The sequence below is a fragment of the Ostrea edulis genome, chromosome 2, assembly GCF_947568905.1.
Source record: "Ostrea edulis chromosome 2, xbOstEdul1.1, whole genome shotgun sequence".
Taxonomy (NCBI): Eukaryota; Metazoa; Mollusca; class Bivalvia; order Ostreida; family Ostreidae; genus Ostrea; species Ostrea edulis.
Genome location: NC_079165.1, coordinates 13816759 through 13882704, shown reverse-complemented (window position 1 = coordinate 13882704; position 65946 = coordinate 13816759). Strand labels below are relative to the sequence as shown.

At 34.8% G+C, this 65946-nt stretch overlaps 2 protein-coding genes, 1 long non-coding RNA gene and 1 pseudogene across 3 annotated transcripts; 2 read left to right on the top strand and 2 right to left on the bottom strand.

The window, feature by feature from the left end:
* The first annotated feature begins 17138 nt into the window (after positions 1-17138).
* LOC125676072 (bifunctional 3'-5' exonuclease/ATP-dependent helicase WRN-like) lies at positions 17139-20190 on the top strand (annotated as a pseudogene).
* A 395-nt stretch (positions 20191-20585) lies between these two features.
* Positions 20586-27282, bottom strand: LOC125676073 (uncharacterized). Its single transcript, XM_056157238.1, has 9 exons — positions 27200-27282; positions 26339-26588; positions 26164-26247; positions 23977-24444; positions 23364-23840; positions 23059-23182; positions 22684-22814; positions 22399-22463; positions 20586-22292 (listed from the first exon to the last, which is right to left on the bottom strand). Exons 1-9 carry the CDS (start codon positions 27280-27282, stop codon positions 21188-21190), a joined length of 2787 nt encoding a protein of 928 aa, XP_056013213.1. The 3' UTR covers positions 20586-21187.
* Positions 27283-53014: 25732 nt separating this feature from the next.
* Positions 53015-54559, top strand: LOC130052105 (uncharacterized). The gene is made up of 3 exons (XR_008800467.1): positions 53015-53174; positions 53275-53381; positions 54439-54559. It is a non-coding gene; the product is annotated as an uncharacterized LOC130052105 (long non-coding RNA).
* A 2326-nt stretch (positions 54560-56885) lies between these two features.
* On the bottom strand, positions 56886-59220 carry LOC130052393 (ubiquitin-like protease 4). The gene is made up of 5 exons (XM_056157237.1): positions 58870-59220; positions 58396-58497; positions 57517-57580; positions 57030-57098; positions 56886-56927 (listed from the first exon to the last, which is right to left on the bottom strand). The coding sequence occupies exons 1-5, from the start codon at positions 58965-58967 to the stop codon at positions 56886-56888; spliced, it is 375 nt and encodes a 124-aa protein (XP_056013212.1). The 5' UTR covers positions 58968-59220.
* Between the last annotated feature and the right edge of the window lie 6726 nt (positions 59221-65946).

Genomic DNA, 65946 nt, shown 5'->3' with positions numbered 1-65946 from the left:
GATATAGTGCAGATTCAGGTTTGTTAAAATCATGCCCCCTCCCCCCGGGGTAGGATGGGGCCACAATAGGGGATCAAAGTTTTACATACAAATATATAGGGACAATCTTTAAAAATCTTCTTCTCAAGAACCATTGGGCCAAAGAAGTTCACATTTACATGAAAGCTTTCTGACATAGTGTAGATTCAAGTTTGCAAAAACCATGGCCTCCAGGGAAAGGTTTGGGGCCATAATAAGGACTACGGTTTTACATGCAAATAGATATGGAAAATCTTCTGATATGGACCAAGGTGACTCAGGTGAGCGATGTGGCCCATGGGCCTCTTGTATTTTTCCTTACCGATTTTGTGCAGAGGATTTCTCAGAGGTGGCTTGATGGATTTACTTCAAATTTTAGGGTTGATGCATTGCTATCTGAAGTTTATATCTTTTTTTGGATTTTTGAAAATTCACTTCCGGTTGGAAGTTATCCCCCTTTTATTGATTTTCAGATGACCATTTTGTCCGGACAAAATCTCAAAAACGATAAAAGCTAGAGTGCTGAAATTTTCGGTGATGTTAGACGACATGTTGTAGTTGTGCACCTGGGTTTTCAAAATTTCCGGAAGTGCCTAGTATGGAAGCTCGGTAGGGGTCGAAAATGGAGTTTAGAAAAGTGTCCAATTTTTTTCCACGTTTTAAATCAGAACTTTTTACTCGTAAATATTTTGCTTAAACATATATAACAAAAGTTGTACAGTTTATTGAGATCTTTCGTGTCATTTCAAGAAATGGGCCCATAAGCCTCATGGCTCGCCTGAACTATTGAATTTCTGTTACAATGATTAACTTTTTTCTTACGAAACTTTTGATAAGACATGTAGAATAAAAGTTGTTCAGTTTTGCAAGATCTATCTAATGATATAAATAAATAGGCCTCAGGGTGTCATGGCTCGCCTGAACAGTCGAATTTCTATCGCAATTAATAATATTAATAACTTTTTTCTCGAGAAACTTTTGACAACACATGCAGAACAAAAGTTGTTCAGTTTCGCAAGCGTTAACTAACGATGTTAAGAAATAGGCCTGCAGGTCTCATGGCTCACCTGAACAGTTGGGTTATTGTTGCAATCTATAACATTTTTGTCAAGAAACTTTTAATAAGGAATCTAGAACAAAAGTTGTTCAGTTTTGCAAGATCTTTCGAACAACATCATGAAAAAGGCGAACGGGCCTCATGGCTCGCCTGAACAGTTTGATTAGTGTTACAATCAATTACTTTTTTCTCGAAAAACTTTTGATAAGACATGTAGAACAAAAGTTGTTCAGTTTTGCAAGATCTTTCAAACGATATCAAGAAAAAGACCCACAGGCCTTATGACTCGCCTTAACAGTCTGATAAATGTCGCAATCAATAACTTTTTTCTGAAGAAAATTTTAATAGGACATTTAGAACAAAATTTGTTCAGTTTTGCGAGATATATGTAGAATGATATAAAAAAAATAATAGGCCTCCGGGCGACATGACTCGCCTGATCAGTCGAATTTGTATCGCAGTAAATAACATTATTAACTTTTTTGTCGAAAAAAAGGCTGACCCCTTTAATTAGTGGCCGAGAGCGACAGAGATTCTTTAATTTATAGCACTTAAATGATCAATATATGTAAAACATTACCGAAGCTAAATTGTACGTCTAAACAATATATTTGTATCATTATTTATGAACGAAAATCTCAGTCAAATTCTTATCTCATCACATCTAAAATTGGACGGAAGACCCACTCGTTGCTCGCAACGAGATCGCATCTAGTTATTAGGGTCTTCCGTCTTCAGCGGAAAAACCTTCTATTATTCTATTGTTGATTTTTCACTTTTCTTATTAGGGTCTTCCGAGCTTCCTTCAGAAGACCCTTCTGTTATTCTACTGTTTCTTATTAAGGTCTTCCGTCTCCTGCGGAAGACCTTACTATTATTGTTCGCTTTCTTCTTCTTCATTATTATTATTATTATTTTCCTTGGTAGTACACGCGTTTTTCTCAGCCATTTCTCGATCGATTTTCACGAAATTTTCAGGAAAGATGTCTTTTGGTGACGAGACTTTGCTTGCAAAATTTCGTGCTTGACGTCGCTTCCGGTCAGGAGTTATCTCTCTTTTAGTGACTTTTTGAAGGGCCTTGTTGTCCACACATCTCCTCCGTTAGTTTTGAAGCTAGAGTCTTGAAATTTCTACACAAGATAGAGTAAACATTTTAGAAGATTTGTGGGGGATTCAATTTTACCGGAGGCGATTTGCCTAAACGCTCGCCTGGACCTGAAAAAATGGATGCCAAAATTTTTCGCCGATTTCGGCGATTTTTGACCTTTGATCTCCAATATCTTTTTTCTTGCAAATATATTGTTAAGACATGTAGAACAAAAGTTGTGCACATTTACGAGATCTTTTCGAAAATATCAAGATTTAGGGGCTAGCCCCTTAAATGAGGGATCTAGAAGGGCTCAAAGTCTAGATCAAATATCGCAAAAATCGTTAATATTTTGGTATAAGTCAAAGAACAAAAAATGTTCATCTCAACAATCCAAATCTATTCATATAAAAATTTAGGTCATATGTTACGTAATAAGGGATTTTAAGGGCCAAAACCATAAATTTTTTACCCCTTGTATCTCGAAAATGACAAATATTTTGAAATGCAATAAAGAACAAAAGTTGTTCAGAATGATGATCTGAACAATATGCATATTTCGTTTTTACCCTATGTGGCCCCGTTAGGGAGCTACAGTTTGGCCCCTAAAAATTACTTCTAGAAATAACTCGAGAACGGTAAAGAATTTCTAAATACTTGTTGAACAAAAAATGTTTGAAATGTCATGACCTTTCTTACGATATCAAGCAAAAGGGGCTGACCCTTTAAATTAGGGGCCCAGAAGGGTCCAAAGGTTTATGAAAATATCTCAGAAACTATTAATATTTTGTAATAACTCATTGAAGCGGAAATGTTCATTTAAACGAGCTTGTTCTTATCAAATCAAAAGGTAGGTCATATGTTACGTAATAAGGGATTTTAAGGGCCAAAATCATAAATAATTGACGCCTCATATCTTGAAAACGACAAATATTTTGAAAAGCATTATTGAACAAAAGTTGTTCAGAATGATAATCTAAACAATATGTACATTTCGTTTTTTCCCTATGTGGCCCCGTTAGGGAGCTACAGTTTGGCCCCTAAATATTTCTTGTAGAGATAACTCGAGAACGGTAAAGAATTTCTAAATACTTGTTGAGCAAAAAATGTTTAAAATGACAAGGCCTTTCTTACGATATCAAGCAAAACGGGCTGGCCCTTTAAATTAGGGGTTCAGAAGGGTCCAAATGTTTTTGAGAATATCTCAGAAACTATTAATATTTCATAATAAGTTGTAGAAGCGGAAATGTTCATCTCAACGAGCTTGATCTTATCAAATCAAAAAGTAGGTCATATGTTACGTAATTAGAGATTTAAAGGGCCAAAATCGTAAATATTTGACGCCTCATATCTTTAAAACGACATATTTTTTGAAAAGCATTATTGAACAAAAGTTGTTCAATGTGTCATAACCTATCGATCAATATCAAAAAATGGGTCTGTGGGCCTCATGGCTCGCCTGTAGAGTCGATTTTTGTCGATATCAGTCGATTTCAAAAACTTGTAACTGGTAAATATTTTGTAAGGACATATTGAACAAAAGTTGTTCAGTTTATCGAGATCTATCGATTGATATCAAGAAATAGGCCTATGGTCCTAATGGCTCGCCTGTAGAGTCGATTTTTTGTCGATATCGGTCGATCTCAATAACTTTTTACAGGTAAATATTTTGTAAAGACATATAGAACTAAAGTTGTTGAGTCTATAGAGGGCTAACAAATGACATCAAGAAATGGGCCCGCGGGCCTTATGGCTCGCCTGGAGAGTCGAATTTCAAACGAATTTCACCGCAACTTTGCTTCAGAAGCTTATGATATGAAAAATTGATTATATCAAAAGTGTCTTAAAGTCGGAAACTAAATTGGGACTCATTTGTCTTTTTTTCTTTTTTTTAACTCCGAGTGCATCAACAAATCGGACGGAAGACGTACTCGTTGCTCGCAACGAGATCGTGTCTAGTTATTTTTTATTATTATTATTATTATTTTCCTTGGTAGTACACGCGTTTTTCTCAGCCATTTCTCGATCGATTTTCACGAAATTTTCAGGAAAGATGTCTTTTGGTGACGAGACTTTGCTTGCAAAATTTCGTGCTTGACGTCACTTCCGGTCAGGAGTTATCTCTCTTTTAGTGACTTTTTGAAGGGCCTTGTTGTCCACACATCTCCTCCGTCAGTTTTGAAGCTAGAGTCTTGAAATTTCTACACAAGATAGAGTAAACATTTTAGAAGATTTGTGGGGGATTCGATTTTACCGGAGGCGATTTGCCTAAACGCTCGCCTGGACCTGAAAAAATGGATGCCAAAATTTTTCGCCGATTTCGGCGATTTTTGACCTTTGATCTCCAATATCTTTTTTCTTGCAAATATTTTGTTAAGACATGTAGAACAAAAGTTGTGCACATTTACAAGATCTTTTCGAAAATATCAAGATTGAGGGGCTAGCCCCTTAAATTAGGGATCTAGAAGGGCTCAAAGTCTAGATCAAATATCTCAAAAATCGTTAATATTTTGGTATAAGTCAAAGAACAAAAAATGTTCATATCAACAATCCAAATCTATTCATATAAAAATTTAGGTCATATGTTACGTAATAAGGGATTTTAAGGGCCAAAACCATAAATTTTTTACCCCTTGTATCTCGAAAACGACAAATATTTTGAAAAGCAATAAAGAACAAAAGTTGTTCAGAATGATGATCTGAACAATATGCATATTTCGTTTTTACCCTATGTGGCCCCGTTAGGGAGCTACAGTTTGGCCCCTAAAAATTACTTCTAGAAATAACTCGAGAACGGTAAAGAATTTCTAAATACTTGTTGAACAAAAAATGTTTGAAATGTCATGGCCTTTCTTACGATATCAAGCAAAAGGGGCTGACCCTTTAAATTAGGGGCCCAGAAGGGTCCAAAGGTTTATGAGAATATCTCAGAAACTATTAATATTTTGTAATAAGTCATTGAAGCGGAAATGTTCATCTAAACGAGCTTGTTCTTATCAAATCAAAAAGTAGGTCATATATTACGTAATAAGGGATTTTAAGGGCCAAAATCATAAATAATTGACGCCTCATATCTTGAAAACGACAAATATTTTGAAAAGCATTATTGAACAAAGGTTGTTCAGAATGATAATCTAAACAATATGTACATTTCGTTTTTTCCCTATGTGGCCCCGTTAGGGAGCTACAGTTTGGCCCCTAAATATTTCTTGTAGAGATAACTCGAGAACGGTAAAGAATTTCTAAATACTTGCTGAGCAAAAAATGTTTAAAATGACAAGGCCTTTCTTACGATATCAAGCAAAACGGGCTGGCCCTTGAAATTAGGGGTTCAGAAGGGTCCAAATGTTTTTGAGAATATCTCAGAAACTATTAATATTTTATAATAAGTTGTAGAAGCGGAAATGTTCATCTCAACGAGCTTGATCTTATCAAATCAAAAAGTAGGTCATATGTTACGTAATTAGAGATTTTAAGGGCCAAAATCGTAAATATTTGACGCCTCATATCTTTAAAACGACATATTTTTTGAAAAGCATTATTGAACAAAAGTTGTTCAATGTGTCATAACCTATCGATCAATATCAAAAAATGGGTCTGTGGGCCTCATGGCTCGCCTGTAGAGTCGATTTTTGTCGATATCAGTCGATTTCAAAAACTTGTAACTGGTAAATATTTTGTAAGGACATATTGAACAAAAGTTGTTCAGTTTATCGAGATCTATCGATTGATATCAAGAAATAGGCCTATGGTCCTAATGGCTCGCCTGTAGAGTCGATTTTTTGTCGATATCGGTCGATCTCAATAACTTTTTACAGGTAAATATTTTGTAAAGACATATAGAACTAAAGTTGTTGAGTCTATAGAGGGCTAACAAATGACATCAAGAAATAGGCCCGCGGGCCTTATGGCTCGCCTGGAGAGTCGAATTTCAAACGAATTTCATCGCAACTTTGCTTCAGAAGCTTATGATATGAAAAATTGATTATATCAAAAGTGTCTTAAAGTCGGAAACTAAATTGGGACTCATTTGTCTTTTTTTTTTTTTTTTTTAACTCCGAGTGCATCAACAAATCGGACGGAAGACCTACTCGTTGCTTGCAACGGGATCGTGTCTAGTTATTATTATTATTCTTTCTTTCTTCTTGGGACTTTTTTGTCCACGATTGTTCTCAGAAACTACTCAAAGGATCAATATGAAACCTTTTTAGGATGATAGTATAGCATATGTAGATGTGCGGAACGAATGTCATTTTGTCTGAAAATGCATCCATGTGCATGCGCGTGCATTGGATTTTTTGTTTACAAACTTTAGAATCAGTCTAACTTTTTTATTTTTCAATGAAATCGTTTGCTATTTATATCGTAGGTATAACTTGGACCCTTAACTGCTTGGCATCGTCAAAATTTCAATTCTGCACGCGCATGCACGTGTGCTTCAATTTGATTGGATAATACAAAACCGTTTATAACATTCATGCCAATCAAGGAAATTTAATGATATTTACAGGATAGGTAGACATGTCAAATATCTACAGATCGATGTAATAAAAATTGCAAACGCGCATGCGCACGCACGTCCATTGTCTTTTGAAGGTTCAATTCTTTCAATGACCATAACTTTTTTGTTTTTTGTCAAAATCTTTTCAAACTTGTATTGTATATGTATCTTGATATTCTTAACAAAAGTGTATAGTCATAATTACCATCCGGCACGTGCATGCACGTGTGCTAAATTCTGATTGAACGATTTTCAAATCGCCATAACTTTCTTATAAATGATGGAAATAATATGAAATTTATACTGTGAGTATATCTATCAAATGTCTATTGAATGACATCAACATTGATGCTGAGTCATACTCACGTGCCCGTGTATGCACGTGCATATCCTTTCTTTCATTTTTCGGGTACTAAAATGGTCATAACTATTGAATTAAAAACTCAAACGAATTCAAATTTACCCTGAGGATCTATGATATGAATGTCTATGAAATGGTGTCAACAAATTTTCCATTATCAAAATCGTGTGCGCGTGAATGCGCGTGCATTGTAATTTTTGATGTCTAAATTTAAGTATTGGTCTATAACATTTTGAGATTGCAATGAATAGGTTTGAAAATTAGGTTGCAGGTATGTTTTGGGCCTCTCAATTTATTAATAGTCTCAAAATCACTTCCCTGCACGCGAATGCACGTGCGTTTAATTCTGATTGGACGATTTTGAAATGCCAATAACTTTCTTATGAGTGAAGCAATCTATATCAAATTCATATAGTAAGTATATTGTTCAAATGTCTATTGAATAGCATCAACAAAATTGCTGTGTGGTACTCACACGCACGTGTATGCACGTGCATTGATTTCGGTCTTTGTAGTTTTGAGTTGCCGTGAATTTCTCGTTTTTCATTGAACAGTTGTGAAACTTCTTTTGTACTCATATAGTCAGACTTGTAATGTATCGAGATGGTCGAATTATTTATATGCACGTACGTGCACGTGCACAAAACTCTCAGATCTTTATAACTGATTTGAACTAGTATGAAATGGACTGAACGTTATAATATAGTTATATATTCATATGCTAAACAGTTTGCAATGGTCAAAACAACTTGTACTGAAATAAATGTCACCACTTACTAAATGGGGGAATGTTTGGGGAACATCTGTAACGGTCCCCGTTACAATAAGTACTAGTTATTATTATTATTCTTTCTTTCTTCTTGGGACTTTTTTGTCCACGAGTGTTCTCAGAAACTACTCAAGGGATCAATATGAAACCTTTTTAGGATGGTAGTATAGCATATGTAGATGTGCGGAACGAATGTCATTTTGTCTGAAAATACATGCATGTGCATGCACGTGCATTGGATTTTTTGTTTACAAACTTTGGAATCAGTCTAACTTCTTTATTTTTCAATGAAATCGTTTGCTATTTATATCGTAGGTATAACATGGGACCCTTAACTGTTTGGCATCGTCAAAATTTCAATTCTGCACGCGCATGCACGTGTGCTTCAATTTGATTGGATAATACAAAACCGTTTATAACATTCATGCCAATTAAGGAAATTTAATGATATTTACAGGATAGGTAGACATGCCAATTATCTACAGATCGATGTAATAAAAATTGCAAACGCGCATGCGCACGCACGTGCATTGTCTTTTGAAGGTTCAATTCTTTCAATGACCATAACTTTTTTGTTTTTTGTCAAAATCTTTTCAAACTTGTATTGTATATGTATTTTGATATTCTGAACAAAAGTGTACAGTCATAATTACCATCCGGCACGTGCATGCACGTGTGCTAAATTCTGATTGGACGATTTTCAAATCGCCATAACTTTCTTATAAATGATGGAAACAATATGAAATTTATACTGTAAGTATATCTATCAAATGTCTATTGAATGACATCAACATTAATGCTGAGTAATACTCACGTGCGCGTGTATGCACGTGCATATCTTTTCTTTCATTTTTTGAGTACTAAAATTGCCATAACTATGGAATTAAAAACTGAAATGAATTCAAATTTATCCTGTAGATCTATGATATAAATGCCTATTGAATGGTATTAACAAAAATTCCATTATCAAAATCGCGTGCGCGTGAATGCGCGTGTATTGCAATTTTTGACGTCTAAATTCAAGTATTGGTCTATAACATTTTTAGATTGCAATGAATTGTTTTGAAATGTACATTGCAGATATGTTTTGGGCCCCTGCATTCATTGATGGTGTCAAAATCACTTCCCCATACGCGCATGCACGTGCGCTAAATTCTGATTGGTCGATTTAGAAATCACCGTAACTTTCTTATAACTAAAGTAATCGATATGAAATCCATGCAGTATGTACATCGTTCAAATATCTATTGAATAGCATCAACAAAAATTCTTTGTCATACTCGCGTGCACGTGTATGCAGTGTCGTCCATTGATTTTGGTCCTCGTAGTTTTGAGTTGCTGTAAATTTCTCGTTTTTCATTGAACTGTTGTGAAACTTCTCTTGTAGTCATGTAGTAAGACTTGGAATGTATCGACAAAGGCAAATTTTTCACGTGCACGTGCGTGTGCGGGCTTGCACGTGCGTAGAATTTTCAGATGTCTATAACTGATTTCTTTTAGCATGAAATGAACTGAACGTTATAAATTAGTTATATATTCAGACTCTTCACAGATTAATATGATCAAAACCACTGGGTACTGAAACAAATGACACCACTTTCGAAATGGGGGAATGTTTGGGGAACATCTGTAACGGTCCCCGTTACAATAAGTACTAGTTATTAAGGTCTTCCGTCTCCTGCGGAAGACCTTACTATTATTGTTCACGTTCTTCTTCTTCATTATTATTATTATTAAGGTCTTCCGTCTCCTGCGGAAGACCTTACTATTATTGTTCGCGTTCTTCTTCTTCATTATTATTATTATTAGGGTCTTCCGTCTTCAGCGGAAGACCCTTCTATTATTCTATTGTTGATTTTTCACTTTTCTTATTATTAGGGCTTTCCACCTTTCAGTGGAAAGTCCTATTGTTATTGTTCTGTTTATTATTATTATTATTATTATTATTATTTTCCTGCCGTCAAAAAAAATCTTCGTCTTAAGACTTATCGAAAAACTTTATAGTCCATCATATAGTACTTCTTGAGAAACGAATACAGTTCACCCTGCGTAATTGAACTTTGACCCCTTACGGAGTTATTTGACCTTTCGCAGAAATCATTGTTAGCACTTCTACTTTGTAACCGTAAATGATAGGAGGATGAAACCTTTTCTAAAACATAGAGGGTAATTAGTAGAAGCGAAGAATTTCAAATGAAGGGATTCGGTGTCCCCTAAAGGGAGTTAATGCCCCCTCATGTTTTGCGATTTGTCCCCTACAAATTGACGACTCCTAAAGTCTTCGTCGTAGAGAGACGGAACCCACTGGGACGGGTTGGGTGACCTTGACCTTGAAAAAGTAGGTCAAGGTCAAGGTCATCCAGAATGGCCAGAAAATGGCACTTTTTATACGCTCTTTCACGCTTCAGATAGCATCGAAATATCACATGGGTCAGCAAGGAATTTTGGACCGGTCTCGGCATCACGAATGTCAACTCTGAACTTTGACCACTCTGCGAATGGCGGCGACTTAACGTCGAAAACCCCGTTATCGCTACTCTCACTAGACCGCAAGTCGTGGAGAGGCGAGACCTTCGCCGACGAATTCCAGATGAAACGCTCTCGCACAGAAAAGTTGACCGAGGGAAACCGAGAACCCCGAAGCACGGTTCTCGCCCCCGAAAGTCTCCGACGTCGTCGTTCGAGCCCACAACTTCTTCACGGATGTAGATAGGGATGCGGGACCACTTAAACGAAGCCCCGTGACCTCTCTGACCTTCAAAATCAGGTCAAGGTCAAAGTCACACTTTCTCCCCCATGGGTTTTTGAGGTTTGACCTTGAAAGTGGGTCAAGGTCAAAGGTCAAGGTCACGCATCCAGGGGCCAGTCTCCACGAGTAAGGCCAACCCACCCATCACGCCTGTCGTCCCCAAGGAAGAAACCCCCCACCCTTCAAGTGATCTGTCTGTCCTCAGCTGTTTATAATACACTATTTTGACCGGTTTCATGCCCAACAACAGGATTTTTGAGGTTTGACCTTGAAAGTGGGTCAAAGGTCAAGGTCACGCATCCAGGGGCCAGTCTCCACGAGTAAGGCCAACCCACCCATCACGCCTGTCGTCCCCAAGGAAGAAATCCCCCACCCTTCAAGTGATCTGATTGTGATCAGCTGTTTCAATACACTATTTTGACCGGTCTCATGCCATGCAACAATTACAGGATTCTAGCTAATCTGACCTACACCTACACATCTGACCTACACCCACTTCTTCCATTTCTTGACTGTCTTGTCAATCAAACATGAATTCCATTTACATTCATGAAAAGACATAGGCCAGATTCAATTGTCTGCCTGCATCAACATAAAGACTAAGTTGTTTTTTTTGATAATGATGATGCAACTTTACTTGACAGTTGAACTCATTGACATTCCATCCCGACTGTCATTGTAAACAAATAAACACTTACCTGCAGGATCAGATGGGATGCAGTACTCCTATTCTCCGTTCAGATATCCTACATGCACTCAGACACTTTCTAATTCACCGGCCGCCATTTTGGTTGTTTGTTGTCAAAGCCTATCAATCCGTATATGCATGCCTCCTTGGGTGAAATGACTGAAAGACATTGTCTCCGTGAATTAGAACACATAGGATGAGCCATTACAAACTGTATATTCAATTCCACAATCCACAACACACACGGTCAAATCCAGTGCATCTTCACAACATCTGACAACATCAGGCTTGTATAGACTCCCAGCATGCACCAGCAGTTACTACAATCTAGGAAAATGGCACATCCGGTTTCTTTGCACCTCCAAATATCACATCTAACAGGTCTAAAGTCACCCCAAACACCTGCACAAGTCCCATTACACTTTTACCTGATATGTGCATATGTGCTGGCTACCCAACACCCACACCCCTTTTCTCCCTCAAATTTGACGGGTACTTAATGCGAAACCAAGCATTGAACACACCTCAACACTCAAATTTAGGCGGCAAATTTGAATTTCTTTTCTAGCCAAATCCATTTTTTTTTTTTTTTTTTTTTTTTTTTTTTGTTTGGGTGAGGGTGGGATGGGGTAGGGGGGGGGGGGGGGGCTTTTAGCATTTCAACACTACTGAAAAACCGCTAGAAGGTGGGAAGCCCTCTAATTGTTCGCGAACAATTAGGATCACTAGTTATTATTATTATTCTTTTTTTTTCTCCTTACCGATTTTTGTGCAGAAGATTTCTCGGAGATGGCTGGATCGATTTGCTTCAAATTTTCAGGATTGATGCGTTGCCATTTGAAGTTTGTACCGCCGTTTCAATTTTTGAAAAATCACTTCCGGTTGGTAGTTATCCCCCTTTTATCGATTTTCAGATGACCATTTTGTCCAGACAAAAACTCAAAAACGATAAAAGCTAGAGTGCTGAAATTTTCAGTGATGTTAGACGACATGTTGTAGTTGTGCACCTGGGTTTTCAAAATTTCCGGAAGTGCCTATTATGGAAGCTCGGTAGGGGTTGAAAATGGAGTTTAAAAAAGTGTCCAATTTTTTTCCACGTTTTAAATCATAACTTTTTACTCGTAAATATTTTGATTAGATATATATAATAAAAGTTGTACAGTTTATTGAGATCTTTCGTGTCATATCAAGAAATAGGCCCATGGGCCTCATGGCTCGCCTGAACCATTGAATTTCTGTTACAATGATTAACTTTTTTCTCACGAAACTTTTGGTAAGACATGTAGAATAAAAGTTGTTCAGTTTTGCGAGATCTATTTAATGATATCTTAAAAAAGGCTCCCGGGCATCATAGCTCGCCTGAACAGTAAAATTTGTATCGCAATTAATAACATTGATAACTCTTTTCTCGAGAAACTTTTGACAAGACATGTAGAACAAAAGTTGTTCAGTTTCGCAAGCGTTAACTAACGATGTTAAGAAATAGGACTGCGGGTCTCATGGCTCACCTGAACAGTTGGGTTATTATTGCAATCTATAACATTTTTGTCAAGAAACTTTTAATAAGACATCTAGAACAAAAGTTGTTCAGTTTTGCAAGATCTTTCGAACAACATCATCAAAAAGGCCAACAGGCCTCATGGCTCGCCTGAACAGTTTGATTAGTGTCACAATCAATAACTATTTTCTGGAGAAACTTTTGATAAGACATGTAGAACAAAAGTTGGTCAGTTTCGCACGCGTTAACTAACGATGTTAAGAAATAGGCCTGTGGGTCTTATGGCTTACCTGAACAGTTGGGTTATTGTTGCAATCTATAACATTTTTGTCAAGAAACTTTAAATAAGACATCTAGAACAAAAGTTGTTCAGTTTTGCAAGATCTTTCAAACAACATCATGAAAAAGGCGAACGGGCTTCATGGCTCGCCTGAACAGTTTGATTAGTGTCACAATCAATAACTTTTTTCTTGAGAAACTTTTGATAAGACATGTAGAACAAAAGTTGTTCACTTTCGCAAGCGTTAACTAACAATGTTAAGAAATAGGCCTGCGGGACTCATGGCTCATCTGTACAGTTGGGTTATTGTTGCAATCTAAAACATTTTTGTCAAAAAACTTTTAATAAGACATCCTGAACAACTTTTGCAAGATCTTTCGGACAACATCATGAAAAATGCAAATGGGTCTCATGGCTCACCTTAACAGTTTGATTAGTGTCACAATTCCTAACTTTTCTCTCGAGTATGTTTTGATTAGACAAAACGAAAATCTCAGTCAAAATCTTATCTCATCTCCTCTAAAATTGGACGGAAGACCCACTCGTTGCTCGCAACGAGATCGCATCTAGTTATTATTCTTTTTTTTTCTCCTTACCGATTTTTGTGCAGAAGATTTCTCGGAGATGGCTGGATCAATTTGCTTCAAATTTTCAGGATTGATGCGTTGCCATTTGAAGTTTGTACCGCCGTTTCAATTTTCGAAAAATCACTTCCGGTTGGAAGTTATACCCATTTTATCGATTTTCAGATGACCATTTTGTCCAGACAAAAACTCAAAAACGATAAAAGCTAGAGTGCTGAAATTTTCAGTGATGTTAGACGACATGTTGTAGTTGTGCACCTGGGTTTTAAAAATTTCCGGAAGTGCCTAGTATGGAAGCTCGGTAGGGGTCGAAAATGGAGTTTAAAAAAGTGTCTCATTTTTCTCCACGTTTTAAATCATAACTTTTTACTCGTAAATATTTTGCTTAGACATATATAACAAAAGTTGTACAGTTGATTGAGATCTTTCGTACCATATCAAGAAATGGGCCCATAGGCCTCATGGCTCGCCTGAACCATTGAATTTCTGTTACAATGATTAACTTTTTTCTCACGAAACTTTTGATAAGACATGTAGAATAAAAGTTGTTCAGGTTTGCAAGATATATCTAATGATATCAACAACTAGGCCTCAGGGTGTCATGGCTCGCCTGAACAATCGAATTTGTATCACAATTAATAACATTAATAACTTTTATCTCGAGAAACTTTTGACAAAACATGTAGAACAAAAGTTGTTCAGTTTCGCAAGGGTTAACTAACGATGTTAATAAATAGGCCTGCAGGTCTCATGGCTCACCTGAACAGTTGGGTTATTGTTGCAATCTATAACATTTTTGTCAAGAAACTTTTAATAAGACATCTTGAACAAAAGTTGTTCAGTTTTGCAAGATCTTTCGAACAACATCATGAAAAAGGCCAACGGGTCTCATGGCTCGCCTGAACAGTTTGATCAGTGTCACAATTACTAACTTTTTTCTCGAGAATCTTTTGATAAGACATGTAGAACAAAAGTTGTTCAGTTTTGCAAGATCTTTCAAACGATATCAAGAAAAAGGCCCACGGCCCTTATGACTCGCCTTAACAGTGATAAATGTCGCATAACGTTATACTCGTAAATATTTTGTTTAGACATATATAACAAAAGTTGTACAGTTTATTGAGATCTTTCGTGCCGTATCAAGAAATGGGCCCATGGGCCTCATGACTCGCCTGAACCATTGAATTTCTGTTACAATGATTAACTTTTTCCTCACCAAACTTTGATAAAACATGTAGAATAAAAGTTGTTCAGTTTTGCAAGATCTATCTAATGATATCAAAAAATAGGCCTGCGGGCGTCATGGTTCGCCTGAACAGTCGAATTTGTATCACAATTAATAACATTAATAACTTTTTTCTCGAGAAACTTTTGATAAGACATGTAGAACAAAAGTTGTTCAGATTCGCAAGCGTTAACTAACGATGTTAAGAATAAGGCCTGCGGGTCTCATGGCTCACCTGAACAGTTGGGTTATTGTTGTAATCTATAACATTTTAGTCAAGAAACTTTTAATGAGACATCTAGAGCAAAAGTTGTTCAGTTTTGCAAGATGTTTCAAACAACATCATGAAAAAGGCGAACGGGCCTCATGGCTCGCCTGAAGAGTTTGATTAGTGTCGCAATCAATAACTTTTTTCTTAAGAAAATTTCCATAGGACATGTAGAACAAAATTTGTTCAGTTTTGCGAGATATATCTAGAATGATATCAAAAAATAGGCCTCCGGGCGGCATGACTCGCCTGATCAGTCGAATCTGTATCACAGTAAATAACATTATTAACTTTTTTCTCGAAAAAAAGCTGACCCCTTTAATTAGTTGCCAAGAGGTAGAGAGAGTCTTTAATTTATAACATTTAAATGATCAATATTTGTAAAACATTACCAAAGCTAAATTGTACGTCTAGACAAAATATTTGTATCATTATTTATGAACGAAAATGTCAGTAAAATTCTTGTCTAATCACATTTAAATTTGGACGGAAGACCCACTCGTTGCTCGCAACGAGATCGAATCTAGTTATTATTATTATTCTTTTTTTTTCTCCTTACCGATTTTTGTGCAGAAGATTTCTCGGAGATGGCTGGATCGATTTGCTTCAAATTTTCAGGATTGATGCGTTGCCATTTGAAGTTTGTACCGCCGTTTCAATTTTTGAAAAATCACTTCCGGTTGGAAGTTATCCCCCTTTTATCGATTTTCAGATGACCATTTTGTCCAGACAAAAACTCAAAAACGATAAAAGCTAGAGTGCTGAAATTTTCAGTGATGTTAGACGACATGTTGTAGTTGTGCACCTGGGTTTTCAAAATTTCCGGAAGTGCCTAGTATGGAAGCTCGGTAGGGGTCGAAAATAGAGTTTTAAAAAGTGTCCAATTTTTTTCCACGTTTTAAATCAGAACTTTTTACTCGTAAATATTTTGTTTAGATATATATAACAAAAGTTGTACAGTTTATTGAGATCTTTCGTGTCATATCAAGAAATAGCCCCATGGGCCTCATGGCTCGCCTGAACCATTGAATTTCTGTTACAATGATTAACTTTTTTCTCACGAAACTTTTGGTAAGACATGTAGAATAAAAGTTGTTCAGTTTTGCAAGATCTATTTAAAGATATCTTTAAAAAGGCTTCCGGGCGTCATGGCTCGCCTGAACAGTCGAATTTGTATCACAATTAATAACATTGATAACTTTTTTTTCGAGAAACTTTTGACAAGACATGTAGAACAAAAGTTGTTCAGTTTCGCAAGCGTTAACTAACGATGTTAAGAAATAGGCCTGCGGGTATCATGGCTCACCTGAACAGTTGGATTATTGTTGCAATCTATAACATTTTTGTCAAGAAACTTTTAATAAGACATCTAGAACAAAAGTTGTTCAGTTTTGCAAGATCTTTCGAACAACATCATGAAAAAGGCGAACGGGCCTCATGGCTCGCCTGAACAGTTTGATCAGTGTCACAATTACTAACTTTTTTCTCGAGAATCTTTTGATAAGACATGTAGAACAAAAGTTGTTCAGTTTTGCAAGATCTTTCAAACGATATCAAGAAAAAGGCCCACGGGCCTTATGACTCGCCTTAACAGTGATAAATGTCGCATAACTTTATACTCGTAAATATTTTTTTTAGACATATATAACAAAAGTTGTACAGTTTATTGAGATCTTTCGTGCCGTATCAAGAAATGAGCCAATGGGCCTCATGGTTCGCCTGAACCATTGAATTTCTGTTACAATGATTAACTTTTTCGTCACCAAACTTTGATAAAACACGTAGAGTAAAAGTTGTTCAGTTTTGCAAGATATATCTAATGATATTAAAAAATAGGCCTACGAGCGTCATGGCTCGCCTGAACAGTCGAATTTGTATCACAGTTAATAACATTAATAACTTTTTTCTCGAGAAACTTTTGATAAGACATGTAGAACAAAAGTTCAAATTCACAACAATCTAATTAAAATTAGATGTTTGATCCGCTCGCGTACTCGCATACATAACATCTAACAACATCCCATGGAGGGTCACGTCAGAAGTCAAATTTATGTAAAAATATCGACCAATCATTGCGAAGACGGAAGAACCTTTTGTGACCAATGAGAATCAGTTGTACAAACTACGTTTGGTTGTTGAAGGAAAATGGCGGCGAAAGACAGTACAAGCGAGGCGATTGAAAACGTGCTGAAAAAATTTAATATCCAAAGTTTAAAACGCGAACAGCGACAGGTGTTACAGTGTCTGTTAGACTGGGTAGACTGTATGGCGGTCCTCCCGACTGGATTTGGAAAATCCCTGCCCTTCCAAATGTTAATCCCTGTCCAGAGAAAGATGGGCAGCAATATTGGGAAAATAATTGTGTGTTGCCCATTGATTTCCCTGATGCAGGACCAAGTGGCACGTTTACAGGAAATTTCCAGATATGACAGCTGCATATAAAGGTTAGTGTGTTTACTATTGTTTTGAATATTGCGAAGTCGAAATCAGTTGAATAGGTGATTTATAACTTTAGCGTTGTGGGAATCATATTGTGTAAATTAACTGACATTGAATATTCGATCTCATGTTTTTAAAAAAGAAAACTTAAACTTTAAGATTCTCGTATCATAGTTTAACATGTATTATTTATCAGGTTAATGTGCCCGAATGTTATTCACCCCATGTCTTATATCCTGCAATATTCATAGCTTTTCAAAACTATTTGCAATGGCTTGATTAAGCTAGTATTAAATGAACTTCTAAAATGCAATGGCATAGCCCTAATGTTGCATAATAATTTTGGAACATCTTTATACATAGTTGAAGTATTTTTCACAATGTGTTTTGTGGAGTACAATGATGAAATATTTTCACTCAGTAAAATTTATTTTCTATGCTCTTACAAATCCATTTGATAAAAGATATGAAATAGCTAAATCAAGCTGTTTCAAGTAGTTTTTGTTAGCTATACAGCTTTATAACTAAATATATACAGATTGTGTTGAACCTGATTGTATTTGCACATGTGAAATCAATTAGAACAGGTATATTATAAAAATTAAAATATATATTTGAAGGGTCCAGTGATGAAACCGACAGAAAAATACTGGAAGGAACAGTAGACATAGTGTATGGCTCCCCAGAGGCATTAGTTGGCGACATAGAATGGAGAGAATCTATGCGTAATCTTGATGTCACTACTATTGTTATTGACGAGTTTCATACAATAGCAACATGGTAAATGCATTTTTGTTTTAAAGTCTAGTTGTAAATGACTAGTAAAGGTGATGTACACTATAAAGACCAATAATTCTTGATTGATTTGTACCATTAAAATTAAATTTGTCTTGAAGCATCCCCCCTAATGTTGGATCAATCTATGTACTTGGTACACCCAAATTCTACCCTTTTCTTGATTTTTGTGGAATTTCAGAATATTGTCTCCCTCCACCCCCCAACATCAATTAATTTAATGATCATATTCAGTTTCCCTTCTGTGTTGACATTTATTATATATTATTTGCTAAGCATTTTCTGTTATCACCAGTAAACTTGCCATTGTTTTAAGACTTGACTTATGTACACATGATGTAGGGAGAAAAAAACATTCTCGAGTCAGGCATATTATTTTTTACCATTATGGCTGGAGAAGGGCAAAATGAGTTGTAAACGTGACCCAAAAAGGTTTAAATTATAAAGAAATGATGTTACAATAAAATTAAATAAGATTGTCAACTGAAAGTTGCCTTAAAACTTAATTTTTTCTTCATATATTTGCTTTAACAGGGGTCAAAGTGAAAATGGCAAAGAGGCTTTTAGGAAATGGTTTGGACACGTTGGGGAGCTAAGGTCCATGTTTCCAGATGCAAATTTGTTGGCCTTGTCTGCAACATGCACGAAGAAAATTGCTAGACGTGTTAAAAAGTGTCTGGGTGATGGAACAGTGGAAATCATAATTTCTCCTGACAAACCAAACATCAAATTATCAGTGACTAAGGTATCAACCAATATAGAGAAGTCTATGTTTTGGATAATTGATCCACTTCAAGAATTACAAGAGAAATTTCCACGGGTAATAATTTACTGTACCTCAATTAATGATGCAGCAAAAGTTTGCAATTACTTAATCGAAGAAGTGCCATCAAGTGTCCGAAATATTGAATTATACCACTCAGAAACAGAAGATCTTAAGAAAGAGTACATTGTTAATGAACTGAAAGACTTTAACAGTTCTCTTCGTATCCTGATTTCTACAAGTGCTTTAGGCATGGGAATAGATGCCAAAGGATTCCACAGTGTGGTTTTATTTGGAGCTCAATCAAACTGTTCTGATCTTATACAGGAAATTGGAAGAGTAGGAAGAGACAACATGCCATCGGTTGCGTTAATTGTTTACAACTCGTATCACCAACGATTAGCAGATGAATCTGTCAAGAAAATTCTTGTGACAAAGGAATGTCGTAGACTATGTCTTCTAGAAAACTTTTTGAATGACAAGGGAATACAAGAAATTAGAGAAAATATTTTGGGACATCACACTTGTTGCGATAATTGTGCAGCAAAATGTTCTTGCAATAAATGTGAACTACTGCCCATCGAAAAAATGTTCAATTTTGCTAATGTGTACTCTGCGCCAGACAGTGATAGTGACGAGACAGAGTATTATGATTCTTTTGATGAAGAAATACATGATTTGATAGAGTAATAAAATCTGAAGTTATACCAAAATAAATTATATGTGTGTTTCCTACTTTACTACCCCCAAAATTATGTAGGGTTACCAGTTAAAACATTTAATTCAAAATCTTGGTTTTTGATATGCTTCCATGTCTATATACAAATACAATTACTTTTCAAATACTTTGACGATCAATAGTTGTCAAAATGTAGATCAGACAACTTGAACACAAAAAGCAAAATATTTCCAGTTTGAAAATTATATATATATAAATATATCGATAAAATCTTGAGGGTTGATAGAGAAAATGTTGTTAGGGTCGGTAAACCGGAAACACACATATTTTATTTTGGCTGTTGTGATATTTCCAATCACCATGATATCTAGTTTATATACAACTGAAGTGTAGAATAAAAATGCATAAAATTTAAAGGTAATAAAGTCTATCCTGTTTTTTCAACTACATGAATGTTTGCATCACTAATTTAATGGACACCAATTATTACAGAATCATGAGCCATTCTAACAAGTTAACTAAGTTCACCAAATGTTTATGGCGAATATATTCTTTGTTATTGAATTATGAGAACTTGTTTTCCCAAAAATATATATTTAATTAAGGAGGTACTCTACATCATCATAATGGCTGAACATGCAAAATACTAGTGCATCAGCTCCAACTGCGCGAAGTGTTTAATATACTAAAATAAGTGCACATAAGATATTCAGTTTCTTTTGACATCAAATTTCTTCATTATAATCTACATGTTACTTCAAGCATTATCTTTTTGTCTCTATTGAGATTCACCACTGACATATTAAATCACACAAAGTAACAATGACACTTGAACCATTTATTTTAGCTTAAATAACTTTTGCAATATGTTGTACAAGTTAACTGGTCACATCTGCACAATCTCTGCTGTCTGCACTGTGATGTATCACATTTATTAAAGCAAAACCGTGTTATATCTGTACTTGAAAAGCGATCAAAATACTCTTACGAATTGAGATAAGTTACAGAACCATTAGATATTAAGTCCCGGTGTATGATACTAGCGTGTGCATCGATAAGCCTGCTATACTTAAACATGCATCAAAGGAAAACTAAATGGTTTACTGTAACAATGGCTAATTATCTTTACACTATTCAATGAGCACATTAAAAAATGTACTATACAGTAAAACATGCTTAAAAACAAATTCATGCTTAGTGTGACGTGCTATTTATTCCCCTATAAGAGGAAATTTGCGACAAGGTTTGGTTTTAATGAATTGTTCTTCACTGATTCTGTAAGTTTGTTACGACTTTGTTTCTATACGATAAATGATGTACAACAGGGTGATTGAACTTAGCATTGAAAGGAATAAACAGAAAGTTACCATACAAAAGAACTGATAACATGCACAAACTTAGCACTGTGTCATATCAGTTCTCAATTTAAACATGTGGATCTCTTAGTCGTATAAAAGGTTGTCTTGGCTTATGTCGGTGTATCACAGTTGATAATCCAACAAATGAATTCTGGAAGGGGTTCCTATCCACTGTGAAACCTTGACACTTAAATGTACGCTTTGGAATGAGGGTCATCACATTTGCTTCCTGTAAATCTTTGAACACCTTTAATACATCACCCTTGTAACTGGGAATGTGATGGAAGCCCTTTCTCTTTCTGATCTCAGTAATGCTGTCAAAATGGCCGACTAAGTTTATTAAATGAGGATATTCCTTTGAGTGGGCGAGGATACTTTCCTTTGTTTTGTGACCAGAGCAGGCAATTTTACTATCTCTATTCAACATCTCAAGGTATTCATCTAAGGACACATTGTTGTTCTTTCCTCCTTGCAAATTGACAAAGCGATTGGCAATTAGGCGTTCCTTTTGATTATCACAGAGAATGCCAGATGTTAGAGATGTTAAATGAATAGAACCAATAGCGTATTTCACTTTGTTAGTGAGATGGTATACAGGTAGTTCATATTTTGCGGATCGCACAGCCCTTTCGCCATCCCCCATGTCCACAGAAGTATCCAAATTCTTGTGCAAAATTACAAGTTTGAAAAGCATCATCAGGTAATCCTGCATTTGGTCTTGGTTTTTATTTTTTGGTTTTTTCGATGGTTTGGCAATATGAACATCATGGATTTTTTGTTCATGAGTTTGCAATGACACAACATGCGCATAGGTTTTATCACAGTGGTGGCACTTAAATCTCCCTTCCTCTCGTGTTGATGTCCAATAGTTTTCAGGATGCTGTGGATCACACACAATATCTCGAACATTTTGGAATATGTCATTAGTGTTGTCAAAGAAATGTTTCCTCAAAATGTTTTCACTCACTGAATCAATGTACTCTATCTTTTCTCTGTTTGACAATACTGCAAAGTTGGACGGCAGATCTATTTCTTGGTCAATGTCTGAAACACCCATGTGATGTAGAAAAAGCAGCAAACAGATGGCATCCAGGATCACATAATACAACATCTTGTATGCTCGGTATGCATTATACACATGACCTTTGACATTTCTCATGTTCAGGAAATTTCTGCAATTCATACACAAGAATTTTTTACACACCATTCAAAATTTACAAAACCGTTAAATATATGAAGTACACACAAAATATAAGTTTCTTATAAAAGTATACATACCTGTAATAGTATACTGTGCCTCGGTCCATAGCACTATTGGTTGAATAAGTGAGCTTGTGTATGGCCTACAATTACATATTAATATTGCAATCAAATTATAAAGAAGTTAGTACCAAAGCACTAATCTCAAATATTTCAAGTACAAACACAAAATTTATATAAGGGTATGGATTTGTGCATGTTAGCCACTGATAAGAAATTTCAGGTCAGAACTCTTTGCACATATATCAGGAAGTTTCTTTACATATTGTAAATCAGAAAAACATGCATTTTCATCAATGATACCTCTAGGAAATTCATCAATCTGTGAAAGTCTTCAATTTTTGAGACAAAGCCTTGAAGTCTTTGAAGCTGTGTTTCAGCATTATTCATGGCCTTTTGGGCTGCTTGCACCCGTTCATCAGTTAACCTATCGCCTAATAATAAAAAAAATAATTAATTCACACTTGAATTGTTTATTGGATATCATGATTCTAGAAATTGACGATTGCCCAAACATTTTTCACAGACTGCATATATTGGAATTTTAAATTACTATTTTGCCAAAATGAAGATCAATACCTGCATTACACACATGTGCACACTATTACATCTCTTTGGTATAATGTATTATAAATTAGAGATCCCACACACACCCTAAATCCATATGAGAAAACAAACCTCCAAAAAATACAGGTTCCACAACTTCTCCATCCCTGCAAGGAACATATGTAGACAAGGTCTTCAAAAGACGTATCAATTCTGGTGTCTTATTTTCATTGCAGTCGAAAAGACCAAGTGGGTACTGAATAAAAAAATAATTTAAGATCATATGCAAAATTCTGTAATTAATCAATGATAATATTCTCTAATTAATCGAAGATAATATAAACTATTACATAAAGTACATGGTACACACCTTTCAACAATAATTATAAATTTCAGTAAAATGAAAACTTAGAAATAGAAGAAAACTCATGACTTACTTGTTTAGTTTTGTTTCCTGCACAGTAGGAATATTTATGCTCTAAATGTTTTGGATAAATTTTTCCATATTCTTTCTGCAAGTGGGGATGATTTTCAATGACAGAAGTGGAGAAGAGAAATGTTAGTTCCTTCATTAGTTTCTGTTGGTCTTCAATGGATGGAAGAAAAGTTGAAATTTCAATTTCATGGGAAGGAGGACTGTGGGAGCTGTGTTCAGTTGGAATTACTCTGTCCAGGATGGCATAAACGTGAAAGAGATGAAGAGAGAGAGTTTTCCTGTCAGACGTTCTATACGATGGAAGGATGTTTTTGTCCCAGTTGTCCCCAATTATTTGGTATTTTACATTTCCTCCTTCAACCCAAGAATCACGGATTTCTAAAATTTCTTTGTCCAGTATTTTTTGCCAGTCACAAAGCTTTCTCTTCAAAGTCAATGGGTGGACAGTCAATCCTATATGTGACAGTCGTTCAATGTCCTAAAATTAAGATTTAAATATTGTCAATATCAAGTTTTACTGTACAGATTGGAATGCCACATTAATTCTAATAAAGAGTTATGTTTACAGGAAATAAATATTACATATATTTTGCATAAACAAAATGAAAATATACCCGCTGTGTACATCCACCATGATTTAGCAGAAATCCATTCATGTACTGCAAAACTGTCATCTCTTGGCTTCTTCCATGTAGTGCAATACCTACAGTTTGTAGGGCATGGAGAAATGGTTTGCTTCCAATAACAGGTGGTATGTCTGAAACGGTAGCTGTAATGATTGACAGTAGTGCTGGGCACATTGTTTCAAGTTGTTTGTGTAAATTTTCCCACCGGAAACTGAAAAAGTCTGCATTGCTTTTCTTTTGTAGAAGACTGCCCGATCCCCTCTTACAAATTGCTTTACATTCCTCCTGCACAATCTTTTGAGAGCCGCGTACCAATTCCAATGGACTAGACTTCCGCAGAATGTCAACTATGACAGTTTCTGTATTTCCTCCTCTTGCTATAGCTTTGCATATCTGTTGGTGGGTGTCCTCTTTGATGATTGACGACTTTCTCCCACTTGGATAGTGCAGTACAACCTAGCATTTAAAACATAAAAGATATTACCTAAAAATACATTACCTACAAATTATACAGACATGTGCGTATATCTAATATGTTACAAAGAAATATATTTAACGATTTAGTGTTTGATCTCAGTGTTGTTAACAGCAACAAATCTATATAGTTTTAGACTTATTTGATAGAAAATTACTGCTTGAGCACTTAATGTCAAATTCTTGAGAACACGTTGGACCTCTCTTCCCCCCCCCCCCCCCCCCCCCCCTTGTAAAACTTTATTTTAAACTATATTTATTTCAAAAACATAAGAACATGATTACACATATCATTTGAATAGTTGAGATCAAAATCAAGCGCAGATGCACTTATATCAATTCTACTTCCATTAAAACTTTGATTCCATATTTTACCCCATGATTTGAACGATCTTGAACCTACACTATATCAGGAAATTTTCACAAGTTTTATCTTTCCAGACCCAGTGCTTCTTCAGTTGAGAACCCTAGTCATATATGAATCTGTACAAAGAACTGCATACATACCATCACTAATCATGGCCAGTGGTCTTTGATAAGGAAATTGCTAAAGATTATATATATTTAATGTCAAAATGGAGCCCCCTCCCTCATGATTTGAAGAAACTGCAATATGCAGATGGTCTTGTTGGACTCAATGTATTATCAGAAAATCTCACTTGAGCTTTCAGCTGAGCTTAATAGTCAACAGATGCACAAACAGACAAAAAGTTATCAGAAAAACTTACTTGACCTTTTGTTTCAAGTAAGCTAAGAAAAACCCCACTTTGGCAGAGAAACATAGTGTTAAAATCAACTCAAAGATAAATGAATTGGTTAGTCATTTACAATTCTATAGCTAAGCATGCACAACAGACCTACAGTTTGGGGTAAGTACTGATAAATCCAAACCTCAAACAAATTGTAGTGTTGGAGATATCTTTTTAACATATGAATTTTCTGAAAGCTATAAATTTCATATATGAATCTAAATCTCAAGGAACTTGAAATGTACCCTGTGAACAGAGACTACAATCGATGAACACAGTGATTTTTCTACATTTTTTATAAGGGTCCTGTGGCTTTAAAACTGGGAAAAATTGTCGACATTTCAGTCAAATTCAATTTTATCGTAAATAAGTTTTAAAATCATATCTAACATTATTTTATCTTTATTTTACTAATCTAGTTTTCTTTAACCTTCTAAAATTTTCAACTATTCTATCCAAATCATCATTCCCATAACTCTTTGTTAAGTTTCACATATAGAATCTTTATTTCTTTCAAATACGTTTTCCTTTCACAATTTTATTATTGGGAAAAATGTAAGCTAAATTGGGAAAGAATTAGCAATTTTTAGGAGGGGAGAGGGCCGAAATTCTGACCCAAAATGGGCCTTAAAAAATCACTGGAACAGAAAATTCAAAACAAACGTTGAAACAAATCAAAAGAAAAAGGAAAACAAAATTAACAATTTTCAACAATTTTAACATTGCACCTCTACTTTTCCATCAAGAGAGCATTTGTCTGATTTTGGTTTGCTCTCTTTGTCACTGAATAAGGATCTCTTTGAAGATTTTGGAACTGTATCTGTCACAATGACGTACATATATATGTACTAAAATGCAAAAGACCAATCAATACCTTTCATGATTTTAAGCCTTGAAAGTCTAATTATCATTCTTGATACATTTTAAGACTTTGGTATAAATGTAAACATACCTGGTCTCTCTGTCTTTGGTGCAATAGAGACAACACTGTATCCAGTGTCTGGGACCTGTTAACATACACAAAAATTGCAAATACCTTAACAGCATACCAAAACATACACATACATGTACTGTCAATATTTATTTAATGATTGACTAAACATTATCTTTCATATGAGTTAATGTACCTGTAAAAGTTTCTTCCAGGATTCTTCTCCAAGCAACAGGGGTGGTTGTGATCCTGTGATGCTGCCTACGATAAAGGGGGCAAGAGGCTTTAGTTTTTGAGGTGTCACTCTTCGAATCGGTACTAACATAGTAGATGTCTCTGTCTCCTCTGAGGCTTTCGAGCGTTTCCCAATTCCCAAAACTCCTGGACTTCTAATTTCTCTCTTCTTAATGACTGTTTTTGATGGTGAGGGCACAGTAACACTATATCTGCAAAGTTTTCATAAGTTTTATAGGTTTAACATGACCCATAACAGGAAATGAGTATATATAGAATATGAGTATATATACTTATGATAAGATACTTCCATTGATCATGAAATTCAAGCTAGATATGGAAAGAAATAAGGTAATTTTCATTACAGCATTTTTTGTATGTATGTTGACAATTCTCTTCAGAAACATATCTTACCAAAATGTACCAATTAAATTTATCTAGTATATATACATTTCATATATTTTTCAATCTGAGTTGAAGGTAATAAATGTTGAGTCTATGGGATTCGCGGAAACACAGAATAAAAACACCAATAAATATACACTAATTTATCAATACTTTTTTTTACAGGATTTCAGTTCATCCATCTTGAATAACTACAGTACACCAAAATAAATGACGCGACGGCACATTCATTTTCCTGTAGGTACTCCTACTAGAGTTTAGAGCTTTTATTTACTGGTACAACTAAGAATCCCAGAAATCCTTATTTGTTGCTGCTTCTTGCTACATCTGATCTTAACATTGATCAGCTGTTGATACCGGTCTTCAGGCTTCACATCATGTGACATTTAAGCAATAACTCTCCTTATTATACACTAACCTTGACATGGTTGATCGTATGTTACTTGTAAATCTCTCCCTTGCCTCCATCGCCTCTTTTTCCAATTTGCGCACCCTGTCCATGGCTCGAAAACATTTCTGACATACACCCGCGTCACCAGGAAAACAAGTCTCTTTCTTCACATCACACACGTTCAGTAACGTTTCCAATCTTTCACGTGTTAATCTTAATTTTTTATCCAAACACTTTTGAACTTTTATGCTGCCTAATTCATCTACAAACTTTGTAACAAACGAAAACCCGCACACAACACAAATGTATCCAAGCGAATAGCATTTGACAGGCGTAATGCGCGCCGCCATTGTCTTGGTTCGGATCAGGTTTTTTTTTTTTTTTTACATTCGGAACCACTCTAGACTTATTCCCTTCGACGAGCATTTAAAGAGTTTGCCAGATGTGATTTCATTGGTCAATTGAATTTGACCTCTGACGTGACCCTCCATGGGATGTTGTTAGATGTTATGTAAGCGAGTACGCGAGCGGATCAAACATCTAATTTTAATTAGATTGAATTCACAAGCGTTAACTAACGATGTTAAGAATAAGGCCTGTGGATCTCATGGCTCACCTGAACAGTTGGGTTATTGTTGCAATCTATAACATTTTAGTCAAGAAACTTTTAATGAGACATCTAGAGCAAAAGTTGTTCAGTTTTGCAAGATGTTTCAAAGAACGTCATGAAAAAGGCGAACGGGCCTCATGGCTCGCCTGAATAGTTTGAGTAGTGTCACAATCAATAACTTTTTTTTCGAAAAACTTTTGATAAGACATGTAGAATAAAAGTTGTTCAGGTTTGCAAGATCTATCTAATGATATCAAAAACTAGGCCTCAGGGCGTCATGGCTCGCCTGAACAGTCGAATTTGTATCACAACTAATAACATTAATAACTTTTTTCTCGAGAAACTTTTGATAAGACATGTAGAACAAAAGTTGTTCAGATTCGCAAGCGTTAGTAACGATGTTAAGAATAAGGCCTGCGGGTCTCATGGCTCACCTGAACAGTTGGGTTATTGTTGTAATCTATAACATTTTAGTCAAGAAACTTTTAATGAGACATCTAGAGCAAAAGTTGTTCAGTTTTGCAAGATGTTTCAAACAACATCATGAAAAAGGTGAACAGGCCTCATGGCTCGCCTGAAGAGTTTGATTAGTGTCACAATCAATAGCTTTTTTCTGGAGAAACTTTTGATAAAACATGTAGACCAAAAGTTGTTCAGGTTTGCAAGATATTTCAAACAATATCAAGAAAAAGGCCCACGGGCCTTATGACTCGCCTTAACAGTCTGATAAATGTCGCAATCAATAATTTTTTTCTTAAGAAAATTTCCATAGGACATGTAGAAAAAAATTTGTTCAGTTTTGCAAGATATATCTAGAATGATATTAAAAAAAAAATAGGCCTCCGGGCGGCATGACTCGCCTGATCAGATGAATCTGTATCGCAGTAAATAAGATTATTAACTTTTTTCTCGAAAAAAAGCTGACCCCTTTAATTAGTTGCCGAGAGGTAGAGAGAGTCTTTAATTTATAACATTTAAATGATCAATATTTGTAAAACATTACCAAAGCTAAATTGTACGTCTAGACAATATATTTGTATCATTATTTATGAACGAAAATGTCAATCAAATTCTTATCTAATCACATCTAAATTTGGACGGAAGACCCACTCGTTGCTCGCAACGAGATCGAATCTAGTTATTATTATTATTCTTTTTTTTTCTCCTTACCGATTTTTGTGCAGAAGATTTCTCGGAGATGACTGGATTGATTTGCTTCAAATTTTCGGGATTGATGTGTTGTCATTTGAAGTTTGTACCGCCTTTTCAATTTTTGAAAAATCACTTCCGGTCGGAAGTTATCCCCCTTTTATCGATTTTCAGATGACCATTTTGTCCAGACAAAAACTCAAAAACGATAAAAGCTAGAGTGCTGAAATTTTCAGTGATGTTAGACGAAATGTTGTAGTTGTGCACCTGGGTTTTATAAATTTCCGGAAGTGCCTAGTATGGAAGCTCGGTAGGGATCAAAAATGGAGTTTAGAAAAGTGCCCAATTTTTTTCCACGTTTTAAATCAGAACTTTTTACTCGTAAATATTTTGTTTAGACATATATAACAAAATTTGTACAGTTTATTGAGATCTTTCGTGCCATATCAAGAAATGGGCCCATGGGCCTCATGGCTCGCCTGAACCATTGAATTTCTGTTACAATGATTTACTTTTTTCTCACGAAACTTTTGATAAGACATGTAGAATAAAAGTTGTTCAGTTTTTTAAGATCTATCTAATGATATGAAAAAATAGGCCTCCGGGCGTCATGGCTCGCCTGAACAGTCGAATTTGTATCACAATTAATAACATTAATAACTTTTTTCTCGAGAAACTTTTGACAAGACATGTACAACAAAAGTTGTTCAGTTTCGTAAGCATTAACTAACAATGTTAACAAATAGGCCTGCGGGTCTCATGGCTCACCTGAACAGTTGGGTTATTGTTGCAGTCTATAACATTTTTATCAAAAAACTTTTAATAAGACATCTAGAACAAAAGTTGTTCAGTTTTGCAAGATTTTTCGAACAACATCATGAAAAAGGCGAACGGGCCTCATGGCTTGCCTGGAGAGTTTAATTAGTTTCACAATCAATAACTTTTTTCTCGAGAAACTTTTGATAAGACATGTAAAACAAAAGTTGTTCAGTTTCGCAAGCGTTAACTAACGATCTTAAGAAATAGGCCTGCAGGTCTCATGGCTCACCTGAACAGTTGGGTTATTGTTGCAAGCTATAACATTTTTGTCAAGAAACTTTTAATAACACATCTAGAACAAAAGTTGTTTAGTTTTGCAAGATTTTTCGAACAACATCATGAAAAAGGCGAACGGGCCTCATGGCTCGCCCGAAGAGTTTGATTAGTGTCACAATCAATAGCTTTTTTCTGGAGAAACTTTTGATAAGACATGTAGAACAAAAGTTGTTCAGTTTTGCAAGATCTTTCAAACGATATCAAGAAAAAGGCCCACGGGCCTAATGACTCGCCTTAACAGTCTGATAAATGTCGCAATCAATATTTTTTTTCTCAAGAAAGTTTTGATAAGATATGTAGAACAAAATTTGTTCAGTTTTGCGAGATATATCTAAAATGATATTAAAAAAATAGGCCTCCGGGCGACATGACTCGCCTGATCAGTCGAATTTGTATCGCAGTAAATAACATTATTAACTTTTTTCTCCAAAAAAGGCTGACCCCTTTAATTAGTGGCCGAGAGGGGCAGAGAGTCTTTAATTTATAACACTTAAATGATCAATATTTGTAAAACATTACCGAAGCTAAATTGTACGTCTAGATAATATATTTGTATCATTATTTATAAACGAAAATCCCAGTCAAATTCTTATCTCATCACATCTAAAATTGGACGGAAGACCCACTTGTTGCTCACAACGAGATCGCATCTAGTTATTTTTATTATTCTTTTTCTCCGGTACTTTTTTGTCCGGTAGTGTTCTCAAAAACTACAAAAGGGATCGATATGAAACTTTCCAGGATAATAGTATAGCGTTTGTAGATGTGCATAGTGATAGTCATTTTGTCTGCATGCGCGCGCACGTGCACTGCAATTTTGGTACAAAAAATGGAAAATCAGAATAGTAAAGGGATCGATATGAAACCTGAATAGGATGATAGTATATCATTCGTAGATATGAAAAATTATAGTTATTTTGTCTTCACACGCACGCATGCGCATGCACGTGCATTACAAAATTTGTACACTAACTTTGGAATCAGTCTAACGTTTTTGTTGTTCATTGAAATGGCTTGATATTCATATCATAGGTAGATATTGAGACCCTTAACTGATTTTCATGGTCAAAATTATCAATTTGCACGCGCATGCACGTGCGCTTCATTTTGATTGGATAGTACTAAAACGTTTGTAACTATCTTATTTATGAAGCGAATGAGATGATATTCACAGCATACGTAGACAATATGTGTATCTATATATTGGTGTAATAAAAAATGCCAACTAACACGCGCATGCGCGTGCAACGTTTTTCAAATGTTCAGTTTTTAAAGGACAATAACGTTTTTGTTTTTCATCAAATTCTATTGATATTAGGGGTTTAGATGTGTCTTGGTACTCCTTATAAATTACTGTGGTTAGAATTACTGCTCAACACGTGCATGCACGTGTGCGGAATTCTGATTGGACGATTTTAAAATCGCTATAACTTCCTTATATGTGGTGGAAATGTTATGACATTCATACTGTGGGTATATGATACAAATGCCTGTTGAACGACATCAACAAAAATTCGGAATCATACACGCGTGCACGTGTATGCACGTGCAACGCTTTATTTCATTTCTTGGTACTGCAATGACCATATTGAACGTACTATATGTAATTAAAGGCTAAAATAAAATGATTTTTTGCTATAGAATCACAAGGACATCACTTTTTAATTGGGGGAGGTTTGGGGAACATATGTAACGGTCCCCGTTACAATTAGAACTAGTTCATAAGAAAGTTACAGACATTTTAGTATTAAATCCAATCAAAATGAAATGCATGCATGTGCAGATTGGTCATTTTGAACATGCAAATCAGTTAATAAATATCTTAAAAATATCTTGAAAAAATAAAAATCTTCAAAATTACAAGTCTTAATAAATGCCTATACAATATGAGTATTAAACAATCTCAAAGAACAACAAAAAATTTAGACTGATTCCCAAGTTAGTGTACCAAAATCCAATGCATGCACATTCAGACTAAAAGACTAGTATCGTTCTGCACATCCAAATGATATACATGTACGTACAATCATCTTAAAAAGATTGCATATAAAGGATCTCTTGTATAGTTATTGAGAACAGAGTATACCCTAAGTTCTGGGAATATAAATTTAAGGAATCACTGTCTAGTTTGTCAGGGTATATTAGGTGATTAACAAATTAACATCAACTGAAAATATGAGAATTCATGCATAACAGCTTCACCGTTTATATAGTTTGCATGCATGTATCATGTTCATGCTTTTATGGGATCTTTGTGAATTATGTCAAGGATTTGGATGATTTGAATATATTATAAAAGTGGCAAGAATGAAAATAACATGTTCTGCCATATTTTTGTTTTCGACAGTTTATTTTATTTTTCAATGCGTTGTTTTACACCAGTGTACACCAGTTTTGGACAAATGAAATTGGCCTTTAGTTTGCTTCATCAATATACAGACTCTATTTCAATTGATTATATATTCATTGAACTCCCAATAGTGAGTCTCATGCCAGTATAAGGCAATATACATCTTTCTCACATAATCACTAGTGTGAGACCAACTCAACCCATGTGAGACAGCCATACAAGATTTTTCTGTCTTACACTGCTAAGACAAATCTTTGCTTGTGATGTACATATGTATGTCGTATATTTTCTGATTTACATTACACGATAAAGAAAAATATTTTGTATTGTTTTCTTCAAATTTCAAATTGATATATATATGTATAGCTTGTTTATGGACAACCTTGGGTTTTGTACTTTACCCTTACCAAAATATAAGCCCTCTGGCACACAGTTGCTGCAAATTTGCAGCGCATTTGCAGCAAGTTTGCCGCAACTAGTTGCGGCACATTTGCCGCAAGTATACTTTTCGTATGCAAATTTTTCCTCTGGCACACAGTTTGTGGCACAGTTGCGACACACACTTGCTGCACACTTCTGGCACAGTGTGCGGCATATTTGCCGCAAGTATACTTTTCGTATGCAAATTTTTCCTCTGGCACACAGTTTGCAGCAAACTTGCGGCACACACTTGCTGCACACTTCTGGCACACAGTGTGCGGCATATTTGCCGCAAGTATACTTTTCGTATGCAAATTTTTCCTCTGGCACACAGTTTACAGCAAGCTTGCGGCACACACTTCTGGCACACAGTGTGCGGCATATTTGCCCCAAGTATACTTTTCGTATGCAAATTTTTCCTCTGGCACACAGGTTGCGGCAAACTTGCGGCACGCTCTTGCTGCACACTTCTGGCACACATATAATTATAACAAGATGTGAGAGAAAACTTAAAGAAACTGCAACAGCTTCTAATCCACAAATATTGCATTGTGCAATGTTAAAAAGTTCTCGGTGAAGTCCCACCCTGGCCATGAGAGTACATTTTATTTGGAAACTGCTGCATAAAGAATTTCTTTCAAGATCCAAGAGAAAAATATTAACCCACTGTGGCACTTTTCTGGCCTAAGGTCAGGTTGTGATTTAAATAGATTTGTGAATTTTGGTCGTTTTAGATCAATCATGTCAAATGAAAGTTTTTAAAAAATAAAATCCTTAAACTAGCAATTGCTATACAAATGATGCTATAAATGCTAGAATTGTATATACAATTAAGACAAAGGAGTTGACATGATCTTAAGGACATGTAATTAAAAAGGAGGTCTATCATTTGCATAACATGACTATGTGCATTGTGCATCAATAACAGGTTTCGGCAACATTTGCAGACAAGAATGAAATATATTCAAAATTCACACATGTAAACTATGCACTTTTCCTCAGAAAAATCTGGAGACAATCTACATGAATTTTAAAGTCAGTACTTTTAAGGACTTTATATTCTGATAAATTAATACAGACTTGTGGGCACTTAATTATTAGGGAGAACACTGTAAACATTTACACAAGTTTCTCCATCATAGATGAATGGGAGAATAGGACTATCTCCATGCTGTCTGCGCCTTAGAATCAAAAACATAATTGAATTCTGGACCTTCTTCTAATCTTCCACTTGTTCAGTACTTGGTCATCACAATCACATATTGTCCGCAACAACTCTACTGTCCCATCCATTTGTTGTGATAAACTGTAAATAGTTTTTCGGTTAAGACAGTGCCTTTACTCACAAATACATGTAGCAGTCTCATCAGATTCACTTGGCAAGTGTGTATAAATTGAAATGTCATTCTTTTTTAAAAACTAAATAACACTAAGTAACTTCATTAGTGATTTATACACATTAATCCAGGCCTGCATGTTGGAACTCTCAGATATGGCAAGTTGAAGACAGCCTATCAACACACCATCACAACTTCTGTATCTTCACGACTATCATGAAAAACATTCTGAAAAAGATATAAAATTGTAAATAATTACGAGATACCATTGGCCGTCCTATATACAAGTTTGCAAGGTGTCTTAACATAGGAGGAATCATTCAGGGGTGTGTACATGTAATTACCGTCGCCCGACACCTGGGGCCACCAATTTTCAAAGCCGAGAAATAATCAATGTTGCGTTATAGCCCATTGGGCTAATAAATGCAATATTTGATGTACAACTGTTAATATCATGCTGACCAGACTTTACGTACAAATTAACTTCATTGCCAAGACAAGATCTTCAATCCATTTTAATAACATATATGCATTGATGGAGTGACAAAATTGAGATTCTGGAAGTCACATCCCTGATCATAATGCAGTTTAACTTTTCTAACTGGACATCTGGGTTCAAATCATAAGCATTTAAATAAAAAAAATAATCAACCATTTATTAAAAAACACCATTTACTGAATAAACTATTCAGTTTTGCAAATATAACCCGAGTAGAAAGTAAACAAAAAATAGCATAATTATTACTGAAATAGGCCTAATTATTTGTTTGTTTTTCGGCCTTTTCCCCTCTCTCTTCATTTTTTTTTTAAGTGCCTATAGATATATGGTCCTGTCCAAATGTATAAGAAAGAAAAAATCCGCGATGGCTACGATAATGCAACTAGAAGGGCATAATCATGTTATTTGATTCTCAGATCTTTAATATTACAGTTTATTCCGTTTATTCCATCGAATAAATAACTAAGGCCAAGGTCATCTCAGTCAGTGATGTCGAAGATGGCCTACTTCATGCACACTTCGGGCGTCTCAGAGACGTCTGATTTAAATAGCAAGCATGTTGATGTCGTCCGTGTTTACATGAAACAACACATGGAAGTGTTAGTGTCACTCTTCACGCAGTGTCCTTCTGTAGTCTATAGTCAAACACTTAAGAGTTCGCGGGGTTTTTTTCAACTAGAATTTTTTAGACGAAATTTCCAAAAGTTTTGAAGATATAGTTTGAATTGACGCAAACAGTCTTCAAGATTTCAAACCACATGATGTTGTAAATAGGTGGTAGATCTCTGGACAGCGAGTTCGCCGCACAAGTGTACCCTATGACCCTCATCATGCACCAATGATACATGTATGTTGTCTGATAATTCATTACAATTTAAATGAAAGAATTCTCAATATTATTTTTATCATTGCACTTTAAAGAAGATTTTTTAAAGATTTTCCCTATATTTTGATATAGATACATGCTTGTTTTCTTAAATTCCTGTAAAACAGCAATCGATTGAAAAATGCTAGTAAAAGCTCAATTTTGCTAGTTGGAAAATAATCCACAAGCTAAAATTTGCTAGTAGTGAAAAAAGTTAATTTCGATCCCTGAATGAGCGATGGTCAGTTTCGTTTTGAACAATATATTAGAGAGTTTATAGCGAGCGAAGCTCGCGTCGCGAAGCGACGCGACGAGCTCGCTCCAATGATTACACATATGAGTCACGTGATTTGCTCTTCATCAGCCGAAAAAAGATGAGTATCACCCATAATGCTTCCGAAAAAATGTCGCCGTCACTGCGGTATACCTCATTGACAAACCCGCAATTAAAATAATTAGATTGTTTAGAAAGTACCATAAACGTTTTTAAATTCCATACAAGCTTTCTCATAGCTTCAAACATTTTGTTTTTGCTTGGTTCGAGAGAAGAAGAAAAAAACATTGCAGCTAATATGTATACGGTGTGACCGTTGGACCGAGCGAAGAATGTAATGGTCATTGGATAGCTGCAATAATGTAGCCCAATCCAATTTTTTTTTTATTCTGACGTTTTCGGGATAGGGCTACAATTCCATAGAATCTCCGTAATGGTGCAAAATAATTTTATGAATAACCGATAATAAACTCTGTGTATTAGTCCCAAATGTTGTTTACACCAAAAGGAGCACCAACTTTGTGCTCGGGCATGTCTAATAAAGGTGTTTTTCATTAAATATAATGTGCAGCATGCAAAATTCTTCGTCTGCTCCGCCATGCTTGTTATCGCGAGATCTCGTAGGTGGATCTAATGAAAAGCCTAAACATTGACAATCAGCGCGAAAATGTAGTTATTCGAGCCACTTCGACAAAGGAAGGAAAATCATATTGTTGCAGAAAGAATTTACACTCTGCTGTTCGGTTTTTAACTTGATATTCAATTCAAACCTTCTCAATACCGACGAAATAGCTTTCGCCTCCATACTTGTCCATTGATGTAAATACCACCTTATATGGCGTATGCAAATGACTTGACAACCGGAAGTTGAAACTTCAGTACATCAAACATGGCGCACAAATATGAATCGAGAAACTGGGATTTATCGAAATTGTTGAAAACGGTAGAATAGAGCCTCACAAATCTAAAGTTGTAGGTACTAAATTTATATATTGATTAAGAAACATAGAATATCATTTCATTTACGTAAAGAAAGTCAGGAAATGTTTAGAATGAGCGCAAATGTTGCGGGAGTGAATCACTCCCGCATTTGCACCATTACGGAGATCCTAAAGAGTTGTAGCCCTCTCCCTAAAAAAAAAAAAAAAAAAAAAAAAAATCAGAGAGGGCTACATTATTGCAGCTAGTCATTGGAGTGTCCCAAGTAGTAATCATAATTCCTTTAAGTACGGTAGATTATGATTCATTTAAAAATATATATTTTGAATGAAATTTTCCTTACGCTAAACACTCAGTAACATCTAAGTATTAAAGGGGTTTATGTAATAGAGTGAATTTTACATGTTTTTAATACTTTATTTCAGGGATTTTATTTATTGAAAATAAATTGCTTTAATTCAATTTCTTTACAGAGTTTTGAATTTTGATATGAGAATAAAGTTTTATCTAATTGAAATCATTATTATAACTATGACTTGTGTTTGTCTTGTTATTTCATTACTTATTAAATTTTACTGCTTACCATGCAGAACAGGTTTTTCTTTAGGATAATTGTTACTATTTATAGATCACTCTAGCTTGGTCACATGGTTTTTAGGAGGGAAATTTCTTTTGAATGCTTAAGTGGCACAGAAGGGTTGTTCGATAAAAGTTTCATATAGTAGTTTGTTCTTTACTAGTGGATTGATTTATTGGATGCAGATTTATTGTATTTGAGCAGGTTAGTATTAAAGTTAGGATGCACTATTTCTTTATTTTCACTACTTTATCTTGTCTGAGTGAATGTTTGAATGATAGACAATATGAAGAGTGAATGATCTTTGCAAGTTTGCACGAATGCTGTAAATAATTGATATATAATTAAATAAGATTCAAGTTAATGTGTTTAACTTTTAAAGGAGAGAATGAATGTATTACACTTTATAAATACGTAAGAGTAAATATTCATTCATGCAATAAATTATAACTCTACAGTAAATACCTATTTTATTATAGTTAGAACATCAACACATTCTATAAAGTAGGAGGATTTCTTAATGTTTGCACCGACCTTTGCACCTCATGGGAGGTAAGGTTAATTGTAGAGATGTTTTACTATAAATTCAGTATTTCACAAGCAAATTGTTAAAGCATTTATAGTCAGTTTTCGTTTTGTTCAATTCATGTACTTTAGCAGTTTAGCATGAATTATCTATTTTTTAGAATTTATTCAGTTTGTGTATATCATAAACTCTTTACTATGATAAGCTTATTCATGCTAAGCTTAGGGAAAGATTATTGATTCAAGAAATTATTGTAATTCATAATATCTATGTATTTTAACCTCTCTTTTAATATTTTGATAAGGGCCTTGATTGTAAAACTTCTTATGCAGAGTTATTGTTATTGTATTCATTTTCAGGGTCATGCAACAATCATCACCACAATAAAGATAAAACCCACGAAACCGGAGTTATTATTATTACATCCGGTTACAATGGCGCCCAACGTGAATATTGTGCATTTGATGTAACAACGCCCTCTACGCATTCCGGAAATAGCTGTTCCACGGTTCAGTGTCGAGGACTTCTATTCAGTGTACACTTCCGGTTGTGATTTGGGACAAAACGTGTTGACAGTTTCATACTTCATCAGAAGACAGGTTTGGAAATTAAACAAACAAACAACCGTAGACTTATTGATTTTTATGTGATTAGTTTATGCTACGGCAACGTATGTACTAGCTTGCAAGCTGACATTTCTTCAGTTCTAAAAAACATTGCATTAGTTGTGTTATTGCCGTTGTGGTAAACAACAAATTTGTAGTGTCTTTGAACATAGTTTACATTAGAATTTATTTACAATTATCGTTTTGGTGAATGTGAATATTTTTGATTCATTTCCTGAACAATTTATTTTGTTTCATATTTTGTCAGTGCTTTGATTATCGATTTGAACTTGATACTTTTGTGATATATATTACTTGTATTTCTCTTTGATACCTTACTACACCAACAGACATACACTTACTACAAGGTCAAGGTTACCGGATCCGGAAGTAAGGGTAGTTAATATAAACAAGGTAAACAAGTGTAGTTGCATACATATCTTGTATATTTTTGTGTGTTATTTTTTTTCTTTTCTTCATTTTTTTTGGTTTTGCTTTCAAAGAAATTAGATTGAACATTTCATATTAGGAAACACAGTTTGCATATCATTTTAAAAGTAAACATTTTATACATTTAATTTAAATCAATTTTGTTTACATTTAAACTTTCATAAAATCTATTTTGGATATAAGATAAACTTAAAACTCCCAGCAAAAATAAATAAAACTTGGTTATGATTGAGATGTGAAAGTGGTTTAGTAAATTGCATGCATTTCAGAAATAACAGTTTGTTCATCTAATCCTACCCATGCACACCTATTCCTTCCTTACTTTCCTGTAATCTGCCAATCCAAAACAAAACTTTGTGGTTTGTGTTAGGGAATTTATTTAGTGTCTAGTTTTAGTATTGGTCTATATTGCCAGGTGAAACTTTGATTAGTTGGTGTTTAGAGTATATTTGGTCTTAGGATATAGTGTATTTTGTGGATTTCTATTCAAGGTTAGACCAGAGTGACCAACTTAGTCATTTAGTTTAAAATTATTTTCTGAAATCTTAAACCTAGTACCGATACACTTATATCAAACTTCAAGTCTATAATTGTTCGTGGCTTGCATTCGCGTTTGTATACCGGCATATTTGACGTGTACCTGTATATACAATCGAAGTGTAGCAGGACAGCAGAGATCCTTTTGACTAGGTAAGCTTATTTTTTTTGTCTTTGTGTTGTATACATATTTGATTATTCAGAACTATTGATAAATGTTTGAATGGTGTTTAGTGTAAATATCTTGTAAATATTTTGTTGTTCTGAATTTATACATTGTACTCTATTTTCATTTGTTGAAATTTGGATCATTGTACGGAGTCCATCATGGCTGAAGGAGGAGAAAAGCCGATAACAAAGCAACCAACGAGTCCTACTACGACGCAACCTTTGGACATAATTATGTATGACCAGATGCTGAAAACATTTAAGGCTATGGGATTGAATCCAAAGGGAGATAACCCAGTTGAATTGGATAAATGGATTAAGGATTACATTGAGCATTCGAAAGGTCAACCTGATGTCAAACCGAAAGTTCCAGCAATCAGTCTTCCAACAGATGGAACAGGAGCAATACCAAAGACTAAAGCTGTTACTTTATCTCCATACCCCCCAAAGGTTAGAACTTTTTCTGGTGGTGATAACAAAGGAGAAGTGGCTTATGACATTTGGCGTTACGAAGTGAAGATGGTGTTGAGAGATTCAGGTTACACCAAAGAGCAGAAGGAATTCGCAATACGTCGTTCTTTGACAGGATCAGCAGCCCGTATGTTGATATATCAAGGACTGGACAAGCCATTAAGTGAAATCTTAGAAACTTTGGACAGTGTTTATGGTAGTGTGGACAATAAGGAACAATTAATGGCAGAATTCTACAGTGCAAAACAAAGAGAAGATGAAGATATCTCTGCATGGAGTGGCAGGCTAGAGGATATCATTGGAAAAGGCTTAGAAAAAGGAATAGTAAAACATTCAGAAGTCAACAGTATGTTGCATGGAATGCTTTGGATGGGATTGAGAGATAACTTGAAGGATATTAGTGGACACAAATACGACACCATTAAAGACTTCAACAAGCTGCGCATTGCGTTACGACAGTTAGAAAAAGATCACATGAAGCCAGCAAAGCCAAAGACGGCAAAAGCAGCCATTACTACATATACGTCAGATAAAGATGAAATCTCAGAACTCAAGGGAATGGTACAGCAGCTGACGCATAAAGTCACCGAGTTACAAGAACATCAGCAGCAATACAGAGGAAATAATTATAGAGGCAAAGGAAAAGGAGGAAAAAACAGACCACCTAGACAGCAACAAGATAATGCAGATTATCAGTATCAACAGCAAGACACATCACAAGGAGGAGCTGCAGAAAATAGTGACAACACTGTCTACTGCTACAAATATAAGCAGCCAGGTCATATTCAGATTGGATGTCGTGTGAGACTGGACCATACAAAGAAGCCTTTAAACTCGAGGAAGCCTGGACGAGGGGGCCAGTACTAGGCTTTAGTAGAAGGATTAATGGTCCCACTATAACGAACAATAAAGTACGCACATCTATACCTCCAGGAATGTTTGGAAAACCAACAGAGACAGAAATTATCTTAGAAGGAAAGAGAATTACAGCTCTGTTAGACACGGGATCAACAGTATCAACTATTAGCAAATCATTTTACACAAAAGAACTATCACACTTTATCGAGATGAGACACTTGAATCAGATTTTGGATATTGAGTGTGCAGGAGGTACACAGTTACCATATGAGGGATATATTGAGGCAGATATCAAAACGCCTGGAAACAGTAACATGGAGACTAGAAACATAATGCTGATAGTACCCGATACTCAATACAGCCAACACATTCCAGTACTGTTAGGTACAAATGTATTGCAGTCAATGATTGAACACCTAAAAGAAGAACATGGTGTTAGATATCTACAGACAGCTTCTCTTACCACACCCTGGTTTATGACATTGAGATGTTTGACACTCAGAGAAAAGGAACTTAAGAAGAATGATAACAGACTGGCGGTAGTGAAAACTTCTTATAGAGTAACTTTACCACCGAATTCAGTGACTGAAGTTGAAGGTTTCTACGACAAGGAGTTACCATACCAATGTACAGCTTCTCTACTACAATCAACTGTATTGTCACCAGACTATAGAGATTTTGATGTCGAGCCAGCTCTAAGACCATATCACTACAGGAACAATGGAATCGTCTCTGTGAAGCTTGCTAATACTACAACAAGGACTTTGACAATTCCATCAAGGGGTATTATATGCGAAATCCAACCAGTCACGATACAGAAACAGCCCATAATGTCTGAAGTATCTGAGATGTTCAACCCATTAGAGGATATTAACATAACAGAGAGTGACCTATCAGATGACCAGTTGGAGAAGGGCAAGCATCTACTATTGCAGTTCTCGGATATCTTTAGTAAAGGAGATCAGGATGTAGGACATACAGAAAGAGTGAGGCATAGAATAGACTTGCTGGATGATACATCTTTCAAACAGAGGTATAGGAAAATTCCTGCATCCATGTACGATGAAGTGAGGTCACATCTGAGACAGCTACTTGACATTGGAATCATACGACCATCACATTCTCCATATGCATCTAATGTTGTACTCGTGAGAAAGAAGAACGGAAACCTACGACTATGCGTCGATTACAGGCAACTGAATCGATTGACCAAGAAGGACAGTTATGCACTGCCAAGAGTCGAAGATCTTTTAGATTGCATAGCGGGAAATAAATTCTTTTCCATCATAGACATGAAATCCGGCTACCATCAAGTGGAGATTCTAGAGGACCATAAGGAGCGTACAGCATTCTCCGTTGGACCATTAGGATTTTATGAGTACAATCGTATGCCGTTTGGACTTACAAATTCACCAGCGACATATCAGAGATTGATGGAGAACATTCTAGCTGACCTCAACTTGAAAATATGCTGTGTGTTCATAGACGATGTCATCATATTTGGCAAGACATTTGAGGAACATCTCCATAACATACAGCTTGTATTCAACAAAATACAGGAGGCCACACTTAAACTTGCTCCATCCAAGTGCCAATTTTTCAAAAGGAAAGTTAAATTTATTAGTCACATTGTTTCGGAGAAAGGTATTGAGATAGATCCAGACAAGACCGAGAAAGTAGTAAACTGGCCAAAACCCAAAACACCAGAGGATGTACGCAGATTTCTTGGTTTTGTCGGCTATTATAGACGATTCATAGAGAACTTTAGCAGAGTAAGCAGACCATTGACCGACTTAATGCCATCACCTCTCTCAAAGAAATCTAAAGGAAAGAAACTAAAGAAAGAGTGGCATTGGGAATTTGAACAGGACAAAGCTTTCGAGACGCTCAAGACTCACTTAGTTTCTTCACCGATATTAGGATATGCTGACAGCACCTTACCTTATGAGCTGCATACAGATGCATCAGGTGATTCTCTAGGAGCAGTCCTTTATCAGGAACAGAATGGAGCGAAGCGAGTCATTAGTTATGCCAGTCGAGGACTCAACAAATCAGAGAAAAATTATCCTCCACATAAGAGAGAATTCTTAGCGCTGAAGTGGGCAATCTGTGACAAGTTTAAAGACTATCTCTATGGCCAACAGTTTACAGTCTTAACTGATAACAATCCAGTTACATATGTGTTGACAACAGCCAAACTAGATGCGACTGGACATCGATGGTTAGCAGCTCTTGCTTCCTTCAACTTTGACATCAAATATAGAGCTGGAAGGAATAATGCAGATGCTGATGCTCTTAGTCGTTTGCCAACTATCAACATCGAGACTGTACAAGCCATTTGTCACTCTACTGTACCAGCCTATGTGGAAACTCTTACTCTGTCACCATCAATAGTATTAGATGATGAAGATCCACGAGGGACCAGCACAGGAAACATCATTGATTGGTGTAAAGCACAGGATCTGGATCCTGATATAAAGAGGATGAAGGACTATGTACAATCCAATGTGAAACCTTCAAGGAAAGAAATAGGATCTAACTCCCTACTGCGACAATTTCAAAATTTAAGGTTAATAGATGGAGTTTTGCATCGAGTAACAACAACAGATGAAGGAATTAAACATCAACTGGTTTTACCCATTGCTCATGCATCAACTGTAATGGAAGCTCTTCACAATGACATGGGACACCCAGGTAAAGACAGAACCCTTTCACTCATTAAAGATAGGTTCTATTGGCCTGGAATGCATAGTGATGTTGAGACGTGGATCACCGAATGTGGAAGATGTACTAGGAGGAAGACACCAACCAATCAACGAGCTCCTCTAGTAAACATCGTGACCAGTGCACCACTAGAATTGGTATGCATGGATTACCTGACTCTGGAAGCATCCAAGGGAGGTTATCAACACATGTTGGTGATCACGGACCACTTTACTAGGTATGCATTAGCTATCCCAACCAGGAACCAATTAGCAAGGACAACTGCAGAAGCATTCTTTAATCATTTTATTGTTCATTACGGAATACCTGCCAGAATTCATTCTGACCAAGGTGCCAACTTTGAGAGTAAGGTGATTAAAGAATTATGTACCATTGCATGGATGAGCAAATCAAGGACCACCAGTTATCACGCGATGGGTAATGGAATGTGTGAGAGGTTTAACCGGACTCTGCTTGATATGCTTGGTTCACTTCCATCCACCAAGAAGGCTAATTGGAAGGCATACGTCAATCCGTTAGTACATGCCTATAATTGCACTCGCCACGAGAGCACTGGACAAACGCCATACTTACTGATGTTTGGTAGAATCCCAAGATTGCCCGTGGACATGACTTTTGGCCTTAGAGAAAATGAGAAGGAACCTACTACTCAGTATGTAACTGACTTGCGAAGTAAAATCCAAAAAGCATACGAACTAGCAGCAGAAGCATCTGAGAAAGCAAGGACCAAGCAGAGAGACACCTACAACACTAAGGTGAGAGGTGGAACGGTGAAAGTTGGAGATCGAGTACTAGTAAAAATAGTTGCTTTTGATGGTAAGCACAAGTTGGCTGATAGATGGGAGCAGGAGCCTTACACAGTCATTGCACAGCCAAATGGTGATATTCCTGTTTTTACTGTCAGAAGAGAAAATGGCGAAGGACGTACTCGAACTCTACATCGCAACCTTTTACTTCCAGTGGGTTTCATTCATGATGCACCAACACCAGCTCCAAGGAAATCAAGGGTTAAGCCTGCAGCAGCAAAAGTTAGTGAGGGACCAGAGAATACTCATCAAGAAGAATCTGGGAAGAGTGACTCAGAAGATGATTCTTCATGGGGATTCATAGTTAGTCAGGTAGAGCAAGAAGACAGCAGTCCAGTGATTGCTGATGATTCTGAGATTGCTCATGAGACTAATAACGTTTCATTTCAGAATGCTAGCGCTAGCGATACGGAGATTGCTCAGGAAGAAGTTCCGGATGCAGCAACATCTCAGACAGAAGCAGAACAGACCGAAGAAGTTCCTCTAAGGAGATCTACCAGACAGCGGAAATTACCTGTCCGCTATCAAACTGGCGACTTCCTGCTGAATAAATCTGCAACACTTGTACCATCTACTCGGAAAGAAGATTGGGAGAAGAAAGTATTTTGTATAACTTCTTTAGCATCAAATTCTTCTTTACTTTCCAATTTGCAGGAAGAAGCAGGGAGAGCAATTCTTGAAATTCTATCAAACAAATAAAAATTGTTGCGCAGTTTAAAAGGTAAATGCCGAGACGTCATTTTTCAACACAGGGGAGTATGTAATAGAGTGAATTTTACATGTTTTTAATACTTTATTTCAGGGATTTTATTTATTGAAAATAAATTGCTTTAATTCAATTTCTTTACAGAGTTTTGAATTTTGATATGAGAATAAAGTTTTATCTAATTGAAATCATTATTATAACTATGACTTGTGTTTGTCTTGTTATTTCATTACTCATTAAATTTTACTGCTTACTATGCAGAACAGGTTTTTCTTTAGGATAATTGTTACTATTTATAGATCACTCTAGCTTGGTCACATGGTTTTTAGGAGGGAAATTTCTTTTGAGGACAGGTATTCTTGTTTTCATGCTTAAGTGGCACAGAAGGGTTGTTCGATAAAAGTTTCATATAGTAGTTTGTTCTTTACTAGTGGATTGATTTATTGGATGCAGATTTATTGTATTTGAGCAGGTTAGTATTAAAGTTAGGATGCACTATTTCTTTATTTTCACTACTTTATCTTGTCTGAGTGAATGTTTGAATGATAGACAATATGAAGAGTGAATGATCTTTGCAAGTTTGCACGAATGCTGTAAATAATTGATATATAATTAAATAAGATTCAAATTAATGTGTTTAACTTTTAAAGGAGAGAATGAATGTATTACACTTTATAAATACGTAAGAGTAAATATTCATTCATGCAATAAATTATAACTCTACAGTAAATACCTATTTTATTATAGTTAGAACATCAACACATTCTATAAAGTAGGAGGATTTCTTAATGTTTGCACCGACCTTTGCACCTCATGGGAGGTAAGGTTAATTGTAGAGATGTTTTACTATAAATTCAGTATTTCACAAGCAAATTGTTAAAGCATTTATAGTCAGTTTTCGTTTTGTTCAATTCATGTACTTTAGCAGTTTAGCATGAATTATCTATTTTTTAGAATTTATTCAGTTTGTGTATATCATAAACTCTTTACTATGATAAGCTTATTCATGCTAAGCTTAGGGAAAGATTATTGATTCAAGAAATTATTGTAATTCATAATTTCTATGTATTTTAACCTCTCTTTTAATATTTTGATAAGGACCTTGATTGTAAAACTTCTTATGCAGAGTTATTGTTATTGTATTCATTTTCAGGGTCATGCAACAATCATCACCACAATAAAGATAAAACCCACGAAACCGGAGTTATTATTATTACATCCGGTTACATTTATATGGGGACAATAGTTTTACGGGATCTGCCTATTCATTGAACGCGGGAAATTAAACGCAAGGCGACGTAAACTGTGCATCGTGACGTCACATTTAGCCTCGATTTTTTTCTCTTTTTCAAAGCAAACAATTATAAACAACAATAATACATTCCGTATGCAATGAAAAAGGCCGTTAAAACTAAACAAAATTAACCAATGAATTCAAAATGGTAAAAAAGTAACCGTAATTTTATCGTATATTCTTATTCAAAGAAACTCATGAACTTGTTCATCTATTTAGTCGTATTACGGTTTTATATGTATTTATGTACTAAAACCTGTTACAATGATAATTATACAATTCACTTTGAACAAACTGAGTGTTTAAATTGCACATCAGAGTCTTCTATTATTGGCATTCAAAATAAAACACGAATAACTGTTGAAGCGGGTAATGAAAAAATAAATGGCGGCGCCCATATGGATCACGAAAATTTCAGTGAACGTATATAGAGATTATCTCTTTTTCTTTTGCTGATTTTGACTTTTTTCTTTTACATACGTGTTACCTTTAGAGCCTTGCTTCGCGGACGGGCCTTCGGCCCGTCCGAGCTTCGCTCGGTAATATGACGTCACAATTTGAGACTGTTTACATCAAGCGCGTTATATTTCCCGCGTTAAAATGAAGAGGCGGATAAAAGTCGTGTTGCAGGATGTTAATGGGCTTCGCTCGTCTCAACGGTCACACCGTACAACATATTAACTATAAGATACACAGTAAATCACTTACTCAATGATTGGAAGATTCTCCTCAGAATATCTGTATCAACTCCTGTTCTCGATTCATATTCAAGATGTTTACTGGTATCACATCATGGCGTCTGTTGATATCAACTTTCGAGGTATATACCATCCCGGTTAATGGGATTTAACCGATCTCAATATGTCCCAGTAACTGGTTGGACACATCCGCACTGAATACAATATGTCTCTTTTATTGATTGAAACAGTCATTTATCATGTCTATTATACTGTGTTTGTGTTTATAGGCCCTATATATAAATTATCTACACCCACCTTATCATTAACGGTGTGTTCTACGTGAGAATTTTGTGATTATAATTCATATGAATAATTATATTAAATTTATATTCACCAAAAATGTGAGTTGTCTTTCTTCACGATTTGAAATATGGTGGAATGATATCTACTCGATATAATGAATAAAGGTATGCCTATGACAAAATGAACCCGTGCGTATCACAGACTACTACCCCCCCCCCCCCCCCCCCCCTTAATTCAATTCAATTATTTATTGATTCACCAAGCATGTTGGCATACAATCATGTTACACAATATGAAATAGGGCCTATATAATGACAATAAACTCTAATATACAAATAAATATTAAATAACAATAAAGTTAACCAAAAAGTATATATAGCCTCAATTACAGCTAGCCCCAAGCGAACAATTTTTCAATTTTGAACCAAGCCCAATCGGAATTTAAAAAAAAATTGTCATCGAGAACATTGTAATCAGAAAACTACATTTTGTTGATGTAGGTTTACAAATTAAATGAATTTATAAAGAAAACTAATTTCTTGATGAAAAATGCAAACAATTAGCAACAAATCACTTAGAAATTTGGACTTTAGAACATCTTATTTGCAAACAAAACACCTTTTTTTATCATTCCGGGGGAAAATAAAAATTCATATAAAATAATTAGGATCTTGTGTCACTCTTTCGATGGTGAAATCATGCTTCATATGAAGTGCTTAAACAAGCCAGTAATTAATATTTTACTGTAATGAGCAAAGTGAAATTGGCAAAGTGGTTCTGAAGAAGATGTGAAAAGTGGATAGAGAGAAGACAACATACAAAATTCACTGAGGGCTTATGCAAGCTAAAAAACCCTGCCAACATTCAAAATTAAAATAATTGAAAGTCTAAGAATAAAAAAGTACTTTGGTTGCAAATAAAACAAATATTCACATAATATCCCAATACTTTTGTTTTCTGAATCATTTGTAAAGAGAATTGCATACATGTATGTCCTAAAAAGGACATAAAAGTGCAAGGTGGATCTTATAATGAATTCGATACAATAATAATTCAATTACTAACCATATTGACAATAATGTTTAAATGAACTAATCAGAGATTTTATATAAAATCCATCGCTTTTATGTAGTAGTGGCCAAGGTGAATATGAAATCAATTTATCTTGACGATATACATATATCTATACAACACAAATACACGTATCATCTAAACCAAATAACAGTTAAGTCAAACAAATACAGCCTATTTTCTACAAACACACATAACAGCCTATACAAAATATCGTTCACCTGAGCAGCAGTCCCTAGCAATAAACAAGCTTGAGCAAAACTACAGACCCTGAAACGTGCTACTACACCAGTTGCACGGTACGGTTCGGTACGCTTTATGAACGGTACGGTTCGTTTTCTGAACGGTACGGTTCGTTTCTTGAACGGTACGGTTCGTTTCTTGCACGGTACGGTACGCTTCTTGAACGGTACGGTTCGCTTCTTGCACGGTACGGTTTGCTAAAAATAGCTGCACGCTTTGTGAACGGTTTGCACGTTTTATTAATGAGGTGGGCGTGGCCTGAACGCTTTGACTTCGTATAAATTGTACGTTTCGATAGTTTGTTTTCACTCGATCGATCTTATTCGGCTCTTTGATTATCGGCTGCAGGATTTGTGGTTGTGTTAGAATGTGCACATGGGGAAATGAGACGTTATTTTTGATTGCTTCGATGGAATAATTCCATATTGATAACGTACATAAAAGTTATGAATAAAAGTTTTTAGAATTTGCTTAAGTCTAAGTCTTAATGGTTGTTATTACGTTTCAATTTGTTTTTCATTTCTCATCAGACATTTATTAATTTACGATTTTATAAAAAGTTGTTACATGAACTGCTCCCCGACATGGGAGTGCGTAAGTGTAAAAACAAAGCGTATTAAGTTTCCGGATATAAATTACAGTGCCTAAATTGGAAAGTTTTTAAGAAGAAGTGAATTTTGTTTTGAATACACTAAAATCGCAAATGACACAATGATTATTTTCTGCACTTCACATTTATTGTGATTTATCATCGGCATTATGAAAGATCCAGGATATCTGCACGTGAAGTTTGTACGTCCTTTTTTGTCAGCATTCAGTCATTCATAATTAATAATGTTAGATATCTGTTGCATTTGTCTTTGAATCAAATAAAATGATGATAATACATATATATTCCTATCCTTTATCACGCGAAGTCCGATTTTCATTTCCCTGACTTTATTTTTAATCACTGAAAATTTAATTTTAAAAAATTAACAGAAAAGTAAGGCAAGTGTATAGTTTGCAATAAAAATGTTTCATATACCTTTTCTATATATTGTTGAAATACTTGAAAATGCTGAAATGAATAATTTTTTGCGGCCGATTTGATGCTTTGCATCAATTTAACTTGTTTACATTCTTTTACACATGTATGTATCTATTTATTTCTCTGTCGATGTAATGAAAAATTGTTTATTAGTGTATATAATAAATCCGCCAATCTACATCTATCTATATGGGTCGTTATCAATGTAGAAGAGAAAAAGGTATGTCAAAATTATTGCTAATAAAGTAATGAAAATATTACAGTGTAGAACGTGACAATTTTTCTAATCGGTCTAGAAATTTCTCATATGATTCAGACACTGTACGTAGAAAAGTACATATTGAATACATTAACGCTACAAATATCAATTTCATCTTCTTACGGCAAGCCCTGTGCCATACGTGTAGTAGCATTATCAGGGACGTCGACGTCCCTAATTATATGAAGAAATTAAATAGGCTACTTGTAAGTACTATTACAGTATTGTAGTTAACTTCACCCTTGAATTTAAAAGAATTGATTGAAACAGAAATTCCGTTAAAACAACGAAATGCCCCTTGGTTCACTCTTTAAAAGTCTGCAAGTGAAATATACATCCACAGTACACAGGACTGGCTGCAGAAGCATGCATGCAAAATCCGTGCAGTGATCTGACGTCTATTTCTGTTAACAGTTCACAGTATAAAACGAATTTTTATGCATAATTCAGTCAAAACTTGGGTACTTGTTGATAACATACATACACATATATGCACTGAAACAATGTGACATTTACGGAAAGTAATTTAAAAGAAAAAAAAATATCAAAGATGTTTTAAGCATCTCGGTGATTTTCACAGTTGATAACCCAGCTTCGTGATGTTTGAGGATAATGCTTCGAATAGCCAGCGATAGTCTACGACCTCCTTTTCCATCGGGCGCCATTGTGAAAATAATATACTGTGGCTGAAAAAGTGGGTCACGTGACATAAACTACACGCTTTCTGCATGGTACGGTACGCTTTCGGGCTTTTGGGGGCGGGGTTTGCATAATATTATCCTGCACGCTTTCTGAACGGTACGGTTCGTTTCTTGCACGGTACGGTACGCTTCTTGAACGGTACGGTTCGTTTTTTGCACGGTACGGTACGTTTCTTGAACGGTACGGTTCGTTTCTTGCACGGAACGGTTCGGTTCGTTTTTAAGGTGTAGTAGCACGTTTCAGGGTCTGTACCTTATACAGTACAGGCAGCTTGGTTCAGGAATAACTTTTCAAAGGTAACAACTGAAAATTCATTAATTATCAAACTTAATTATTAAACCTGACAACAAATTCATTAATTACCATATGCCCAGTGGTTCTGGAGAAGATTCCCTCTATATTGGCATGTAAAACTTTGATCCCCTATTGTTACACCACCTTACCCCCAGGGGCCATGATCTGAACAAATTTTAATCTACTCTGCTTTCATATTCTAGCCCAGTGATTCTTGAGAAAAAGATTTTCTTTACATATTCGCATTGATCCCCTATTGTGGCTTCAACATACTTTCAGCTCAGGTGAACCAAAAAATGTACAGACTCTATATTAACCCAAGCATCCATATCTTTAAACAATTAACCTTCATTTCAACAAACATAAATTCCCTTCACCCACATATGTTAATGGGGCATGGACACAATTTTAGATAAAAAATTATAAAATTTGTTTTTTCAGTTTTAATGTATAGAATGTTGCAATAAGTTATTTCTAATGGTCAGCAAATATTTGAATGTCAGTTCTCGAGGTACATGGGAGATACAGAGCTCACAATTCTTTGTTAAGTAAACCAGGCTCGTGCCATGTTTGTCTACATACATGTAGGTTAAATATACTAGTAAAAATTTCGTTCAAGGTGGCTCACTTCAGCCAGAAACAGTTTCTCAAATCAGTACGAATTGATTTAATTATAAGATATACAATAAGTATATATGCCAAAAAGACAAAAAATATACAAATTTGGATTAAAAAAAAATCAAAAAAATTATTTCAACACATATGAACAAAAGACTACAGGATTTGAACTTGAGATCTGCAGTTCACCAGCCCAATGCTTTAACTACTGAGCTACGATGATAGACAAACACATCAATCGATACAAATAATTTCACAAAACATTTAAATCGCCATCTTGTAACGTGGTGTTATACAGAGTATAAGCTTTAGTGTAGTGAGTTACCGTAAAGAAATTTTTCAAATTACAAGTCAATTCTAAATATAATTATAAAACAGTTTCTAGTGTTTGACACATCTCATTTTGTTTTAAACATATTTTCTAGTGGGCAATTTCAATGTATACAAAAATTTGTAAATGCTGTATCTCACTTGTAACTCAACAACTGATATTCAAATCTTGGTTGACAATTAGAAATACTTCAATTAAGCATTGTAAACAATACAAATGGAAAAATGACATTTGAAATTTTTCTGCTAACATCCTGTCCATGCCCCTTTAAAAACGGGTACAATGATTGTTGGGAAGAATAACAAGAGGCCCACAGGTCTTATCGGTCACCCGAGTACTAGTGAAAAAGTATCACTCCTCCCCAAGGCTATGGAATCTAGAAAAAAATTCCTGTTCTGAATATCTAAGCTAAATTCTAACGCTCAGCAGTATAAAACAAGATGTGTTCTTAAATCTTCAATGCTCTCAAAAGTGTATACACTGATGAAAGGCTTTACATAATATAATATGTGCATTAAAATATGACTAATTTGGACTCGTCCTATAGTTGAAATCCTGCGTTGTGAAATTCACTTTATTTGGTACATCCTTTTCTGCTATTCTTAATATGCATTTAGTTTTCATACAATATCAGCAAACTTATACATAAATACTATATACTAAGTTTGGCCCCATTTTACATTTTATATCCCCTTGTTCCAAAGATGCTTCATACCAAATTTGAATAGAATTGGAATGATAGTTATCATGAAGAAGTTTAAAATATATATTGCTCACATTTAATAACTGACCAAATTGGCCCCAAAACCCCTACACCTGGGATCATCAAATTTACAATTTTGGTATAGGAATACATGCTCTATCTAAATATCCATTTAGTTTCAATAGCAATAATTTCCGGTCTCCTTCACCTACAGATGCTACATACCAAATTTAGTCAAGATTGGTCCAGTAGTTTCTGGGATGAAGTTGTTAACTGACGAAGCCAGACGCAGAGCAATAGCAATGTCACCCGAGTGAATCAGGTGACATAAAAAATATGATGTAGTCCACATGTGGACTAAAGTACCAAAATTTTCAAATTTTTTAATTAAATCTATTCTTTACAGCAAGTCCTTTATCAAAGGATGTTATATTAAACAATGAGAGTAAAGTGGACCTTTCTAAAATACCCAAACTGAAAAGGAAAATCAGGAGAGTTCCACGGCAATGTATGTATTCCCATAAGAATTTCTGATGGAAACATTTTTTTAATTTAATTCATTACATGCTAAAATGACATTCCCATCATACCTTTCTATACACTTATAGCCAAGAGAGAGTGCAAAAACAAGAATGAGGGGGATAACACCATGCACATCAATGCTGCAGCAGATTGTCAACTTGAACAAATTGCAACAGTACCTAGCTCTTTTGAGGTTAGTAAACGGGCATGGACACAATTCGAGCTGAAAAATTTCAAATTTTACTTTTTCATTTTTAATGTTTACAATGCTTAACTAAGCTATTTCTAATTACTTTTTGTACATAATTACTTTAAAGCAGATTAATAAAATTTTAAAGTTATTAACTTTCCCTTAATGCTTGAAAACATTTGCATGCAAAAGAAAACAGTGAAAAGATTATTTAAAAAGTAAATGGTTGGGAATCCCAACATGAGGTATAAAAATATAATAAAGACAACTGTCTAAATGGCTGAAAAAGCATGAAATAATGAATTACTGAGGTATTTGATATTTCATTTGTCTTAAACTTATGGCACGGTACTGTTGTAACCAAATACATAGCTTTACACAGATAAGATCACAGATGATCTAAAAGTCTGAACTGGTCATGTGACCAACTTAAATTGGCCGAGTGAATATTGTTTGTAAACACTGATTTAAAATCACATAATTCTGGTTAAAACAGGTGAAGTAACGTATGACATGCCGTAAAGCCTCATAAATAAGTACGTGCAATGATTTAACAATGTTTTTACAAGGCAGAAAAAAATTGTCGAAATTCAGACCATACAACTTTTAAAATACTAGAAAAATTTTTAAAGCTGATTTTTCAAATTGCATGTTAATTCTGATCACAATTAAACAGTTTCTAGTGTTTTTCATATCTCATTTTGCTTCAAACATATTTATGCAAACAATTTTTGTTCTGTTTCTTCTTATTTTTGCAGTACTTTTACCTTTAATATACATGTAGTTAAGCATTGTAAACAGTAAAACTAACTGGGAAAACAAATTGTAAAAAATTTAGAGCACACTGTGTCCATGCCCCTTTCAAATATGTACAATGGTACCTTTAAAGATCACCATCAAATGTACATTGCCAAATGGCTACCTACTCCTTTAAAATATATATTTGAAGATCCTTAATATCTTATTCAGTTACAATCCTATCATGTTTGCAGAACATTCTGGCAAAACGGTTCCCTTTTCAAAAAACCTTTTCTAATCAATTTTTTTTTCTATTTCACAGAGCTATTCAACACCACTTCAAAGCTACATGCAGCAGCTGCTGATATACAAAGGATTTACCCCTATTGGCAGCTATTTCAATAAATTTGTATTGAGAGAATTTGCACAAGAAGATAAAAAACTTGAGGTACACAAGCTCTTTGAAACAGACAAAATTTAAAGATATGTACAAGCAAATACAAAATTCAACCAAACTTAAAATCATTTACATGTAAGTATTTCAAGTTACTTTAAATTTTTTTTTTTTTACATTTACTCCTAGTCATTTTCATGGTTTCATGTCAAAATGCCCAAATTGTTATAGGATATTGAACACTTTTTATGGCAAATCTGTCCCAGGTTAATGAAATGCCCGATGGATGGAAATGTGCTTTTTTGTAAGAATATAAGATAAATATTTTATTAGCACACCCCCATTAACAATGATAAGGAACCAATTAAGGACCTTTAGTGTTATAGTGATAAATGATTATAAATTTATATATTACTGCAGGTATTACATGTATTTCCTATAAAATTGTAATGAATGAAAATGATGCAAAAAAAGACTGCATTCTATTTTCCATTTCTTGTTCCAGGTAAACACATTTGTTTTTGTTGAAAGAGGTTCCAAGTCCTTTCAGGGTACCTTTCGTTGGTCATGGAGTTGTTCATGCAACATCCCTCGGTCATCCTTTATTAACGGATTGTCTGGCAGCGTTGATATGTCATATGATGGTGAGTTTCTTAATCCTACAAAAAGATAACAGAAATAAAAACTTATACTGTTTTGCGGAAAAATGCATACTCCTTGGTCAACAACCACATGCAGAAATTAATGCCCAGACCAGAGGCCCAAACACTCACCTGAATAAGTTTAGCCCTACTGTTCTTTACAATATTTGAAAAAGACTCTTCCCCCTCTTTCTTCCCCTGAAAAATAGTGATACATCATAACTCGAAGATCCTCTGAATAAATACAACATGGATGCTTCAATATCAATATAATTAAACTCAAGCTTTGCTGTAATGGAGAAGAGAGCTGATTCCTTTATACATGTATTATCAATGGTAGATTTAAGGGGGGCACGCAGTCGGCCTCAAGGCGCCCCCAGACCCCACTGCCTCTTAAAATGGCACCCCCTGTAACTGCAATTCCTGGATCTGTCCCTGATTATATAAAATTTGATCCCTGATACATTGTACATACACATAGTCCCTTTGATCTTCCACAGTTTTTTTGCAACGCTACCCAACATGCATCCACATTGATGCAGTAGCATTCCTTATGGAAAGATTTGATGCAAGGGAGAATTTACATGCTGAAGGTAAGATACAATTTTAAATGACTTGTACTAGTAAACAAGAGGCCCACAGGCCTTATCAGTCACCTGAATACTAATGAAAAAGTATCACTACTTCCATGGCCTATGAAATCTAGAAAAAATTTCCTGTTCTGAGTATCTAAGCTAAATTCTAATGTTCTGCAACAATATAAAACAAAATGTGTTCTTAAAACTTCACTGCCTTCAAAAGTGCATACAATGATGAAAGGCTTTAAATAATAGGTGTATTAACATCAAAAGATATGACTAATCTGGACTCATCCTAATGTCATAACCCTGGGTTGTGATTGAAATTCGCCATTATTTGTACATCCTTTTGTACATACCTATTGTTCCAAACATGCTTCATACCAAATATGAAAAGAATTGGAATGATAGTTATCACGAAGACGTTAAAAATCTCTATTGTTCACACATTTAATAACTGACCATTTTGGCCCCACCCTGATACCATGTAAGATATCAAGTCACAAGTCATGGAGAAGGAACAGACAATACAATTTCTATTAGATTTCCCAACTTTCAAAGCAGGACTTATCAAGTTGTACGTGAAACTCATTACATTCACACTCAATGTAGATCATGGGATTCAAAATGATTTCTGCAATTATGATTTATTCAAATGACATTAAAAATCTAGACACAAAATATACCCAATCTGATTAAAACCAGATCCTGAGATCCGCTCACTTGGATCGCTACACTAGGATCTGACGTAACCCCATATAGGGTCACGTCCGCATGACCTTTTGCTTGGAATATTCATGAGAACTATCAGCCAATCAGATTGCGCCATACAGACAATGATGGCTATTTAGGCGGTTCCTGGCAATTCGTAAACAAATTGCTAAAATCTCTCTCCCACGAAGTTTATTCCACACTGTAAAATTGTATATTCTCGCACAAAGAATTTTAAACTTTTGCAATAATGCCTAATCTATTCCATTCATACAAACAACAAAACGTACGATATGATTTATACACCCAAATTAAATTAATTGTGAATTTCGATTTATGTATCAATAGGGATGGGTACGATTTGAAGAGTTTTCAAGATGGTCTACTTAAATAACACGAGGAATATAACGCCAGTCGACGTAAACGGTGCATTGTGACGTCGCATCTAGCTGCGATATGTAGTCTCAACATCTGCAATTGACTGGTTCTGAAATTTTAAACAAAAGTTCATTGACGGTTATTAGTAATTGCATCTTAATTGTGTTTATTGATAATAATATTTTATCAAAGTCAATAGATAAAATCAAACCTGAAGAATGTTTCTGATATAGGAAAGGAGAAATACCCCACAGTCAAAACTATTCCTCTGTTGTGGAACCTTAATATAAAATGAATAGCTTATTCAATTAATGCAACTTTGGGCAGTACAACTCATTAGCATTTTTAAATACTTGTTATCACCTAAGAAGTCTAAAACAAGGGAGGGGGTGAAACATATATACATGCAACAGGGAGTGAGAAAATAAGTTGCAATCTTTCAGAATATTTCTTAATATCTTTCAAATTGAGGTATTATCCTCTGATAATTATGCAAAATTAAACCACATGTATTTAAGGGGTCTAATACTTCCAACGGTGTTTGAAGATAGCATAATATAACATTTAACGTTTTATTCAATCTAACTTCTTTCTGGCTAAATAACTACGTATAAGTATTTTTGTGCAGGAAGATTTTTAAAACTAAGACTTCTGAAAATGACAAATCAATATGTAGAAATTATATTTATGTGACATACTTTTTTATGCTCCACCTCAACTTTGTCCACAATGCCACACTTCTCCAGTTCCTTTTCAAAATATCTAGAAAGTGTAAAATGTATTGTAGCAGAAGCAATTTGTAAGCATATTATGCAGAGCCATTCAAAATACACAGATCAAGATCATCTAAAAAAAAAATTAAGTATCTGAAAGTACTTTCGACATGTGTAAAATGTTGCAAGTAAACGTAATATTACAAAGTAATCATTACTAAAGGTAACAGGATATAGAATCAAGAAATATTTCATACAAATGTAAGTTATGACATTGCACTGCAAGTTTCTGTATTTTGTGAGTTGAAATATCCATTTCATCATTTATTGAAACTTTATAAAATTACAACTATTAATTTGCATCTGTATTGTTTGTTTGTTTGAAATCCAATAGTTTACCAGTAATTGTCTAATAATTTTACTTTATAATTTAATTAGACTTTAGAACTTATTAGATGACTGGATTTGTTCATGTTGCCAATTGCTTATTGGATTATCCTTAATAGTTCAAGCAATAGAAAATATATATATAAAAAAAAAAGGTCGATGTCATACCAAGGTTTTATCAAATTTGAAATGGCCTTACATACTAGTGTTGTGTTTTGAACTTCAAAATGATTTTTTAATTTTCAAGGAAAGAGCGATTTCGCTCCAATAACAAAAACTTCCAAACACACGTTTTTGACTTATTTCTAAATTATTTTTTCCTATCAACATTCCATTAATATCAATCATATAGCAGGTTTCTTAGAACCATGTCCAATACTTTTAAGCGATAAGGCTGTATAAATGTTTAAAACTATACAAATTTAAGACCCTCACATACTGTCATTGTTTTGCTATAAAGATTTGCATTTTACTTACACTTTCAATGATGCCCCCTCATTTTCATATCGTCCATTCATGGAACAGAGAAAGTAAATGGACCGTGACTCTGCACATAACACAGCCAAATACCAATGAACCCTATAAATGTTTGACATATTAGGATAGACTGGGAAGTGGCATATGAAAAAGATATTTCTTTATCAAAATATGTGCACCTTTACTAACATAACTGCCTATTATGAAACTACATACATCTACATACAATGATAATCAATATTATAGGGGTACCTGTTTGCCCTGTTCTTGACTTTGCATTCTTTATAGGATTTGTGAGATTGATCACTTTACTTTTTCACACATGTACATAAATAACAATATTTGATTTTCAGATTCACTATACACTGTACATTCAGCTGAAGAATTTTTCTAATATTTTCACTCAAATGCTTTCATTTCCGCGGACAACTCCTACTGTATAAAATTGTTACAAATACGAAATAACTGTAATACATGTTACTGATTGGTACAATGAGGATGGCTCCTTTCTCTAAATCCACATCTAAAGCAGCAAGGACATTTTCCACCCCCAAGTAATTACATCCTGTCATGTCCAGGGGTCTACGGTTGCTGTTATCAATAAAATCAGACTATGCATGTATTAAATTTTCTTTTCAATATTCAGAGAATAATATTTCTTAATAGCTATATGTGACATTAAAACATAGGCCCAAATATTAGTGCTACCTGACAAAAGACTCAGGAGACCCTGATTAAAATCCCAAACTAGATTATCATATTTTGTCTTATCCTGCAGAGTTCATTCTCAAATATAATTCATATAATTACAAAGTTTGAGATTATATTTTCTTATATCATTTGTACATGAGCAAACGTATTTATGTAAAGTAATCCCCATTCTTAACGGGTAATCAAAAAAGTATATGTAAGACAAGAAGGCTTCTGGCACATGGTTTTCAATTTTGGGTATTCTTAGAATATGTGCTACATAATACTTATAACAACTTACAGCTTTCCTTTGACAAGCAATTTCTGTGCAAATAATGTTTCTAAGATGTACACATTCTTTGAGGGGATTTGTTCTTTCATTCTTCTACAAATCAAACAATACAATAAGAGGAGTTCTACAGATTTACACTAGATGTCATCATAAGACAGTAATAATTACATGCAAGTCTTTGCTTTTTAATGAATATAGTTACCATATAATATACAGTACACTAAACCATATATATTCCTGATGCATATATCAAGATGCATTGAGTATTCTGTTGAGCAAGTGTCCAAGGGCCATCCCAACCCCCATAATTTTCTGATTAATGGTTCAGATTCCAACCCCTAAAGTAAATATATTCCTGTTGGATGTGACACAATGCAGCAAGTAGGACAACAGACACTATAAACTGCACTTTGTGCATTGAGAAAAAGATGGAGAAAAGATTCAACATTGATATGACCAACATCATTCTTGTACATACTGAAGTACCTGTAGGAAAGTGAAACATACCCTTGTACATGAAAAAAAAAAAGCTATAAAACACTCCACTTTGATCCAAAGTAAAATATAGGAAAATATCAGATCCCTGGATAAGAACAATGTCAAGATGATTAAATGATAATGAAGTATTGTACAAAATTTTAAATGAATCGGATAATCCATATAGGAGAAGTGTTCACAAGCTATTTTACACCATTCATCTTTCCTAGATCCACTAAAATTTAAGGATAACAATGGAATAACCTTGTTCTGACAATATGCACATCTACAAATGTCAATGAAGCATTGTACAAAGTTTCATGTCTATCTGATAAACCATACAAGATAAGCGTTCACTAGATTTTGGACAGAAACAAAAAGTACTTAGGGAATCATTTTGAATGTCCAATAGATCCGTGACTCATATTATTACCTTGCTACAACATCTATAACAGCATCTGTCAGCCACCTCATAGGGTTGAGTGACCGGATGTCAACTTCATATAAGTCAATCCCCATTTCTACTCTATGACTACAAGTAAAACAATCATCTACATGTATATATTAAGTAATTTATCTATCATATAAAACTGATTCATTGTTTTGTGAAATGAGATGGTTTAGCATCTTATCTTTCATATATGTACATGCATACTCCACACATTTCATTTTGTATTTGTAGATCTTAGAGATGTAAAGATTACCCATGTCATCTGTTTAGTGTTGCAGTTGCATCCAATAACACTGGTTCTCAATGTTATGGCAGAGGATTTTCAAATCATTCCATAAAGTATTCCTTATTATGGAGTTTTTACTGAATCATCAACATGAATATTATGATACAGCAAAGCAATCAGAGAGAGATTTCAGTTAATCCAAATCTAACTTAGGAAAAAATAGGAATTCATAACCATCAAAATGAATTGAAAAAAAAACCCAACAACAACAAATAAATGTGAAGGAAGTATTTGAAAGCAACTAAAAAAACTCAAAACAATATAGAAACACCCAGAAAGATCCTCACACTCTTTTCTCCATTCCTGGGAGTCTGTATCTCTCCAATTCAATCACAGGTTTGCTGGCACTTTTATACCCTTTAATAAGTATATGATTTTTATCATTCAAACTGCATCTGAGTGAAGTGCATATCATTAGAATAACACTTAGACATGTTAAAAGAGGTTAGTAAAAGCAGAGAGTAAGTATGCAGTCAACATGCATATTGTTTTTCCTTCCCTGTTCTACTTGGTTCTTCATCTGCTGTAGTACGGTAAACAAAAGAACTATTTCATTGCAAACATGTATGCATAACAAAAAATTTGCAAACGAAATGGCACTTTTGATAAAGAAAACAATCACCTGCAATCGTGGAAACTGGCACAGACAAATTGAAATGACCATCTATGGAGAAAATGGTCAAAGTAGTTCTTGCAGAGTGCAGGCAAGGACAGGGTGGGAATTTTATTTCAGTTTCATTAACATGCAGGGAAATGTTGCACTCGAGACAGCCTGCTAATAACAGCATCCTGAAGTGTCCTAATATGAACCATACAGAGCATAAAGAGCAGAAACAAACAAGACAAAAGGAAAGCATGCTAAATATAAAATAAAAATACATTACTTATGTATCAGAAATTTAACAGAAATTTGAAACTCAGTATGAAATGAAGGAATTTTCAAGGACTAGATGGTGACACAAGCTATGTAAAAGACTTTAAAACTGAATTGGCACAATAACATTTCATTAACTTCATTGTAATCTTTACCCTTAGGTTCCATCAAGGCTTCTTCAAAACTCTTATTGATGTCAGAATTTCCCCTTATATCTAAGAGTTTGTAAATCTCCTCAACTTCCCCCAGGCTATCACTCCGTATTATGCGCTCATACTATTTAAAAGTACAGAATTTGGATAAAAATTGACTTACCTTATAAAAAATTCAAAACTCAAAAGGAACATTTTATGTTTCAAAATAAAAATTAATATTCCTAATAAAAACAACCTGTTGCACATAATGGTTAATGTGGATCTGCCCATGGACCTTGCACAGAAGATCCAGATGGGCTGGGCTGCATGGAGCATACATATTTACGCATTCTTCAATGGTACTGCACCCTATCAGGGTTGCCCATCCTTCTCTTTGATAGTACTATATTAAAACAGACATGTTTAATACATAATAAATGTGCAGCACACAACAAAATACAACAACCAGTATTAATGCACACTCAATAGCTGCATATAAAATTCACTTGGTATATATACCTGGGTTGAACCAAAGTCAATGGAAAGGTTTTGGGGGATGAAAAGCCTTCCCTCTCCATTTTCGTGGTGTAATGTGTTGTGACAATGGATGTAACTACATCAGGTGCATTGCTCTTTAACAATTTCGCCTGAACGTCACTGAACTTCCCCTACAGTGTAGGTCAAAGACGTATACGCATATCAAACTTTTCATTTTAAATCTAACTTTATCATATAATTAATCAATCAAATCATATATTCAATATTAACAAATTGCATTCCCATAAATTCACTATAAATTATGAAATTCAAATGTTACTTTGTTCAGAAGTCTTTCAATGGTATATGTTGAAAGGTTCTCCTTAAGAAAAAAGACATGCAAAATTTAAATACAGAAGAAATTGTGTATTGAAAATATCATGCATTTTTTTCTTTATCCGGGTACTTCTGCTGATTACAACTTATCCCTATACATGTACCTTTGAATCTTTACCAGACATGATTTTGGTCTATCAGAGGCAAAAGTCATTACTTTCAAATTTTTGAACAGAGTTAACATTATGATATTTTCCATCAGTAATAAAAGAGTAGAAGGAAAAGAAAGAGGTTACTGATATTTATTTTGCTGTTGATGTTTCAAAAGAAAGCTGGCTATTATAAAGGTGTGTTGTCCAATAATGAAGTACCTTTTCTAAGTAGACAGAGGCATCCTCTGGATTCTCTCCATTCCCTTGCTCAATGTCCTTTTTTCATTCAGAAAAATATATGTGATTGACATAAATCATTATCCAAATCAATTGATGTATATAAATGTATCTTTTTATTTCTTCATCAGAATTATTCTTTGAAAATTACTTACTATATTATGTGATGTCTGCAAACAAATGAACACCCGTCGCAAGTCGTCTGCTGATATTTTGTGATTATTGACTATAAATCAAATAAAGAGACCCATCGGACCATAAATGTTAGAGTATTTTGCAACTAAATACATTATAAAGGATTTAAAAATAGATGCACTGGTTAAAATCAGTCCATTTATACCATTATGTCCTGATCAAGAACTTATTAGTGTTTAACTATCGATAGACTATGTCATTTATTTTCAGCACATACAATCCATAGAATTATGATCACTACCGGTACATAATAAACGAAAAATGTAGCTTCATCTTGATAGATTAATTGGTAACATTTAATACGTTAATTCTTACTGGTTCTATTTGGGTCCTGGAAATTCACATCATCAGGCCAGCCCTCTGGTTTCTTACACTTCCAAATACATTTTGCTATGTAAGAACAGACTGAGATAATAATTCATAAAGGAAACATATAAAACAGTCAAAACAGTAATAGCTAGCAAGCTTATATGAAAAACAATAAGTGATTTTCATCTCCCTCATAGATGAAAATAACTAATGATTCAAAAGAAATTTGAATTGTCTCCGACACTTCAATGTAAGCATGTTTTATATTAGTATTAGATCTGTGGATGAGTGTGCGTAACAGGCATTATCAAAAGAGTAAAAGAAAAAGGAGGATAGACCAAAATAACCCAAGTATATTGTTTCCTCAGAGTAAGCTCATTGAAAGACGAAGTTTTATAATACATGTATATATTATAAGCAGGTTTGTTCACATACAATATTTTAAATACTTCATTTCTTGATCAACAAATTGCTAGCTATATACTGTACCTTTCAACATCCCTCTCAGAACAAGAGGCAGTAATCTCCGCAGCACTGACTCTGGAGTACTTTCTGCATTTACTGACAACAAAGCTCTCCAGTCTTCTTCTGGAGTTGGTGTTCGATACTCTATTGATCATTATAACCATATAAGCCTACTAATTCTACAGGTTGAGAAATAAAGAGAGAGGGAAAGAGAGAGTTGATATTCTTTAGTTAATATTCAAATTTCAAAAGTATTGTAGGTGTGAAAATGTAACATAATCAATTTTTTTTTCAAATTTATATACAGCAAATTTCAAGAGAGAAAAAAAGGAAAACAGATCAAAGAAAATACAGACTACCAATCATTGGATTAAGATTTTGACATAGTCCACGACACTCAATGGAATCACCTTGCTAATACTAGAATTGTGCAATCATGTGGACCCACCTTTACATTAAATTTCAAAAATATTTGATAATGTTTCACTAATTGCAGTAAAATTTATATATCTCAGAAAAACTTTGATCATAAGAGTTAATTTGAACCAGGTTAGCTAAACATTTATGTAAACTCCAGGTCAATATCGGTAAATAAATGATAGAAAAGAGAAATACCTTTAGAAGATAGCAACATTTCAGCAAGGTGCTCCATGCTGGCAGAGGTCATTTGCTTCGCAACATCATGACATATGTCCCGCAACCATGGTGAGACTTAAAAATAAAATATCAAATCTATTTAGCTAAGGACTCTATGACAGAATATTCCATTTTACTTCATAGAAGCAAGCACAGGAAACATATTAAGCAAAAGTGTTTTATGCAACAATTAACAAAATTGAAATACAACACAAAGTAACATAAGCAACAGGCCCATGGGCCACATTGCTCACCTGAAGACTTAAAAGCAAGGAGTGAAGAATTTTTGATATTACAGTTTATGAGGTTGATCGCACATAAATTAAACAAAAAATACCCTAGTGTGTCTTGGAAATCTGTTACCTCAACATGCAACCAAGGTTCGGATCATGCTATAAACAAATCTTTGATTAAAGTAAGTGAGGATACTTGCATACAGATTCAACAATCTGCACCCCTATGGTTCTTGAACACATTTTGGAAAGTTTCCCCAAACACAACTGATGTTAAAATCCCTACCATCATCCTTCCCAGCCATCAGAAGTCATGGTACAAAAAGAATACTGTGTGTTTCAGCTCAGGTGAGCAAAAAATTAATATCAAATTGGAAATAAAATTAATACTTAATTTTTAAGCAATGATAATGAACAGTTAATAATAGTAAAAACACTAAACAAGACAACATAGTACCCTGTCCCTCCGTCTTCCCATTCATTGTATACAAAAACATAATGGGAATGTCAGGTTCCTCCTCCATAATTTCCTTGATCTAAAAGTTAAAACTAAATTCTGACAAAACATGTCCAAAATTTGAAACAAATCTGAAAGAAATCTTGTTACTATCAACCTGTTCAAATGTAAGCAAAATTTTTTCTGTTTCTTTTTGACATTTTTCTTGACATCTATGAAATAACTGTCTCTTGTTTTGATGTGTGTCATAGGAACATTTCACATTTTGTTATGGACTATGGTTTGATCAGCTAGCATTTGTAATTAATTTTCTTTGTTGATATCACGTCAATATATTGTTCAAGCATAAATCATATTTCACTTCTTGAGAAAGAAATGCGTAAAGTACTAACTGTAGCATCATCACAAAAGAGCTGATATCTCGGAAATTGTGTATTAATTTACATCAATTTATCAAACTGGCATTGTAATCATTGATGGCATTGAAAGTGAAAACTATAAATTTCTTTTTAACATAATCAATAAATGGCTCATCAATTTACCTTATTTGAAAGTCTTTTCAATTTTTCTCTTCTTCTTCTCCTGATTTTCTCTTCTTCTTTTCTAACCTACATTCATTAAAAATAAAATAAATAAAGTGTTTGGAAAGTACCATTTATTATTTCGTCTTGTCTTTTTATATTATCTAATAAGAACTGGTTCTTGCTGATGTCAATGTACCAATAAAGCATGAAAGTTACTGCTTATTTTATTTTCCTCGCCTAGCCGCTCATTTTACTACATTATCAACATGGTGGTAGCGGTCGGATTGTTTCTAAATGTTTTATTCAGACAAGCTTTCTCAAAATAA

Excerpts from the sequence above, each read along its gene's own strand:
- LOC130052393 (XM_056157237.1), bottom strand. The coding sequence starts at position 58,967 with ATGACAGGATGTAATTACTTGGGGGTGGAAAATGTCCTTGCTGCTTTA. Across the intron at positions 57,581-58,395 it reads GAGGGGGCATCATTGAAAGT|ATATTTTGAAAAGGAACTGG; the intron begins GTAAGTAAAATG and ends TACACTTTCTAG. Across the intron at positions 56,928-57,029 it reads ATATCAGAAACATTCTTCAG|AACCAGTCAATTGCAGATGT; the intron begins GTTTGATTTTAT and ends TTAAAATTTCAG.
- LOC125676073 (XM_056157238.1), bottom strand. The coding sequence starts at position 27,282 with ATGGACAGGGTGCGCAAATTGGAAAAAGAGGCGATGGAGGCAAGGGAG. Across the intron at positions 23,841-23,976 it reads ATGGTGGATGTACACAGCGG|GACATTGAACGACTGTCACA; the intron begins GTATATTTTCAT and ends TCTTAATTTTAG. Across the intron at positions 22,293-22,398 it reads GGCACAGTATACTATTACAG|AAATTTCCTGAACATGAGAA; the intron begins GTATGTATACTT and ends TATGAATTGCAG.